Source organism: Eleutherodactylus coqui, chromosome 5 (genome assembly GCF_035609145.1).
Source record: "Eleutherodactylus coqui strain aEleCoq1 chromosome 5, aEleCoq1.hap1, whole genome shotgun sequence".
Classification (NCBI taxonomy): Eukaryota; Metazoa; Chordata; class Amphibia; order Anura; family Eleutherodactylidae; genus Eleutherodactylus; species Eleutherodactylus coqui.
Window position 1 is genome coordinate 163,106,962 of NC_089841.1, and position 65,216 is coordinate 163,172,177.

The window sequence follows — 65,216 nt, forward strand, 5'->3', positions numbered from 1 at the left end:
GCAAAATAGAACATAATGCGTTCTTTTTTGCACTTGCATTTTAGGCAATTTCTACTTGCAAATGTGAGTGAACTGCATATGACAATGTATTGGATTGCCTGCAACTTCTTGCGTATCAGACATACGTACAGCGCACGTGTAATACATGGTAATCATACGCTCGTGTGAGCCCGACCCAAAACAGAGCGGCTCCTTGCAAGGTGTGCCTACTCACGAGAAATTGGCAGATCTTTAGTTTGCAGTTCTGAATCACATGGCCTACTTACCTGATCTGCTAATTCCTGATTTCCATTTTATGACTATAGGAAGTTTGTCTTAATGTTTAGAGACTATGTTCTCCTTAGCTCTACTAAAAAAAAAGTAAATAATTAGACAACTAAGAAATTTATCTCAGACACATAAAAAACAAAGCTTGCTGTGATAAAAAGTATTATTAGTCTAAAAGTGGGTGAAAAAGGAAAAGACAAAGACTTATCAGCATTCGCTCATATTACTACTGCCTTAGCCTTGATGAACTGTCCTGCAGTCTGATTTACCAGGAAATCAAACTGTTGGTGAGATTAATGATGGGAGACTTGGAACATTGTGTGTTTGTGTCTGTGGGACGCAATGAAGCAGAACGATCACATGTACATACAAGGACTGCACAGAGGTCATCTATGCACACACCTATTGAGCACAGAGACAAATTCTTCATGACTGCTGGGAAAGGAATTGGAATTCCCTCCAGACCTTGTCTTGTGAAATGGAAATGATGAGAAGCATAATGGTTTAATTGTACATTTCATTTGCTTTGGGAGAATATTAGAGAAGAGCTATTTAAAAATCATTCTATCATATGTATAACTATGTACCAACATGCCATCTTCCTATACTCCACTATGTTACATACATTTGCCACAAGGAAGATTTTTTCTATCAGATTCCATACGAATCCAAAAAACCCTTGGCAGCCTCCACAGGAAATGGCATTGATGGAGGTATGCGGCAATAGAAAATACTTCTATGTCTGTACAAATGGCACCTGATGGAGCCTGTGCATCAGTGCATGGAGGCTGAACGGCCCTATACAAGAGATGTCATGGAGGCACTGCACTGCTATAGAAGCTCCATGCCAGTGTATATGAGCCCTAATGGCTCTTATCCACGGACAGATATTCGCTGCGGAATCCGCACCGCAGATATGCAGCAAATAGCACCCATAGCATGCTATGGGAAATGGATTTATCCTGCATACTTGCGGAAACCAATTGCAATTTTCGCAAGCAGAGGGGGGGGGGAGGATAAAAAAAAAAGTTGCAGCATGCCCTATTTTTGTGTGGATGCCACACTGACTGCTTCCATTGAAGTCAATGGAAGCCATCCGAGCTGCGGCCCTTCCACAATCACATTGCGGAAAGGTTCCAGATTCAGCGTTATCTCCTAGCAATGCCGCAGGAAAAGCAGTTTACGAAGAAAAATCTGTGTGCAGGCGGCCTAGAAGAAGAATTTACGAGTAAGAAACTCTGTTGTAAGAGCTGGAGCGCTGTCCCTTATATATGATTAAAAGAAGAATTTGGATATACTGTGTTATGCCTAATGCAGGACCTGACAAGGCAGTACATGACACAAAGTACCTTCATGTACCAAACCATCCTTCCATGCTATGTATGAGGTATGATTCGGGAGTGGTATCATCACTCTTTAAAGAAAGCAAAGAGAAGATGAGGAAACTTATAAGGCCATAAGTCTTCTCACTCACCTTCTCGGTGCTACCTTAAGGAGTGACAATATGCTCCCCGACCCACGTCACAGGCCTTTCACTAACCAAGTCAGAATCCTACTGCACACTGATGAGGGGCAAACATCCCGAAACAGCTGTCTGTGTATGAATTCTGGCTTGGTTTTCAATTCCCAATCCTTATTTCAAAGACCTGTAGAAAGGGTCTGACATTGATTTGCAGGAATGCTGCCATCAAACAGGTAGCGCTGCAGAGGCATTGTTCCATCTTCCTTATTTGTTTGTATAAGGTACCGATATAACACAGTAAAAAAACATACTTAATAATACTGGCATACCCCAAGTAACATCATTATTTCAGTGGAACACCTGTGAGAGCAATAAATGCAACAGCAGTGTAAGACAAGAGCTGCTAGCATCACCCCTCATGCCATTGCATTATTAAAGGGATCTTTACTGCCACAGACCCACAACTGATAAATCCTTGAAAACATCCTATGACAAATACACTTGTATCTGCATTGGGAATAGAGCTGTGCTTCTGCATCATGGCTATAGCTGTATAGGAAGTATTCTAGAGAAGCAATCAGCAACCATGCCTAAGTGCAGAATTAAGGGCAGAAGATGTGGAACCAGAAAGGTCTAAGTGTATCCTTGGATTGCAATAAACAGATTTTATCATTCATGGTTTTGATGATGGGATAAAAATAATGCTAGAGGGCCAAGATGTGCATGCAGTTTTTTCTAATCTTTTGGCATATTGTCAGATTGCAGTAGATGAAGAGGCCACAATAAAAAATTGCCATAATATATATTACACAGAACCTTACTGCTCTGTTCAGAATAATTTATATCACATTTCCATTCGGAAGCTCTGAGCAAGGCTTAATAGCCACAAAGAGTGTGATATCGTCATACAAAGCAATAGATCAATTTGTACCGCTGTCCATTTGGTGTGGCAGCGCTGCATATCACGTTGCATAACAACATTTTGTTGGGAAAAAGGGGTATGGCTTTTAAATTGCACACATATGCGACTTATTTCCAACTGTTTTCTGCCACTTTTTCATGAAAAACCTGACATAGCCTCAGTAGTTGTGCTCAAATCCAGCCTTAGATGTGTGACCTGTGCCCATCACTTATCATGACTGAAGCCGGTCATCATCGGCCCTGATGTTTGCTCCACTGATCCCACACTTGGCGCTCAAACCTATCAAAAGCCAACAGTGCAGCATGCAGCTACATTACTTAGTGTTTATTGATTGGTCAATACTACTTAAGAAAACTTTGTGTGGTTATCTGGGTCTCTTAGCCCAATGTTATTTGTACGGTCCTGGTCACATGGAGATCACATGGGTCGGAGGGAAGACATCAGCATTGGTGCTTAAGGTGGGTTTGGCTCCAGCAGCGCCAAAGGCTGTATCATCAGCAAGCTGTGCAGTATGAGAGTTGGAGCAGACGGTATCTGCATCAGACCACTGACCACAGAGCCGCTTCTCACATCACTACATAGGTGGGACAGTGCCGTGAAGGAAGTCTATCGCATGCAGAGGGAATCAGAGTACTCACCAGAGTGTCCCATGTGGAGGATTGATTTTAGCCTAGGCGAAGGCACACTGTGTTGTTATGGTTTTTGATTTTGCGACTCGGGAGGCCACCTGGAGCTGTCGGGTAGTCTCCATTTTTGGTACTGCTGAAGTTGTAGCATCAGGTTGTGAATTTAATGCCTTATGTGATTGATTTACATAAGTCCTTAACACGGGTTTGGTGGAATTCATAGTTATGTGGCCTGTGGACAATTGTATATATTTGAAGCAAGACAACAATTGAGTAACAAACATTGCTACATTTCTTTACCCTCAGATCCCACTAATGTTTACAAGAGGAAGTTGGCTCAATTGCTACAATCAGTGTATCAACACAGTATTGTCCTCAAGAAGGAACTGGATTTTTTGACAGTTGTGAAACGTAAGACTCCTAAATTCTATCTGCTGCCAAAGATACAGAAATCTATCACCAACCTCCCAAGTAGGCCCATTGTAGCTGGCTTTGGGGGTTGTGTACATGATTTAGGCATCGCAACAGTCACTTTTTCCTTGAATGAACAAATCACTTCTGATCGTGGCCATGTTTCCTTTTTGGTGGATGTGTTATATTTCAATTTGACCATAATTTTTTTTTTAACATGGTATTTTACAGACAGGTTCTCAGTACAGCCATGGGTGCATGATGTGCCTCTCTTATGCCAATCTCTTCACTAGCTTTGAGATAGTGGGAACGAGCACACATGTGACCAATGTAAGCTTTCAAGCGATATGCTATCAAATGGTTCCGTTATATCGACAACATACTCTTTTTTTTTTGGTCAGGCACTCTGGAAGAATGTAAACAATTTATTTTAGAATTGAATTCCAACCCATGGAATAATGTTTCAACATCTACTTTTTCTTTTCCCACAGTGGATTTTCCGGAACTGACCATTCGTTTACAAGATGGTTGTCTATCTATGTGTTTGAACTGGAAGAGTACAGCTATCAAACAATTTGTTGCATTCCACCAGTTATTATCAGTCACATCTTCGTAAGGGAATTCCAAATGGCCAATTTCTTCGCTTGAAACGGAACTGTAGCTTGGAGTCTGATTTTTAGGCTCAGGCCCCTTTAATGAGTAAGAGATTTGCTGATTGAGGTTAGTCATGGAGCACTATCATGCTGCATGCCAAGTTTTGCAACAAAACAACTCCTCCTTCTAGATGCTTGATTGTTTTGACAATGAGTGTATACTTGTTTATTATAACAAATACATTTAAAGTATATGTTGGCAATAGAGGTTTACGTTAACAGATAAGCGGTATGCAGTTATTATAGAACAGTTGGATAATCTAACTAAGGATATGTGTGACTTTGACGTGTGCAGGATATTATAACAATCTTTTATAAATCACAAGAATTAGCTATACACCTCAGTTATAAAAGAACCAAATGTTTCAACTCAGCAGTGGTGGTCAGTCACCCAAAGACAGTCTGAAGGTAACGCAAATGTTGTCCAATATCTTGTCCGCAACTGGCAGATGCCTCTGTATTTATCTGGCATTGGCTTGAGTTTATACAGTTAGGGCCAGAAATATTTGGACAGTAACACAATTTTCGCGAGTTGGGCTCTGCATGCCACCGCATTGGATTTGAAATGAAGCCTCTACAACAGAATTCAAGTGCAGATTGTAACGTTTAATTTAAAGGGTTGAACAAAAATATCTGATAGAAAATGTAGGAATTGTACACATTTCTTTACAAACACTCCACATTTTAGGAGCTCAAAAGTAATTGGACAAATAAACATAACCCAAACAAAATATTTTTTTTTCAATATTTTGTTGTGAATCCTTTGGAGGCAATCACTGCCTTAAGTCTGGAACCCATGGACATCACCAAACGCTGGGTTTCCTCCTTCTTAATGCTTTGCCAGGCCTTTACAGCCGCAGCCTTCAGGTCTTGCTTGTTTGTGGGTCTTTCCGTCTGAAGTCTAGATTTGAGCAAGTGAAATGCATGCTCAATTGGGTTAAGATCTGGTGATTGACTTGGCCATTGCAGAATGTTCCACTTTTTTGCACTCATGAACTCCTGGGTAGCTTTGGCTGTATGCTTGGGGTCATTGTCCATCTGTACTGTGAAGCGCCGTCCGATCAACTTTGCAGCATTTGGCTGAATCTGGGCTGAAAGTATATCCCGGTACACTTCAGAATTCATCCGGCTACTCTTGTCTGCTGTTATGTCATCAATAAACACAAGTGACCCAGTGCCATTGAAAGCCATGCATGCCCATGTCATCACGTTGCCTCCACCATGTTTTACAGAGGATGTGGTGTGCCTTGGATCATGTGCCGTTCCCTTTCTTCTCCAAACTTTTTTCTTCCCATCATTCTGGTACAGGTTGATCTTTGTCTCATCTGTCCATAGAATACTTTTCCAGAACTGGGCTGGCTTCTTGAGGTGTTTTTCGGCAAATTTAACTCTGGCCTGTCTATTTTTGGAATTGATGAATGGTTTGCATCTAGATGTGAACCCTTTGTATTTACTTTCATGGAGTCTTCTCTTTACTGTTGACTTAGAGACAGATACACCTACTTCCCTGAGAGTGTTCTGGACTTCAGTTGATGTTGTGAACGGGTTCTTCTTCACCAAAGAAAGTATGCAGCGATCATCCACCACCGTTGTCTTCCGTGGACGCCCAGGCCTTTTTGAGTTCCCAAGCTCACCAGTGAATTCCTTTTTTCTCAGAATGTACCCGACTGTTGATTTTGCTACTCCAAGCATGTCTGCTATCTCTCTGATGGATTTTTTCTTTTTTTTCAGCCTCAGGATGTTCTGCTTCACCTCAATTGAGAGTTCCTTTGACCGCATGTTGTCTGGTCACAGCAACAGCTTCCAAATCCAAAACCACACACCTGGAATCAACCCCAGACCTTTTAACTACTTAATTGATTACAGGTTAATGAGGGAGACGCCTTCTGAGTTAATTGCAGCCCTTAGAGTCCATTGTCCAATTACTTTTGGTCCCTTGAAAAAGAGGAGGCTATGCATTACAGAGCTATGATTCCTAAACCCTTTCTCCGATTTGGATGTGGAAACTCTCATATTGCAGCTGGGAGTGTGCACTTTCAGCCCATATTATATATATAATTGTATTTCTGAACATGTTTTTGTAAACAGCTAAAATAACAAAACTTGTGTCACTGTCCAAATATTTCTGGCCCTAACTGTATATGTTAGCTGTCAGGCTTGCCCTTTAGTCACTGTCCGTGTGCACTCATCATTTTTTTTCTGAAGCGCCCACCTCACTTACATATCTCTAGCATGTTTGGTACTGTAGCGTTGGATGTCTGTTGGGGTACCCTGATGCACAAAGAGCTGCAGGACAATGTCATCTCTGTATCAGTCTCTCTAGCTGCAGTCTCTTCAGCTTTGTTCTCTTACCAATGTTGGTTCTGACATATTATGAGGCCACACTTCTCAGATACAGGCTGACTCCTTCCTCATGCCGCTGGCCCACTCTAGAAGGACCAAATCTGCAGGATTCATCTCGCTGACTCCTACAGTTACCTTGCAAGCATGGAGCCCATGCACCTCTTTATCATCTCCACTCCTCCAGACATCCCATCTGATCTCTGCAGCCAATCGAAAGTAGTATGCAACACTCCATAGGGAGATACACAAAGTGCAGTAATGTATGATGGCCAGTAGAGGTCACCTTTATACCATCCAAGGAAGACTCATTTGAGCCCCTTACATGTGTACAATATATTCATGGGTCTGTATATTTAACACCTGTTTAAAGCCTTGTTCAGTGCCTCTGCAGGTGGGTCTATCACGTCTTATTCACTATAGAACTGTTTGTTTTGTTAAATCTCAATACTTATGAGAACTTTTCTGTTGTTGCATGAAATAAAGAAAGTTTTGTAAAGAGCAAGATGGCGTTCTCACCTTTTAACTGCAGAAAACCATTGTCTTACCACTTCTAGCCCTGTAATCAAGCATGTCACTGGACGCAAGGGGAGCATAGGCCTGAAATAGAGGAGGATAGTGAGCCTATGGTAATGCTACCTGCCCAAGAGATGCCACCTTTTGTAACAAACCCATCTCAAGCCACCCAATCCATAGGGCTTAAAATCCCAGAGGGGCCCTACATGTAATCCCTGGCCTAAAGTGTGTGCATGTATGCTAGGGGCTAATTTCACACGGGCGAGTGTGATATCGGACCATGAAACGCCCGATATCGCGCTCGCCAATGTGCAATATCCCCGCAGTTGCAAGATGTTTTTGTGTTTAAAATGCCTAGCATCACTTCAGAAAAGCAATGATCCTAAAAGCCAAGGCAGAGGATCAAGGAATATTTCCCATTGTTTTTAATGGGAAACATTGCACTCGCGTGCACTTCACATGCCATGCGATGCTTTGCCGGCCCATTGAAAACAATAGGGAATGCGAGGGAATGCTCCAAAGATAGGACATGACGCAATTGTTTTCCCGCACCACGATGCAGAAAAAAATAGCTCATGTGTATTACCCCATTCAAAAGAATGGGATTCATATTCGTGTGAGGTTTGTGTGTCCCGCAACGCATAAATCTTGTGCGATTTTCTTAACAGTGTGAAAGCGGCCATAGGGAGCTGCAAGGATTTTATTATATTCTACCCATTGAAGCCTGTTTCCACTAAAAAGCCAAAAATTCAGGAAAGTCCACTAGTAACCTAAAAAACCCCATACATACACACATCATATGTATAGGGGTTTAGAAAGTATAAATCTGGTTACTCATATTTGAGGTCATCATACTGCAGTATATTGCTTTAGCTGTCCTTGTGACATGAAGGGAAAAGACTGGTCACAGTGGTTGTTCTTCTATTACTAACAGAATAGTGACTGTGGGGTATAGTAAATTAGCTAATTCATACTATAATTAACCCTTTTTAGGGCTATTGACTCAAATATATAAAAAAAAGCTGAGACACACGTGTACATTTCCCATCTGTATACAATAGGGAACCCCATTTCTCAGCAGCTGCTTCCTAAACTTCCTTCCCATTGCCTAGAGCAAGAATAGAAGAGACTGGATGTGTCTCCACAGCCCCCACCCCACTCAAGAGGATATACTGACTTACACACACGTACACAGACTCCAACAATGACTGATATTTATGAACATGCTGACCATTTGTACTAGCCCCTGAGATTGTAACGCTGAAGCTTGCGTGAGACTAGTCTTAGTGATGTACATGGATACACGCAACATACTTTTGAGCTGCAGGGCAAACACTGGGCTGAATGTAGCGCTGTCACCCTGGGCTCCCCCAGCATTTAAAGCCAGACTGCTCGCTGCAAAAATAATGAGAAATACCAGATATTAGTTAATATTTTGGCCAAAATATGCAAGCTTGAAACACACGTCAAGAGTCCTTGTTTTCTTGTGAGTCCCTACACTAAGGGCGGCTTCACATGAGCCTATGCGCAAAAACGCTCTCTGCAGCGTATTTGCACATCAATGAGGTTTGAAGAGGTAGATTTGTGTGCATGTTTGCACCTAGCACTGCACTTTTTGCACATGGCGGGCCAGTTCACACTTGCGCATTACACACACTTTCCGTGGATTTAACGGTTTAAACACATGGCCGTGATTTTGTCCTGTTTTGCGGCCGTGAAAATTACAGCCGTGAAATGGGACAAAACAAAACCATTGATTTCAATAGTTTCTTTTTCACTAGCGGGATTCTCACGCGAGAATATCTTGGTTCATGTGTTAATACGCTCCGTAGCGGTGAGCGTATTAGCGCATGCACCCATCTGTTTAAGGCCTAATGGTCCTAATGAGGTCCAGTCCCCTGAGCTTTGTGCAGTGTCACACCCTTCCACTTTGCGTACATCCCAAGGACTTCTATGGGACTTTTGTTGCGCAAAATGCCGAAAGATAGAGCAGATCCTAATTTTTTCCCGCGCGTGCAAAATTGGCATGCAAAACACACTTGTGAGAACAAACCCATTGAAATCAATGTTCTAATCTGTGCTTTGCACATGCAGTTTTTGTATGGGCAAATACCCACGGTTGTATGAAGAAGCCCTAACATTGCAAACAAATCACAGAAAATGTACATATCAATTCAAAAATCTCTACCACCGGCCATACTTAGGCTAATTTCACACGGGCAAGCGCGATATCAGTCCATGAAAATTGATACAAAAATGCCTCCATCAGTTCAGGAAAATAGCGATCCTCCACCACGGCTAAAATCACAGGAGAAAAGAGCGCGCTGCGTTTTCTTTTTCGTGACTAAAGTGTATAGGAAAAACACGTGCATGTGAACCAACCCATTGATATCAATGGGTTCTATTCTCTGCGTATTGTGCATGCAAATATGCCCGTGTGAAGGTGCCCTTAGCAAATATAGACCACATTGGGTAATATTTCCTATGATAGAACCAATCTCCCCTAGCAAACTGTAGGTCAAAGTGTTTAAAATGATGGTCCTGTAAACTTATTGCCTCATTGTTTAGACATACATCACCCAACGCCCATTTCCTTGCTCCTATCCGGCTCTGCCTTTTGAAATCCAGCTCTCGCTTGCATAGGGCTGGTAATACAATACCAAAGAGCGGACATAACACATATACACAATGTGAATGCACACACCTCCGTGCTCCGAGCCGAATATCTGGAGGAGGCAGATGCTCTGCTTTACTCTTAACATGATCTGTTTCTTCTATATAATCACATTTCAAGGGACATGTGCTTCCTGTAGAGACACTGCCAGATATGTCACCTGGAGGCCACTGGAAGGTCTTCTAGTGCTACTCCAATAAATACCTGTCACTCCACACCTGCTCAAGGACAATGCTTCCTGTTCATCATACCCTGATTATAGAAACTAGGCTTATGCAATACATTTATAGGAAAATATATACATATAGTATATGAGGTCTGCTTCATCCAACTAATAGAAATAACTAAATAGACTTCGCTACTAGAGATGAGCGAACCTACTCGTTTAAGGCGTTTTTGCACTCGAGCACCGCTTTTTCCGAGTAACTGACTACTCGGGCAAAAAGATTCAGGGGGGCGCCGGGGGTGAGCGGGGGGTTGCAGAGGCTGGGTGCGGTGTATAGACTCCACAGCCTGTAATTCCTTTGGCCAGCATAAATCTTCTAAAATACTTCTAATGGTGCATAGAGCCAGCTGACATAGTATAGCAGCGCTAGCCGCTAGCGAGGCATTTTTGTGTTAAAGACGACTCGCTTCACTTCAGGGAAGTAGCAATCCAGGGAGAATTGCGCAGTATTTCCCATTGTTTTCAATGGGAAACCTCAGATTGCACTTGCATTCCGTGTGATCCTTTGCCGACCCCATTGAAAACAATGGGCGAGGCGTACCGAGGGAACGCCAAAAGATACAACATGCTGAGATTTTTATGCTCAAAAAATCTCGCAACACAAAAAACTCGCATAAGATTCTCACCCATGTGAATAAGCTCTAAGGTGGTGTTTTGGCTGAATACTGACAGCCAGGCTCCTGCTCTAACTGTCAGGAAAGGAGAAACCCCAGATCCTGGCAGTTTAACCCCTTAGGTTCCACAAACAATAGAAACTGCAGCATGTAAGCAGATGGCAGGGGAGGAGGCTCTTTTTGCCATCCACTGACACTCTGCAGTGTGATGGCAAGGTACTAATAGGTTCCCATAGCAGCCGGAAGCCTGACAAAGTCCTCCATGTCTGCCATGTTACTCAGCCACTGAGTTACATAGCAGACATGTAGGACTTTGTCAGGTTTCTGGCTGCCATGGGAACCAGAGGTGTAACTTGAAGCTCCTGGGCCCCGATGTAAAACCTGTAACAGAGCCCCCAACTATAATGCTTTATTTATATTATTGGGCTCCCTATATGGAGAACAGAGGCCTTATGGGCCCCCTAGGGGTCCAGAGCCCGGGTGCAACTGCATCCCCTATAGTTCCCTATAGGCTACTTTTTTAAATAGGCTTAGTAGAATGCACTACATAAGTAATGCAGTGTACTAGCCTAACAATCAAATGATGCATCATCAAGTCCCCTTCAGGGACTAAAAAAATAGTGTAAAAAAAAGTTACAATCTTGTATAATTTAAAGAATAAAATCCAGTTTAAAAAAGTATGCATTTTTCCTCACAAAACCCTTTTTAAATGGATAAAATACCCCCCAAAATTTTGAAAAAGCAACACATAGTAGTTATTACCTTGTTCGTAACCACCCAAACAATGAAAATATCTGGTTATTTATCTCGCATGGTGAATGTTGTAAGAATAATTTTAAAAAATAATGCCAGAATTGCTATTTTGCTTTTGTTCTCCTCCCAAAAAATGCAATAGATACATCACAGAAGGGGAAATATAAAAACAATCACAGAAAACAGCCATATACTTACTGACTAAGGAGGGCAGATAGCTGAATCCTCTCACCATGCAGGTAGCAGACTATCAAATGAGGGACCTAATTACACCTGTGAGGGACACCGTTGAGATAGCCACTCACACAGCCTCTTAATATAGAGGGGGGTAGCTGCTTGGTGTATAATCCCACAAAGAGTGGATACAGAGTGACAGACCTTTAGATACATGTAGTGCACCATGCAGACCAGCAACCTAATAATGACGCCATATTAGTTTGGCGGGTTGCCCTGCACTTCAAACAGTGAACCACATTGGTACTGCCACCCTGGGCTCCCCCTGGATTACAATGCATCAGATCACACAGGTGTATTCCCACGATGTAAAAGCACCCAGCTGGCCAATATAGCACTGGGCACTTTTAGTCCTGGAACTATCTTTAACTATGGGAGCCAATGGCAGCGGCCGGAGAAGGGAGTTGGGAGGGAGTTTAGCAGCCTGACTGCTAAACTCCCTCCCCCTTATCTCCTCCTCTCTCCTCCCATCTGGCTGTTTGCAATGGGAGGGGGAGGGGCGCTCCACCCCCTCCCATTGCTAGCTGCAGACAAGGGGCGGGAGCTTAGCTCCGCCATCATTCCGCCCCCTCTCATTACAAACAGCCAGAGGGGAGGAGAGAGGAGGGGAGCCGGCGAGGGGGAGACAGCTTAGCAAAGCTAAACTGTCTCCCCACTTCCAACAGCATTGCGGCCTCGGCGTATATGCGCCGGACCTGTGCCGTCTAAATGGGCGCACAAACATTAGATTTGTGTGCCCGTTCATGCGTTTTTACTGCGCCGGTGGGCGCACGTAAAAAGGCATATGCCGGTGTGAATCCAGCCTTAGAATGCGGCGATGAAGACCCAATTTTCTTTAAAAATGGGTTTTTATTATGCAAAAGACATAAAAAACATTTATATAAACTTGGCAATGCAGTAATCATGCTGATTCAGATAAGAAAGCTATCATGTTATTTTTAACGAATGGTGAACACTGTAAAAACAAAACTCAAAAACAATGGTGGATTTTCCATCTCCCACCACCAAAAAAATTCAAGTTAAACAACACATTATATGTACCCCAACTTGTCCCCCCCCCCCCCCCCAAAAAAAAGCTCTCACATGGCTATGTCAACCAATTATGGCTCTTGCAGTGCAACACTGAAAATTGGTTGCCCCTTAAAGTGAAAAATACGCTTGTCACTAAAGGCCCATTTACACGCAAAGACAATCTTTCAAACTATTGAAAGGTTGACAGTTTTAGCGATCGTTTTGCATAAACTGCTAATAGACACTAATGTCCATTGACAGTTTATTACCTTAATTTGCCTGTAAATAAGCCTCCAGCAGCTGTTTGCAAATCCCAGCATGTGGCCTGGACTTTGCACTCAGCTGCATTGTTATCGCATGGGCTGCCACAGGCTGTTAGCTGGCTACAGTGTAATCAGCTGCTCCCATTGAGAGCACAGCGTGTGGTCCCTGCTATCTCTCTGAACAATGGATTTTAAGCTCACCTAAAAATCATCATTCAGCCGAAGAGTGAAAGATGGAAGCGTTTACACACAACGATTATCGCTCAAAAGCCATAGTCTGAACCAGTTTTGAGCAATATTCGTTGCGTGTAAAAGGGCCTTAAGTGGTTAAGCAGCAAGTGAACAGTTAGTTCTTATAGTTCATGTGTTGGAAGCAGGAAAATTGGCAAGCGTTAGTATCTGAATGACTTTGATAAGGGCCAAACTGTGATGGCTAGATAACTGGGTCAGAGTTATTCCCAGTGTGCAGAGATTAGTATCTATTGAATCGGTGCCTAGAGCTCTTTGATGCATTTTGTAAGCAAAGGCTAGCTCGTCTGGTCCAATCCAATTGAAGATCTGGCTATGACAGAAAGGTGTCAGAACATATAGAGTATCACAGGTTGCTGCTTAAGGAACTGTGTAGCCATAGACTTGTTACAGGTCCCATACTGATCCTGGTCCGCTTTCCAAAGAGCCTACAGTAGGTAAGGAAGCATCAGAATTGGACCATGGAGCAATGGATGAGAGTGGCTTGGTCTTTTACATCATGTGGATAGTTTGTGTGCAACACTTACCTGTAGAAAAGATGGCACCAGGATGTACTATAAGAAGACAGGCCTGCGGAGGCTGTGTGATGATCTAATGTTCTGCTGGGAAATCATGTCCTGGTATTCATGTAGGTATTTATTTAACACATATCACCTACATAAATATTGTTGCGGGTCATATACACCTCCTCATGGCAAGAGTATTACCTAATGGCTGTGGCCTCTTCAAGCCGTATAATGTGCCCTTCCTAATGCAAAAATAGTTCGGAAATGGTTTGAGGAACATGACAGATTTCACGGTGTTGTCTTGGCCTCCAAATTCCTCAGATCTCAATCCAGTCATCCATTGGTGGGATATACTGGAATAACAAGTCTTATTCATGGTGGTCCCACCTCACTGCTTGGGGGACTTGAAGGATTTGCTCCTGTCCTCTTGGTGCTAGATACCATAGGATAACTTCAGAGGTCTTTATTTTGAGAGCAACCATCATATTAATCCTGGTTGAAATTTATATACACAATAATGTATTGGAAAATGTGTAGTATACATAGTAATAGTGGCAGATACACAGGTGCAAAAATGCCAAAAGAGGGAATATTCTGCACATGTGCACAGAGGGAGGTTGTGCCATTGATCATAGGGTCGAGCATTCACAGTATATTGACAAATGTTATATATACTGCTATACAGTAAATATTTGTACCATTTGAGTGGTCACATAACCTTTGATGTGCCATCCGCATGGGACTGGACTGTAGAAAGAAACATGATTGGCACCATTGTTATTAGTACTGTGCTGCCTGACACTAAATGGGAGCATGTGTAGATGATGCTACATATCGGAAACTCTGGCAGACTATTTTTGTGGGCACTTTATGTGGAGGACATTGTGGCTTTCATTGTATGCTATAAATACAATTTTGAACTCAGGCGATTTATGATACTTAATTAATGATGGTCATGAAGAGACCACCTCCTCTGTAATAAGAGAAGTGCGCCTTCTTGACCTATAGTCTCATATTTTTTATCTAGTCACTATAATGACTTCTGATATTCTTCTAATGTACAGCAGGGAGTTGAACAGTATCTATTAATGATAATTCCTAGATAAATAACAGTCTGTCATCTCAAGCCAAGTTCTAACCTGCCAGGTGGTGAACCCAGGTAAAGATTTTGCATGTGGGCCCAAGGGATTCAACCGCATCAAGAAACACCAGAGGACTATATACCACTATATACGATTTGAGTTGTTGGGTTAAAACACTTAATCTATATGATACATAATAGTCAAAGAGCATTTTGGATGTATATGTTAAGATTATCACACAGACTACCTAATTTCTTAGGTCTAAAGCCCCATTTACATGCGAAGATGATCGCTCAAAATTCGTTCAAAAGATAGGGAGAATGACAGTTTGAGCGATCATTGTGCATAAGCTGCTAATGGGCACAAATGCCCATTAGTAGCTTATTCGCTTCATTTGCATGTAAATGAACCTCCCTTTGCCTTATGTAGAGAACAGCCCCTTTGTTCTGTCATGGGACTGCAGCTAAAAATAATGTTATTAGCGCTGCCGTGGAGAATCACAGCATGCGATCCCTGCTATCAGCTGCCTGGACAAATGATGGATTTTAAACTCAACATAAAATCATCGTTCGGCCGAACAGCTAACTATGGTAGCATTTACACGCAACTATTATCACTCAAAAGACATTGTTTGAGCGAATTTTTTCAGCCATAATCGTCCTGTGTAAATAGGGCTTTAGTCATGTTATAAGTGGTTTTACATGCAGTATAACAAAACACTGGTATTTAGGGCCATGGTTGTAGGGCATGTAAAGGTAGCTTAATGGTTCCTCTCCCACATAAGAAGACACTAGCATTATAAATGGCACACAGGGGTCTTGTTACTGAGTTTGGATTGAGATGCAGGAGTTTCAAGTTACACCTCTGTTGGTATTGAACCAATGCGGCATATCATACAATAGGATTGAGCAGATCATTGTCTACTAGAGACAATCTCATGTTTGATTTCACAGTAAAGTCAATGAAAACCTGTTGTTCCTCATCCTTTGATAAAGGAGGACAAGAGTCATTTTGCATAGCCGGCTATTCAGGGTAGCAGTTTTGTTTACAGAGAAAGCAATCCTGAGTTTCTATAGTCAACAACATCAATAGTGGTTACTATGGAGAATGATTTAAATGCAAGTTGTTCTGTATGAATACACAATGCATTTAGCAGTGCGCATGGTATGGTTTAGCAAGACTTGTCAATGCTCCATATAATTATAGGCTCAATGTGAGAAGTAAATGTAAGGAGGTTGCATGCACACAATTCAGTCAGTGAAACCTCAGCAGGAGTCATGCGTGTCACCAGCTGTCTCTTCTCTGGAAATACTCCCAGAGGGACTTGTGTTCTACGACTCTCACCCTCTGCCCTGTGACCGTAAAATTGTTATAATGTTCTCACAACAGTCTTGGGATGTATAATCTTTCTCACAGATGGGTTATATTAAATATTTAAGAAATGTGATAATCCAAAAAATTGTCACGTTCAAACTCCCTTGCACACGCTTTTCGTACTGGAAACCTTTTGACTCATTTCTTGATAATAAGTTCAATGCCATGCAAATACAGGGTGGTCCAAAAATATCTGCACACTTTAATAGTGGTTATCTATAGGCCGTCTTTGAAATCCGAATTGATTTATGATGACAATACGTAGTATTATGTTGTCGCTAAAGATGGCAGTAGTTGTAGATTTTCAGACATCCTTTGATGTCTATATCAATTTAGTAATAAAGCATTTAGGCCTCCGACGCACTTGCCATGTGCCAAAGTTGCGCCTAACACCTGCGCTGTCTGATAAATGGAATGGGAGCTGTGCTTGCAGTCACTAGCACTGGCCACTACACAGGGTTGGAGCAGCGGCTTCTGCTCCGACCCCTGTGTATTGGTGGCGCTGTCGGCAGGCACCCAATTGGCTGGTGTCCCAAGCAGTAGACCCTTGCCAACTACCTATTAATGATCTACCCTGAGGATAGGTCATCAATAGTATTTTTCCTGGAAAACCTATTCAATCCCTGAATGCTGGCTTTTTGTTCCAACATAAAAAGGCTCATCATGTTGGAGCAAAAACACTGCATTCATGTGTGAATAATAGTATTTTGTGTGCTACTAGTATTTTCCTTTATTTACCAAAATATTTAACAAACAATAAAACATCCATATCTGTAGCCACTAGAGATGAGCGAGCATACTCGCTAAGGCAAACTACTTGAGCGAGTAGTGCCTTATGCGAGTACCTGCCCGCTTGTCTCTAAAGATTTGGGTGCCGGCAGGAAAGAGCGGTGAGTTGCGAAGAATGAGAGAGAGATCTCCCCCCCCCAGTTCCTCCCCGCTCTCCCCCGCCGGCACCCGAAACTTTAGAGACGAGCTGGCAGGTACTCGCATAAGGCACTACTCGCTCGAGTAGTTTGCCTTAGCGAGTACACTCGCTCATCTCTAGTAGCCACTGACTGCACAATGTCATACTTACTGGGATGCATTTGGGCAAACCCCATGGATAGCTAAAAGCCCTTTCACATGGCACAATTATCATGCAAATAATAGTTACATCAAGGGGTTTGCAGCACAATAATTGTTAAAAAAAATCTTGTTGTTTGTATAGCACCAACTTATTCTGCAGCGTTTTCAGGTAATTTAATTATAACCCCCCACCACCAAGCTGGGTACTCATTTTACTGACCTTGGAAGGATGGAGGGCTGAGTCAACCTTGAGCTGACTACCTGAACCAAGTGGGGATTGAACTTGCAACCTTCAGGTCATAAGCGAGAGCTTAGGGCTGCATCTATGCTGCCTTAACACTAATTGCATACAGCCAATGAACGATTAGCGATAAATCATTAGGTTATCACTAGAGATGAGCGAGTGTACTCGGAAAAGCACTACTTGCTCGAGTAATTTGCTTTATCCGAGTATCGCTGTGCTCAGGTCTGAAGATTCGGGTGCCGGCACGGAGCTGCAGGGGAGAGTGGGGAGGAACGGAGGTAAGATCTTTCTCTCCCTCTCTCCCGCCCGCTCTCCCCTGCTCCCCGCTGCGACTCACCTGTCAGCCGCAGCGGCACCCGAATCTTCAGGGACGAGCACAGCGATACTCGGATAAAGCACATTACTCGAGCGAGTAGTGCTTTTCCGAGTACGCTCGCTCATCTCTAGTTATTACCGAATCAATCTTTCACGTACACCTGAAAATCATTGTTCGTCTGCCACTGCATCATTTGGAATAAACAGTCGTCGTCCGATTTCCCGAATAGAAAGCAGTGGCAGAAGAGTTGACTAGAGCTGTGGTTATGTTTGAAAGAACGATCAAAACTACCCAATTACTGTTCAGTGTCAATGCAGGCCAAGCGAACAATATATGGTCGCTATGTTACTGCTGGTTCCAATTGAATTTGCCATATAAAAGGGCCTTAATTATCAGCAGGCTAGAGCCTACACTAAATGATAAGTGGATTAGGTGCTGATCGCTGTGTATGTGGATACATTAGTGGCTGCTGTGTGAACACATTGCATTTAACAGCCCCACTCTGTCAATTCGTTAAAGATGAGATGTCCGCAGGAAGCCTCACCAATAATGTAATTAAGAAGGGCTGGATATTGCATATGAGTAGTCTGGCATTTGTCAGTATTGTGTCTAACACAGCTGGAACTGCTATGCATCATCTGGAGGTCTCACAAATTGTTCTGTCTTGTGTTCGATTGCTGGAAGCTTCCCATATTGGTAACATGGTTTGTGTTAAAAGGTATTGTATTTTACACAGAGCAGAGACAATTACATGTGCATTAAAGGGGTGGTCTCGCGAAAGCAAGTGGGTCTATACACTTCTGTATGGCCATATTAATGCACTTTGTAATATACATCGTGCATTAAATATGAGCCATACAGAAGTTATTCACTTACCTGCTCCGTTGCTAGCGTCCCCGTTGCCATGGTTCCGTCTAACTTCGGTGTCTTCTTGCTTTTTTAGACGCGCTTGCGCAGATGCATCTTCTCCCTTCGGCTGGTCTTGGAAGCATCGGCGTTTTGGCTCCGCCCCCTTTTCGCGTCATCGCGTAGCTCCGCCCCCATCATGTGCCGATTCCAGCCAATCAGGAGGCTGGAACCGGCACACATCATGGGGCGGAGCTACGCGATGATGCGTACAAGGGGCGGAGCCAAAACGCCGATGCTTCCAAGACCAGCCGAAGGGAGAAGATGCATCTGCGCAAGCGCGTCTAAAAAAGCAAGAAGACACCGAAGTTAGATGGAACCATGGCAACGGGGACGCTAGCAACGGAGCAGGTAAGTGAATAACTTCTGTATGGCTCATATTTAATGCACGATGTATATTACAAAGTGCATTAATATGGCCATACAGAAGTGTATAACCCCACTTGCTTTCGCGAGACCACCCCTTTAAGTGACTGATGTTGTAAAACAGTTTTAGTGGAGATCCCTAGTCTAGTGGACTGTAGAGATAAGACTGCAACCCAGAAGACAAAGCAGGTTAATTCTTTGATGAGGCTTTTAGAAATATAGTCCATGTGTAGGTAGGTCTATCTTCAACTATCTGCTAGTTAGTGGTCAGACTACTGTAGCTCACCACAGGAGAGGGACAATCTTAAGGACCATGGTATTAGTGTATCTTGATGCCACCAGGAAGTCGTGGTGGGGTCAAAACTGACAGGGGGGTGACACCCCTGTACCTGATTGGTTGGACAGCTGCCAAGGCAGTAGGTCCTGGAAGGCAATGAAAAGTGTTTGAAGAAGCCATACAGCGTTGGCCGCTGCAAGACCAGCCCAGTAAGCAGTGAGCCAAAAGAGCCGTGAAGCAGGTTGTGCAGCAGCCCACTTGCCCGCCCCCCATTTAACTTACTGATTCTCACCGCAGCTGGGATGCCACCACAGTGGGGGAGGCACTGTCTGAGCTGGCCTGAGGGACAGAGCAGTAGCAGCACACCACGGATGGCAGTGCGATAGAGCAAAATGTTAAAGGAGATGTCCCGAGGCAGCAAGTGGGTCTATACACTTCTGTATGGCCATATTAATGCACTTTGTAATGTACATTGTGCATTAATTATGAGCCATACAGAAGTTATAAAAAGTTTTTTACTTACCTGCTCCGTTGCTGGCGTCCTCGTTCCCATGGAGCCGACTAATTTTCGCCCTCCGATGGCCAAATTAGCCGCGCTTGCGCAGTCCGGGTCTTCTGCTTTCTTCTATGGAGCCGCTCGTGCCAGAGAGCGGCTCCGTGTAGCTCCGCCCCGTCACGTGCCGATTCCAGCCAATCAGGAGGCTGGAATCGGCAGTGGACCGCACAGAAGAGCTGCGGTCCACGAAGGTAGAAGATCCCGGCGGCCATCTTCAGCGGTAAGTATTGAAGTCACCGGACCGCCGGGATTCAGGTAAGCGCTGTGCGGGTGGTTTTTTTAACCCCTGCATCGGGGTTGTCTCGCGCCGAACGGGGGGGGGGTTTAAAAAAAAAAAAACCCGTTTCGGCGCGGGACATCTCCTTTAATATGCGTGGCGGGACAGAAGCAGGATCGTGACCTCTGGTGCCGGGACATTCTCAAGAGTAGTAGGCTTCTCCTGCAGGACAGTAGCGGACCTCAGCATGTCACTTACTTATGCCGGCCGCAGAAGGGAGGGCCCCGCAGTGGCGGAAAGGCAGTGCGACAGCCGGGCAGACGCATAGTCCTACAGCAACAGAGATGGAATGCAAGTAGGCCGCGGAACCGCATCAGCAGCGTCTGTGCCGGGGCCGACATATGGCCAGTTGCTTGTGCGCGGTAGGAGCACATAGGCGGTGGGATGCTCACAGCAGCTAGCCGACCGCCGGAACAAAAGATACAGCTGCCGTGAGTCCTTCAGCCCTCATCCTTCCTGCAACCATGAGGCATCACAGACAAGCAGTGGTGACAGTCACAGGAACACCTTCTAGGTTACTTTCTTGCCGACCCTGGTGGCTTACGCTGAGGGTTACTTTTCTTGTTACAGCTGATAATGTAAACCTAAATGGAACAGTTACCCTTACCCTAAGCCAACACAGCCCGCAATAAGCAATGCACAGTGTCCTGCATTCCTCCTGTCAAACCCCTAGCTTCCGGTGGCGTCAAGATACTCCAATACCAAGAACCATTTACACGCAAAGACAATCTTTCAAACGATTGAAAGATTGACAGTTTGAGCAATCGTTTTGCATAAACTGCTAATGGACACCAATGTCCATCAGCAGTTTATTACCTTCATTTGTGTGTAAATGAGCCTCCAGCAGCTGTTCGCAAATTCCAGCATATGTTCTGGACTTTGCATTGTCTTTGCATGTGCTGCCGCTGGCTGTCAGCTGAATACAATGTAATCAGCTGCTCCCGTACAGAACACAGTGTGCGGTCCCTGCTATCTCTCTTTGGCTGAATGATGGATTTTAAACTCACCTAAAAGCATCGTTCAGCCGAAGAGTGAAAGATGAAAGCATTTACACACAACGATTATCGCTCAAAAGCAATTGTTTGAAGGAATTTGGAGCGATAATCATTACGTATAAATGGGGCTTTACACTTACCAAAGCTTATTGCAGCGGGCACAGGTGTGTAACATTACTTTCGAACGCAATGTCCAACTACAACCCATAAGATCAGCAATGAAAAATCCCATATGAAGCTAACAGTAAAGGGGTTCATATGCTATCATATCTTTGTGCTTATTTCAGTAAGGCTCGGTTCACACAACATTTTGTCCACTACCTCCAACGTATTCATTAGGAAATGCTCTGGAAGTATATGTGCAACACAGTTATATACATCTATTGGCCAGACATAATTAAAAATATGGTATACTTATTAATTCTGGGCATCCATCTGAACATAGTGCCTGACTGTGATGCAATCGGAGGCTTACAACTCGTTAGTTGTTTGGTCCATGTTTGCTGTCATAGCAACAAAATTTACTTACTGCCGAAACAACGGCTTCTGTATGGCTGGAATCCCTTTTGTGGACCCAAAATACCTAAATTGTACAATAAGCTGAATCTTAAGAAACTCTTCTTAATGCCCTACCATCTGGATGTTATAGTGAGGCTTTTTCTATACACAAGTGCCCAGGGGAGATGCGAGAATCCATCTATTTAAGGACATACCGTACTTGTGTTTTGCAGTTGTTTTGCATGTGCATTTTACATTGTTGAAAGAGATGATGACATAACCAATGAACTCACTGAACCCAAAGATACTGCAAGCTTACACAATGATGTCATTGTACCAAATTTTAAGACTAAGTGAAGTCATCTAGACATACCATTTTCTTTAACCTATTTAAAGCTTCAGATTGTGAAGACGGTTATGTAGCGCAGACAAGAAGGACTATTCTTAATAGACGTCTATAACAGTCACTTCCTAAGAAGTTTATTGCAAAGAGAAAAATATGTGTTCAAAGTAAATAGTGTATTATGTATCGCAAGTCACTTTCCAGGCAGGTTCTGATCACAGTTCACAGCTCATTGAATAAATTGGGACATTATATATTATAGTGTCCACTGTAAACTTTTTAAGACTAATTGCGGAAAACTCATATTTTTATCCAAAATGTTTAATTAATATTTCCATGTTGTAAAAATCCTAATTTAATTTCCGTTCATGGAAAGGTAGGCACACAGATGCAAGATTCTACAGCATGGTTCATTTCTTAAGGGGCCAATCTGGTGAATTTTGCTTAAGGTGAATGACTGTACATACAGGGGTAGCTGTCAGTCAGTGATAGGACCACCCATTGGACTGTTCAGCTCAGAATGAGCAAAAGCTTAAATCAGTAATCTACAAGTTATCCTGAGGGAGACGTGAAATCAATAAAGTTAGGATACAATCCATTGCTTGGCGTCTCCGTAGGAGGCACCTCTGTGGGACGTGTTACAGGCTCAGTAGTGGGTGGGGAGTAGTACGAGCGGGTGTTAGTGACTACGGGAAGAACAGAGACTGTGGTCTCTGTTGATGGTCGTGGGGCACCACAGGAGGAACAAGTTTCTCTCCATTGTGGATTCTGTACTCCACAAACAGTACAGGTCCAATACAGTAAATGACCTGAAAGGTTATGTGAACGGGAGCGGTCCTTAACAATCCTGAACCTTTTCCCCATAAAATTATATATCAGTCTGCTCAGCTTATACTGCTCTATAATATTCCTGGAGTTTGGACAGCAGGTTTGAGCTAAGACTCCTTTTAACCTCTTCAGTGGCAGGTTTATTATTACCATGTCAGTGCATCAAGCATAAAGATTTTCCTGAGGTAATTCAAAATGGCAAAAGTGGCACAATAACTGTGTGTCCTGGCCAGCATTTCAGCACTAGAGCTGTCCACGGAAATCTTCCGGGGTTTAACTGCATGGTCAGTGCAGCAAGCCTTGGAGATTTTCCAGGTGTGCCACTAAAGGGGTTAATGAGGTGATTGAGGGTGAGCTGTGGTACCAGAAACAGCCTATTGTCTGATGCATTTTGTGGGAGATAAAAACGCATTTTGTTCTTATTTCATACAACACTCATAATACTGAATAATAAAATTGCAAATTTTCTTCCTGTTAGGCTGCATTGAGACGAACGTATATCGGCTCGGTTTTCACGCCGAGCCAATATACGTCGTCTCTCTCTGCAGAGGGGGGGGGATGGAAGAGCCAGGAGCAGGAACTGAGCTCCCGCCCCCTCTCTGCCTCCTCTCCGCCCCTCTGCACTATTTGCAATGGGGAGAGGCAGGACGGGGGTGGGGCTAATTCTCAGAACTTATCCCCGCCCCCATCCCGCCTCCTTTCATTGCAAACAGTGCAGAGGGGCGGAGAGGAGGCAGAGAGGGGGCGGGAGCTCAGTTCCTGCTCCTGGCTCTTCCAACCCCCCTGCACACGAGGACAATGTATATCGGCTCGGCGTGAAAACTGAGCCGATATACGTTTGTCTGAATGCAGCCTTATTAGGTGATTCCCAACTTTTGACTCAAAATATATTATACAGAGGAACTCTAATATAAGCTGCACAATATTCAGTTATCAATAAGCATAATGTTTAGCGGAATTTTTGGAAAGCTATTCAACTGTGTATCTGTAGAAAGATAGACAAATTTTAAATGTACAAATCTGTACCTGTTTGTAAGAACTTTATCTTAAGGGACAGAAACCACAAGGACTTTGCAAATTAGTTTAATAAATAAATGAGTGTCAAAAAATAACTAAGCAATGAAAAATCAACATCATTTTCACTTTGAGAGGCTCACCAATGTCTGTTCACAACATGTCAATGGCTATGGTGTTGGAAGTAAACTTCAAGAATGTATCAGCTTTTCTTTCTGTCGGATTTCTGATTCTTGAACTGTTGTCCGTTCACCCCTCTCTCCAGTAGGATATCCATTGTGATGCCAGGATTCTTTCAATTTACAGCTACTCCCATTAATTTCCGTGCAGCCATTGAAACTAGTCCGATTTGTTCCTAACATTGCGTCAGCTCCATGTGTTAAAGACTTGCCGCTAGCTGTACGTGTCTGAGAAGACTGTGCTCGACCAAAAACATGTTGGCGCAAGATCTTCCGAAATGTTTGTCGGAACTCACGTATCCGGTAGGCATAGATTAATGGATTCACAACTGAGTTAGCATGAGAAAATAAAATGGCAAAGTACATAAGTAAAGCTGGGGGGCGCAAACAGAACTCACAGAAGAGAGTAAAGCAATTAATGATGTGTAGGGGCAACCAGCAAATTGCAAATAGACCCACGATAATAGCCAAAGACTTTGCTGCATGAACTTCTCGTTGCAGTGTTGATCGTGATGAACGTTCACCACAGTTCACTTTTGACTCAGTATGTTTTAGCTGGCGCCGGGCTGCCATGAAAATTCTCAAATAAATGCCCAACATGAGCAGTAATGGCACCAATACACATGCAAAAAAATTATAATATACCATATAATCCATAGTCACAACATTTTCAAATAGGCACTCTACCATAGGGGAACTGCAGTGAGATGAGTTTTCCGCTGCATAATCCTTCCTGTTCCAGCCTAGCATAGGAGTAAGACCAATAATAAAGGACAGCAACCAGCAGACGGCAATGATCACATTGGCTCTTCGACTGGTTACCAGACTGTTATATCTGAGAAGAGAAATGAGAATATAACTAAAGCAAATAAGTAAAAATGAGCATTAGACTACATAGTATTATTGGAGAACTAAATTACATTTTATGTCACAGTGAGGGTTCTGCTGTAATCTCTAAAACATAACTTTTATTCATCAAAATAAAAAATAAAAAGGATTCTGGATCTCAAAATCCTAAATTCTAGGCACACGAACAAAATATATATAAAACCTGACCCCTATCTAAAAGAGGGGAAAGCAATTTATGATCTGCCTAGGCAAAAGGTATTTTGTATCGAAGATACCGGTTTGCTATCCCTGTGGTCAGCCGTATATAACTTATGGATAGAGAAAGAATATAGGTTAGTTCACTAGGATTGATGTTCCCAACTTAGTTATATTGCTGCGGCTATTCAATAAGTAGGAAACATATAAAGCCTCCGTCTTTATAGTGGATGCATTGTTCCTCCTACTGATATATGCTGCCTGCTGTCTCGGAGAGCCGTGGGTATGAAAGCAGACACGCTTTCTACGGCTGATCCGGGATTTAAAAAAGACAATGATTAGCTGACCTCTAAGTATAGCTAAAGCTCCACACAATTTTTGTGAGCTATAGCCAACGAGAGCCAAAGTGCAGTACACCAAACTGCCAAAATAAATTCTTTCGTGGGTTCAACGCGTTTCCGCTACAATGGCGTAGCCTCATCAGGAACCACCCAAACTGTCAACAAATAAGTCAGCTTCTTGCTAGTAGGTCAAAAATAGGGAGAATAACCTCAAAAAATTGAGGGAGATAGACGATCCTATCACTAGGCAGAGCAACTAAATAAACCCAGTTTCCCCCAAACTTAAATTGCAGGAACACAAATAATAAAGTAGCACCACCAGCCTCTGTGGTAGGCTGGCAGCTTGCTTTCCCCTCTTTTAGATAGGGGTCAGGTTTTATATATATTTTGTTCGTGTGTCTAGAATTTAGGATTTTGAGATCCAGAATCCTTTTTATTTTTTATTTTGATGAATAAAAGTTATGTTTTAGAGATTACAGCAGAACCCTCACTGTGACATACTAATCTACATCTAGGTGTTCTTCCTGCAACTGTGAACCCCCCCTAAATTAAATTTTAGGTACAACTAAAAAAAGCAGATGTGGAGAACAGATAGAAAAAGGCAAGTTGGTAGATAACATTGAAGTCAGGTCATAGAGAGGAGACAACCTGGGAATTCTGCCTGCCTTTAACAGAAATGGCAAAATCTTCCCATACTGGGATAACAGCTGGAAGACCTCTGTTTCCATGCCAAGGTGACAGTCTAAGAGTAGGCAAAACCATGGAAACTTGACATCTGGTATGTAGTCACTAGGGACCTACAAAAGCATTAGACTTCTCCGAGACCATAATTGCTCCATATTCATCTTTTTGCAAATATACTTTAATAGGACCCTCCAGTATCAAGAAAAATGGCTCCAGTTGGAGGGAGTGGCATAATATAATAGAAGCAGCACAGTAAAACCAGCGGAAAACATCAGAGGGAAATTTAACTGGTATGTAATGCTTCTTTATTATTTTATGCTCTTCTCCCCACTGCCAAGCCATTTTATATTGATCCTGGACAACCCCTTGAAGTTTTTATACCATGTGCACCAGCTATTGTGACTATTAGAAATGATTGACAACTAGTTTTTGTAAAGTTTAAAGTATTAATCTACAGCACATAAGATTATATACCTAGGCAAGAGCAACATTGACCAAGACTACGGTACTGGTGTATCTTGACACCACAAGGAAGTACTGGTGGAGTCAAGATTGACAGGGGGGTGACGCCCCCTGTATGTGATTGGCTGAAGAGCTGGATGGGCTGGAGGTCCTGGCAGCCCACTAAGCCCCAGCTGCAAGGTCCTCCCCGCCAGCCGGCCATAAGGCGTTCATACCGTGGCCCCCACTGCAGTCAGGCAGCCCCAGCACCATGAAGCTCATTCCTGGCCTTCACTCCATTCACCACAGAGGAGGGAGGGGCGTCAGCAGTGACACTACAACGGTGTCAGGCGCCTTCCCTGCTGGCGCTGCAGAACGGAGGTAGGAGCGCCGTGAGACACTGACTAGAAGCCAGCTGCCTCTGTAGCATACCGCAGTAGGACGGGGAGAGCTGGGAGCCCATACAGCGCAGGGGAAACACTGACACACTGCCGCCCCCACTGGCTGCTGAGTAACGCCAGAGGACAGCAGGGAGGCCACAAAACAGTGTGACAGCCACCGCCGGCAGAGTACCACAGGAGGACCACAGCAGGGAGCCCATACAGTGAGGGGGGAACAGTCACTCACTGCTGCAGGGAGGCCACAGCGGCGCAGTACAGTGAGTGTCAGCCGGTACATGTACAGCCACCTTCCAGGACCTTCAATTCTTGCACCAATCTGGAGCTAGGGGTGTGACAGGGGCCTTCCTCCATGGAACACTGTCAAACCCTATAGCTTCTGGTGGCGTTGAGATACACCAGTACCCAAGACTACTATGTAAAGGTGGATAGACACATTAGATATAAACAAGTTGATGGTTGAACAAACAATTATCTGGTGAATGATTGTTTTACCAATGCAGTCCTACACAGTTTACTCTAATTTGGCTGTTCTAACTGGCCATACATATTTGTTTTGTATGTTTAAAACAAAAATTGTTATAATGGAAAGGGCTTGTAAATGTGTATGAAAAGTCATGCAGCCCAAACAAACAAGCAGTCTTATGACCTGCAGTCCAAGCTGTAAAGACAAATGAAGTGTATTATTCAGAATTACATGGTTGTAAAGACCAATGAAGTGAGTCAATCGAAAGGTTATGCTTTACTGGACAATTGTGCCTGTGACATTATCATAAACCTGGTATAAAAAGGCTAATTTTAGGACTTGTATAGATGATATATATAAAAATCCTAAAGAATTTACAAGAAACTATGCAGCTATATTGTATTAGTATGAGTACATACATGGGGCTAGAGGATAAAAACAATACATTTTTAATGTACATGACACTGAAAAAAGTGGGAAATGTCAGAAAGGCAGAAGATAGATATACTAGATCTACATAATAAACTACTACAAACATTAAAGGGTATATCTTGTTTTGAAAAAATAAAGAAAGTTTAAAATCTAAAAGAAAAAGAAAACTAATCTCTTAATTTCTCCCATAATTCAATGCAGATGCTACAGTTTATTTCTGTTGATCTTTATTTACAATCTGTCAGCAATCAAGGGCGGTACCAGCATGCTGCAGCCAATCACTGGCCTCAGCACTAATGTGCCACTGCCAGACCTACTGCACTCATAGCTCTGAGCTGCAATGCCAGTAGAAGAGCACATGGCTTCTGAGTCCACTGATTGGTTGCAGTGATCATGTCCTGCCAGCTTGTAAAGATATACCAGCAGGGACAGCTCTATTTATTTATTTTTTCAGTAACCAGATGACCCTTTTAAATTGACCCTGACCTTTTTTATGTAGAACCCCATCAAAATGTGTGGCCTGGAATTAAGTATTATAAATTGTGAATAGCGCTCTATAGCATAAAAAAAAATTATCATCAATAAAAAAAAACAAAAAAACCTAATGTTATAAAAAATGTAGTTAAAGGAAAATTTAGGCTCTACAGTACTTCCACCAGCATGATGCACTATATCGTGCAGGAAAATGTTGCCTGGCATGCAAGAAGCTGGACCGACCCCGTTATAGTGAATGGGGTCTGTTTGACACCATACGGGTCCGGAATGTGCCAAACTCAGCAGCCAGTATTTTCATTTTTCGGGTCCAAGGATGGAGCTGAACATTATAAGTCACACCAGAGGCCTCAGTGCAGGTGTGAATGAAGCCTTAGTGGGTCATATCACCAACAAATGTTTAGCATGAAGTGGATCAAATCTCTAAAGAAAGATCTGTCACGACAATATCTGACTCATTTCAAAAATATTGTGCAGTTTGGTTCATAGCAGTTAAAGATTAGAGCGGACTAACAGCTATGCGTTGACTGTATTCATGGAGTCCTTGTTTCGCCACTGCTGCCTACCATTGACTGATGGCAGCTGTGCATCTATGAGTTCTCCACAGTCTGCGCTAGGCTCTATTAGCCAAACAACACAATGTTTATTGTGCTATTTTCTCGAATAACTCATCAGATCTGTCACGATAATATGATGCTCTGAAAGCGACCCTCCAGTCAGGAGCTAAAAGTTGACATACAAGTCAGAACCTATGGTGACGATTTCCTGCTATTTATTTTGTCTCACATCTTGCTCCTTGGCTGCTTTTTATCCCATTTCTATTAGGACAGAGCTGCAATTTGTGACTACTTTAGCTACAGTGCCTAATCTAAAGTAGTCAAGGGGACATCTTCTGTCTTATCATTGGTTGAGGCGTTAGAAGAGGCAGTCTTAAGGCCCATTTACACTCAAAGATAATCTTTCAACTGACTGAAAGATTAAAAGATTTTGCAAATGGCGATTACCACTTTATCATCTTCATTTGATTGTAAAAAGGCCTCCAGGAGCTGTTTGCAGAGCCCAGCTTGTGATTAATCACACGCCCAGCTGTGCACACAGCTGCATTGTTCTGCTAACGGTTGACAGCAAATTACAATGCTCTCTGCCAGCTCCCATGGAGATAACAGCATGCGGTCTATTTTATCTCTCAGTGTCTGAAGAATGGATTTTAAGTTCACCTTAAAATCATCATTCAAACAAAAAATGCACGATGCCCACGTTTACATGTAACGATTATCGCTCATTTTCAGTTGTTTGAACGAGTTTTGAGCGATAATCGTTAGGTGTAATAGGGGTTTTTAGGCCGTCTGCACACAGCCGGATTTGCATTGCGGAATCTGGGACTGGCGTCCTCCCCCGGTTTCCGCAACAAATACTGTCCATAGGATGCTATGGAAAAGCGCTTTTTCCTGCACCAAAACAGAAATCAAGTGCGATTTTCCGTTCGCGGGCGAAAAATCGTAGCATGTTCTCTTTTCTTGCAGGCTCTGCACGGACAGCTTCCATTGAAGTCAATGGAAGCCATCTGACCGGCGGCGCTTCGGCAATTGACATTGCAGAAAGATCGCAGGTCCCACATCATCTCTAGCGATGGTGCGGGAAAATCTGTATTGCGCATGTCTGGCGGCTCGCCAGCCGGACCATCCACAGTACAGAAAGCTGCCTGCACACAACAAGAAATGACAGATACGCGGGGTCACCGGCCGGGTACAGGGTCGGATTCCAGTGCAGGATCTCACATTCGGAATCTGACACGGCCGTGTGCAGCTTGCCTTAACCAATGAGGAGACAGGGGGTGCATCTCAGACTACTTAAGATTAAGCTGAGTTAGTTATCTTGCTTGGACCAGGAGGGTCCGTAGCGCCGATCTAGAATGACCACGACCGAGAGCATTGTTCCATTCAGTGTTGATGTCACTGCAACTAAACTAGAGGAGCATGTAATCATCTACCGTATGTAGGTACTGAATTATTAAATCTGAGCTCCTGACTGAAAGGTCATTTTAAATAGGACAGTATTTTGTGGTGACAGATCTGCTTTTGTGTTAGGCAGTCACGTCTGTGATCTTGCCCTTGTAACAAATTTCAGTAAAATAAAATAACAGTTCAAAAGGTGTCCTCCTCTGTTGAGCTGTTAACCCTTTCCAATCCAATTTATATCCAGATTTTCCTAGGGGTCTTACTCTTTTTCTGCCGTTACACAACGGCGCTATATGCTGGCTAAAGCCAGTACTGCATGAGGTGACACGTTGGTTAGGCTCCGACAGCAGAGAGGCTGGCAATATACAGTAAGAGAACCCCAACAGACGTCTCCGATTCATAATGTCTTTAAACGTCAGACAGTAGATTGGAAAAAGTTAAAGGACCACTGATGTGATTTTAAATTAATTCGTTATGTAGCTATTCCCCAGTATATATAAAGCTATTATTACATATAAGCTAGTGTTATCTTGGCTAGTTATTTTTGCCTGTCTGAAACTTCCAGCCTCTTTTTCCACAGATGGTCACGTGATCTCAGTTTTGACCGCCTCAGATCTACTTAGGGGTTAGGGGTTTATTTTCTAGTTTGATTCTAAGTTTGTGTGATGCTGTTATATGGAACTGAAACTGTCTGCAGGGGCGGTGGGGAACAGGCACTCCTATCACAGTTACTGAGATGATCACACAGCTCAGGGCACACAGTAATAATAGAGGAGATCACAGTTCATCCTCCTGACTGTATACTTATGGTCTGTAGCTTATTTAAATGAATATAGAAGGTAATGATAATTAAACAGTTCTCCCAGTAGGCAGAATGGTACAGCCTCAACTAATGCTGTGCTGATGAGTAATGGGATTATTGTGAAACTGAAAAAAAAAATCTCAGCCTCAGGCTTCCTTCCCATGAGTGTATATCGGCCCGCCATTTTCACGGCTGGCCGATATATGCTGTGATCTGATGCATTAGATTTCAATGCATCAGATCACATGGCCGTATTCTTGTGATGTAAAAGCGCCTGACCGGCTAATATAGCACCGGGCGTTTTTTTGTTATGCCCAAAAGATAATCCTGGAACTATCTTTTGGACCGGAATACGTCAGCTACTGCATGAGCTTCTATGGGAGCCCATGACAGCGACCGGAGGTGGGAGGGAGGTTAGCAGCGTGGCTGCTCTCCCTCTGCTCTCCTCCTCGCTTGCAGGCTCACCTCTACTCTCCTCCCAGCTCGCTCTTTGCAATGGGAGACGGCGGGCCGGGCGGTGCTTAGCTCCTCCCCAGTCCTGCCCCCTCCCATTGCATAGAGCGAGCGGGCCGGAGAGCAGAGGTGAGCCTGCGAGGTGGAGGGAGGAGAAAGGGACAACGGCATGGTAGCCTCGGCGTATATGCGCCAGGGCCCATACCGTGTGAACGAGCACACAAATGTTAGATTTGTGCACCCATTCAGGAGCTTTAACGCCCCAGATGATAGCGTATTTCGGCCGACCATAAAAATGGCGGCCGATATACGCTCATGGGAAAGAAGCCTCAAGATGGTGCCTAATAAGCATCAGAGAGGGACTGCACTTCATGGAAGTCACTGGAATACACAGGCGAGATCTTCACAGTGTGACAGACAGTCAGGTTAGGGGGCAGTTTCCTGCACTGAACAGGGGATTGGACCAGATAACCTTTTCAACTCTACCATTCTATGATTCTATGGCACTAATGGAAAAATGGGTTTTTGCTGGAGAGCCCTTTAAAGGAAAGCTATCACCTATATCTTCCTTACTAATTAAAACAAGATCATGAACCATATTCCATTGTCCTAATCTGTTTTTATTTTCTGATTGTACATTATTTAATTCTATTGCCTGTACATGACTATGGGGGTGGCCATCTCGCTTGAGCTGTCGTTAACAGCATTTAGAGAGATGCTTTCCAGCAGCCACATGGGCTACAGATAAAATGGATAGAAGGGCACTCATTGACTTCTAATGGAGAGTTTTCTAGTATGCTCCGTGACATGTGTAGAAGTCTTTGTGCAGGGAGGGGAGGAGGGGGACTGTGACTATCACATATTGTGCATGGTGGATCTTGTGTTATCTATATGTAGGTCCTTTTACACGGGGCAACACTGATAATCGTACCCTGAATGGAGGCGGAGCACACTGAAGATCTCTTCTGGCCAGCCACCTCCATTCAGAGTAAACAGACGTTCATTTAAATGGGCTGATAGTCATTTAATTTTATGCCTGCATAAACTCAGCAATGAGTGATAAGCAAACAATTAATTTAATGTAAGGTGTTCAGTCATTGGCAGTGTTTACACTGATCAATTATCATTCAGTTTCACGATGTTCCAGCAATTAACACCTTAATGACACAGAGTGTAAAGATCCTTCTACATGCAAAGATAATCTTTCAAATGGCCAAAAGATTTAGCAATGTATTTGCATGAAGTGTTAATGGCTTTAATGGCCATTAACACTTTAACATCTTCAGTTGCATGTAAAAGGACCTCCAGGAGTTGTTTGCAGAGCCCAGCATGTGTTTAAACACACACCCAGCTGTGCAAACAGCTGCCTATACATTCTATTGTTCTCCTCATGGCTAGTGTAAACATGCTGTGGTGAGAACATTGTGCAGTCTATTGAAAGACGATCCAAATACATCCAAATGGAAGGTATCTGTTCAGTCTTTCAGCGGCTGCATGATGGATTTTAAGTGAACCAAAATCCATCGTTCAAACGAAAAGTGCATGATGCCCACGTTTACATTTTTGGCCCTATGGACAAATTTTGAGCAATAATCGTTGCTTGTAAAAAGACCTTAATTTTATGTTCTGAGCACATGGTAGTTAATGCAACAGGCCTTAAACTTAAGTCCTATGGATGGCACAGGTTTAGAAGTGAGTCCACAGCATCCCATGGCAGGAGCCAGCTGTGACTCACAGCCGCCCCCCCACCACCACCACCACTGCAACAGCATGGATTGGTGAGAAGACTGATCTCCACTGTCAACCCCTTACATGCCGCGATCAATGTTGATTTCGCCATTTAAAGGGTTCACAGAGGAGCACTCTCCCTCTGTGACTTCATCGGCCTAACGTTATGTAATCACGAAGGGCCAATGTTTTACCATGGCAACCGGATGCCAGACAATGCGACTATGTGTTTATTTTCTAGTTTGATTCTCAGTTCGTGTGATGCTGTTATGGCGTCTGGGCCTGCCATGGCCTGTGATCGCAATTGTGAGCAATAATGCATTATCCTAACGATCATAGCTTTTTTGGTTACAAAGAAAACGCTTTTTTTGCACACTTTCCCCTTTTTGTATAAAGAAAAAAAAACACATGTAACATCAAAGTATCCATAATCACCTTTACAATAAATTGAATATACTAGTATCCTGCATGGCAAAAAACTGTAAAACAAAAAACGGAGGAAAAAAGTTTATTTTCGCTCCCAAAAAAATGCAATGAAAGTGATCAAAGAAGGCTTGTTATGAAAAAAACAAGCCCTCGTAGAGCTTAATCGATGTAAACATTAAAAGTTATGGGATTCTGAATGCTGCGATGCCGGAAAAAATATTTAAAAAAATAAAAAGGGGGGTTTATTGTGCAAAAGTGTGAAAACCTTATATATATACATATATATATATATATGGAAGGTGAGCAACCTATATATATATATATAGGTATCGGCGTTATCGTAGCAGCCAGCAGATAAAAATGTATCATGCCAATTAAGCTGTATGATTAATGCTGTAAAAAAGGCAGAATTTTCAAAAAACAAGCCCTAATGTGAGCCTGTCAACAGAAAAATAAAGTTATGGCTCTTGAAAAGTGGAGATGAAAATCCCCAATAAATCATTGTGTCCTTAAGGCCAAATTAGGCCATATCCTTAAGGGATTAACTGAACGATAACATCATTCCATGTAATAGGACATTTACTTTGTATTGTCATCCTGACTGTGATGATTAATGACATAACTGCTGAAAAGTTCTCTCTACAGAATACTAATACTGTCAGCATACTAATAGGCTTAAGCTCCATTTAGACGGGACGAATGTCGGGCAAACGATGCCCGACACTTGTCCCTGCACATACTCGCTCTCGTGCTGCTGCTAGTACTGTTGGCTCACAGTGGGGCGGCTGCAGGAGATTTCTCTCCTCACATTCCCCCGCCCCTCTCCATTGACTTAACATAGCGGTCGTTCAGTACTGAACGGCTGCTATTTACACCGAACAATCATCGTTCAGCGGATCATCTATCGTTTATGCAGCATGACTATGTTAAGTCAATGGAGAGGTGCGGGGAGTGCGAGGAGTGAAATCTCGTACAGCCACTCCGCCCCCCTGCTGGCCTCTCAGTGAGCGAGACAGCGATAGTAGCTGCCGTACAACAGCACAGGAGCGAGTATGTGTGGGGAAGAGTGTCGAGCATTGTTTGCCTGACATTCGTCCCATCTATATGGGCCTTCAGTTGTTAGTGATAAAAACGCAGGATTTTAATATATATTTTTTTAAATACAGATCATGACACTGAAAAGAAAAAAATTACTAAAAATTCTTTAAAGAAATGTGAAAACTTGATACATGTACAATATGCCATTTTCTCATAATACATTCCCTTTAGGATCTCTATTCAACTGTTTCTTGGTAGCAGTTATTTCTGCGTGGCACGTTTGACAAGCAATGTGATTATCATTACAGCTCCACAACTTTCCTTTCAACAAATCTTTCTAGTTATGCAGCACTACGTGGGAGTTGGATGTGCGACAGCAGAACAAGGCAGATTTATGTTCAGACACTCAATAGGTCTGAGTTTCAACTTCTGTGGGAGCTATAATGGCGTCCATATCAGTTGCCACCCAGAAAAAGGTATAACTAAGAAATAGCTGAACACGATATTTTGGGCATCTTTGTTGAGCTACTTAAGTAGATAGAATATGGATGCACTGAGCAGACAATATCATGTGAATGGAGAGTATATAGTTTATTTAAAGCTTGCTTACCTGAGCGGGATGCGAATTGCAATGTAGCGGTCTGCAGCTATTGCCAGAAGACTGAAAATGGAACTTTGTGTCAGCACCAAAACGAAGCAAGCAATGAAGAGACAAGCATGGAAGGTAGCACAAAATCCAGTGCTAATTGCAATAGCGAATGGGATAGCAAGTACCCCTACAGCAATATCTGCTACAGCCAGTGATACAACAAAATAATTTGTAGCGTTCTGTAGGTTGCTGTTAATGCATACAGCCCAGCACACCAGGATGTTACCAAGAATGGCCAAAATGGCAATGACCACCTCTAGGACTATGTAAATCAGGTCCTCTGTTTCGAACCCCCCTTTTAACATGGTGATGTTGGCATGGAGTAAAGATGTGCTGGTGCCTCATCAGTCATTTCTGCAGCAGCTCACTTTCTTTGCAGTATATCAGTGGTACTCCAGGCATTGGTCAGCTATTATATTGTTTCAGTAGTTTACCATTAGGAGCCTCCAGAGCCATCATTGATCAAAATCCACAGTCTGTACTGGCTAAGTAAGTAGATGCAGCAGAGCCAAATTCCTACCAGAGAAAGGATTAATGTTAGTAACTTGAAAATACTCTATCAGTATTTTACAGCACAATATACAGTGTAGAATGAACACAGGAACATCATCTTTAAGCATATTAACTTAAGAACATTTGGCAATGTAATATAAGGCTAAATGCATCACACACCACAATGCAAGCAGGAACTCAATGCATTACTGATATTGACACAATGTTATCAGAGCTGCAGCTGCCAAGTCTAGCCATTTGTAACAGGTAGTGTCTGAAAATCAGCAGTACATCAGCACTTGAACTGTAGAAGTGCTGGAGTTGGGTTTACATGTTCCTGCTCACTCTATACCTTATCAGTATAAACCACTCATACACCCACAGCCCTGTGACAGGTGCACAACACAGATACACCATGAGTAAGCAGGGGCCACGGGTCACAAAAATATATCACTTCACCCAGAGCCCATAGCAGTCATGGTGACACACCCAACCCTCTACACTTGTATACAACAACATAAACAACCTATATCAATGTATCTAGTGAAGAATTAGGTAAACTCTTGAGTGTGTTGAACAATATTTTCCTTCTTTGTTGAGAATCTTAAAACAAATTGCAATTTCCTTCTAGATTATCTATCTTCTTTCATGGTGGCTCAGTGGTGAGCCATGTTGCCTTGTAGTGCTGGGTTCAAATACCACCAAGGACAGCATCTACATGGAGTTTGTATATTCTCCCCATGTTTGTGTGTGGGGGGTTATTCTGGGTACTCTGGTTTCCTCCAAAAAACATACTAATAGATGAATTTAGATTATGAGCCCCAATGGTGACAGAACCCAATATCAAGTGCTGTAATATGCATGCACTATATAATTAAAAGTGATTATAATTATACATCCAGTGCCTGTCTATAATAATTAGGTACAATAGGCCTTTGCATACAGAGCATGTAAGTAACACTAGCCTCACCCAGTGTAACAACAAAAGTTAATGAGAATAATTTGACCCAAGATGACCTCTCTGCTTATCAGGTGTAAAGTTTGAACATCTATACATGTCACACAAAAAGCATCTCATATAGAGTACAGGCTATTACTCTGCTGATGTATGCAGCTTATAGTATATTTGTATTTATCATGTTAAACTGTTAATTATAGGCTGCAATACATTTGCAGCATATTTGGTGTTAGATCTTCATTTTCAATGCTTAGTGCTATGGAATATGATAACACTATGTAAATCAATAGTAATAGTGAGAGTAAGAAGGCAAAAATAAAGCAATCAATTAAAAAACATAGTGAGTTTTAATTACTGAGTTACTAAAAGTTTGTTACTAATCTAAATAGTAGCCCTGTTGTTCTAATTACTAAACCTAGAACACTCTGCTTTAACCAACATACTCAAACAATCATCATATTTCCACTTTCATCAAACTCCTTCCTGTATTGACCAACACAACCTGATACCGAATTATGATTATAATCTAATTAAGCACACTGTTTTATTAAACCAACACAATGGAAAGTTATGACAATAAAGATGATCGGCTGTCGGAGGGCATAATTATTATCATTACTACTGATACTGTAGTCATTCATGTCTCCCTCCGTATCTACACTGTTCACCTCTGCTTTGTGAACCTTCTACAGGGAAGCTTTTATGTTTATTGCTATTCTTTTGTCCTTCATGAAAGTACAATAAAAGTATATTTTCCTAACAGCAGCTCTCCGCACATATAATAAGCAGCTACTCCACTTACCTTGCTGAGAAAAGCCTGATTCCAGTCTCCACGATACGAAGTAATAGGATCTCTCTATAGTGGTCAGTCCCATGAACTCATCATCTTCTTTGCGCTCTCTACTACTGGCTTTCCCCCAAAGTGCTGTGTGTCTCTCCACCTCCCCTACTCTGCCTCCCTCCATCCCCTCCCCCTCCCTCCCTTGTCACAATGTCTCTCCTGCCAGTCATTCTCACACACCTCTTCTCTCTCACACATATGCAAATTCTGTTTCCTATGTCAATGTGCACATTTTCAGCACACACTTTTCTATAAAGAAATGAATGTTCTCTTTTCTTGCTTTGACAGATATCTTGCATTTATGTGTCTCCTACATTGATCACACGTGGTTCTTTATCTTCACATTTACTGTGCATGGAACTGTTTCTAACCACTTCGCTATTTCATCAGTCCAGTATGTTTTTCTTTATAATTCCGGAGTACAGCAGCTACGATTTGATACATAGTTTAGCTTGCATGTTAACAGCAGCAACAACCAATGAATGGCTCATAAAAGAGATACATTAGAAACTCACACCATACTCACAAACCATGTAGGTCACACAAGCACATGTGCTATATTTATTGGCCATGCATTAGTATTGTAGGGGAAATATTTAATACCTGAAGCACTCAATTCTCCTAAGGTTTAGTAAATCCGCTCTTCCCTTTTCTCATAGACGAATAGTATTGCTGCCTATGCATTCAGTCTTGTTCATGACCACAATAATTGCTTTATGCATGCTACTTGTGTCCCTTGTCATTTTTATTGTTTATGAAACCCCGTTTCCACATTTGTGGAGTTTACAACATTAGAGCTCTCCAATTTTGGCACTCCAGCTGCTCCAAAACTAATTCCGTGTATGCGCCAACAGCCACTGCGAGTTATGCTGGTTTCCGATGAGTTTATTTAAATACAGCTAATTTGTATTACAGATTATATTATAACCTGTATGTCACCAGACTTTGCCTTCATGTTGTTTTTTATTTTACACTGGGCAAATACTCATCTGTAATAGAAAGTAATAGCAATACAGAGGCAGAAATACAAAATATAGGTCATGCTGAGTTTTTAAAAATCTACGGTCAAAAATATGACCATGTGAATATATACATAGATTTATATAAGCTCTATATTATGGGCATCAAAACACAGACCAAATATGGAGACATAATACGTTCATCTAAAACCAGCCTTAACATTTTTAAACAGCCCGAGTCATGTGAAACAACATATGCCAACATGTCCCTCATAGGCAATGATCTTGACATTCCAGTTGAGATGAGGGTGGCAATCACTAAAAATGGCTGACAATAGTACATTTTGATACACATGTATGTTAAGGTCAGAGGCAGATTTGGGACTTAAAGTGGCCCTGGATAAAATCCAACAGTGGCCCAATTTGGGACTTGGTAAAATATTAATGTAGGTTGGGCACTAAGTAGATGCTAAATGAGTACCTCACCAAGCAGGCATTGGGAGAATGTGCCCATAGCAGGCTCTACTCTACCCAGTGATATATGTCCAGCGTCATATATGAACTGTTCTGTACTCTATTTATAAATTCTATTTTGGAAATCCCTAAACAACCTGAGGCCGAGAGAGGCAACACTGAAGTAAGACCCTAGGCACATTTAGTACTCACATCCCCTATTAGTGAATCAGGTTAAAGTTGCTACCTATACATTTTAGATAGCTGTTGGCTCAACACTCCCACATACACATATATGCTTAGCTGAGAATGGATGGGTTTCTGTTGTTGAGAATGACATTTCAATGGGAATCAAGCTTACTAAATTGATACTGCAGTATTTCAGAACTAGGCTTACTACACAGATACAAAATTAGAACCTAGCATTCTGCATGGATACAACATAAATACAGTATGAGAACCAAGCTAACTACATAGATAGGAACAGAACCAAAACTTACTATGTGAATTGATTTAACCCTCAATGAAACATTGGGCAAAAAGTGCTGGAAGTGGAGGTTCCCAATATCATACCATCTTCAAGCAACAGAAACAGTAAGGCAGTTGTAGTAACCATGGTGGCAAAACTTCCATGAGTAAATTAATATGGGTAAATTGTGAGCACTAGTACATTATTTCCCTGTTTATAGCTCCAGCTATTTGAATATGTCAAACATACAGGTAGCCAAGGATATATACCTGTAGGCACAATATAGTAACACTGTAATTTACTCCCCAGATCCCTTCCGTGAACGTGTGCTGCTGTTGCCCCACTCACACATTGTGCTTCCACTGCTATAATCTCTACTCCTCCATATCACTGTCATGTCCAGTACGATTGGTTTACTGAACTGGAGGGGACTAAATTGTCATAGAACTGGATATAACTCAGAATGCCAGAACAACCCGAACCCGACCGGACCCTCAAGTGGAGCACCCGTCCCGAGAAGAACAACCCCACTATGACAGAGAGACCAGAAGTGATCCAAATCTATCTGACTACAACTGCACTGATACTAAAAACCTAAATCTAACAGACCTGTATTACAAAAGCTGACACTCTGAGAACTATCACACAATTCTCTGGCACAGCATGTGGCTAGTGCACAAGCAGTGTATCCAGCAAGGGGTGTCCAGGAAAGATGAACTAGATAGCACAAGAATCTGATTGACCGGCTGAGCTGACAATCCCCCAGCCAGTCCAATAGCAAAACTAAACTAATAAAGTAAGTGACTAGCTAGCTGGGCTATCAATCATCTCAGCCAGCCCAGCAGCTAAACAGCAGAAGGGAAGATTAACTCTCAACTGCCCAGGCTGGGTAATGTTCCAATAGGTGAAGCATGAATTTGGAAGTTACGGCGCGATCAATGCCATGACAATCAAACATTCTTTTCCTATTTTGTTGTCTTTTCATTTTCTAATGACTGATCAAGTCAGCTTTGCTTCTTTCTTTCTGCCTTTAGGGAATATTCACATAAAAGCATTCCATTCCATTGTATTGAGAGCACGCTTGAAATGGACAAAACTATTCCGTATTCATTCAGGTGTCGGTACTTACTTATGTAAGACCAGCCCTAGACATGAAGACTTTCTTTAGGGCTTATTCACACAAATGCATTTGTGCTGCATATTACATGTGCAAAATTTGTGTGCACAATATGCAGTGAATAAGGATCTGAGGGACCTGAACGCCGGCTACTAGGTGAGTATTGCTCCCCCCCCCCTGTAGTGTATCTAGGGCTTATTTTCAGAGGTGAGCTTATATTTCATGCCCCCCCCCCCCTTCAACCCTCCCACACACACACAAGCACACACACTCACCCCCGAAAGGGGCTTCTTATCAGGGTAGTTCTCATTTTTGAGGAAACACAGTAGCATATATTAAACTAACTAAACTTAATTGACCATTGAAATCAATGGTCAAAATGCTTGCATGCCTTTATGCACACACAATTACACAAGGCACGATAGTCAATTGACTTTCATTGACTCCATTCAATGCGTATCACACAGCCCTGCATTGCACGGAGTGAAAACACAGTGGTGGACATGAGCCCTAATTCTGCCTTTTTTTTACAGTGTTAATCATGCAAAATAAATAGAGATGAGAGAGTATACTCGCTAAGGCTAACTACTTGAGCGAGTAGTGCCTTAGTCGAGTATCTGCCCACTCGTCTCTAACGATTCAGCTGCCGGCGGGGGGGGGGGAGCGGCGGGGGAAAGCGGGGGGAATGGTGGGGAGATCTCTCTCTCCCTCACTCTTCCCCCCTGCTCACCGCCGCAACTCACCTGTCACCCGCGCCGGCACCCGAATCTTTAGAGACGAGAGTGCAGATACTCGACTAAGGCACTACTCGCTCGAGTAGTTAGCCTTAGCGAGTATGCTCGCTCATCTCTAAAAATAAATGACATGATACATTATTTCTGCGGGTTGATATGATTACGACGATACCAAAATTATTTTTTTTAGATGTTTCCACTTTTGCACAATAAAAAAACCCTTTTCCTGGGATTTTTTTTTTATATTGTTGCATTCAAAGTCTCATAACTATCCTGTTTTTCCACAAAAAGCTATATGAGGGCTTGTTTTCTTTTCTGTTCGTAGTTTTTATTGATATCATTTTGGGATACAGAGTGATTTTTTGATCACTTTTATTGCGTTTTTTTATAGGCAAAATAAACAAAATCTGCATTTTGCCTCCCTATTTTTTGCTTTTATGGTTTTTGCCATGCAGGAAAAGTAGTGTGTTCAATTTACTGTACAGGTCGTTATGGATATGATGATACCAAAGATGTGAAGGGCTTTTATATACAAAGAGGGGAAAGTGCACAAAAAAGGGTGTTTGGTGTTTTTTTTTACACTATTTCATAATAGTGTACAAGACGGGAAAAATAATGAATTTTTTAAGTAAACCATTCATTTCTTTAGGATTTTTTAACATATCACTTCAAATACAATATCCAGATGAACTGGTAAATTAACACTCGCGTTTAGAGAGACACCGGATGTTATCAATAAAGTTTTCCCGCACGGATTAAAGCCAGTGCAGAGGGAAGCGGAGTGATGTCAGTACCTCACATTTGACTGCACGTTATGCGTTCCAAATTCATAGGCCTTTGACGATGACGCGTGCCCCTTACACAGCGTCATCACAGGACGACGGAACACCGAGCCATGTTGGATACTGGGTGAGTAGACAGCCCTCTATAAATTTCCCCTTAGAATTGGTATTTACTATACTTGAAAAGGGCCATTAACCCCTTAACGACCAGCCCATAGTGTTTTTACGTCCTCCCGAAGTGGGCCTTATTCTCTGAGGACGTAAAAACATGCTTCCTGCAGAGAATAATGCCCCTCGGGCTGTGGACGTGACAACTCCATGCTGTTGGTGTCCGCAGGTAGCTGACAGCATGGAGCTGTCATCCCGGGCTGTTCGGAGCCCCCCCCCCCGGCATTGCGATCGGCACTATGCAATGGATAGCGCCGATCGCAAAAAAGTAAATAAAAGTGCAATAAAAGTTAAAGATTCAGCTGCTCTGATGGATCGGATCCATCGGAGCAGCTGAAATTACTCACCGATGTCCGTCGCACGACTCCCAGCTGTCCCGATGCTCCGGGCGCCGTAGCCGTCCTTCTGCGCATTCGCGCCTGGCGGCATTACGTCAGCCGCATGCGCAGAAGGCCCGGCGGCGCAGGAGACTTAAAATCTCCTGGCTCCCGGCTCCTGTAGGTAGCCGGGAGGCAGGAGATGTCAGCGGGGACTGCGGTGAGCGGTCCCCGGTACCGCGATCGCCGTTATCCAATGGATAGCGGCGATCGCAAAAAAGTTTTAAAAAAGTGTAAAAAAAGAAAAGTTTCACCTCCCCTCATGGATCGGATCCATGAGGGGAGGTGAAAATACTCACCTCAGGTCCGCCGATGTCCTCCGGCCGGTGTCTGGACCCCCCGCTGGCTTCTGCGATGTGCAGATGCGGCGCGCATGCGCAGAAGCCGGTGAGCCCGGCAAATTCAAAGTCTCCCTGCACCCGGCTGTCACAGATAGCCGAGTGCAGGGAGATATGACTGGGGACCGCTGTATGCGGTTTCCAGTCATATGATCACCGTTATCCATCAGATAACGGTGATCATATAAAGTTAAAAAGTAAAAAAAAAAAAAAAAAGTTAAAAGTAAAAAAAAGTTTAAAAAGTTAAAGTTTCATCTCCCCTTATGGATCGTATCCGTAAGGGGGGATGAAATTACGTACCCAAGGTCCCGGATTTGTTCCCTGGTGGGATGTTGATCCGCGGATGTTAGCCCAGCTTCGGCGCATGCGCCCGTCAGCATGATGGCGGACGCATGCGCAAAAGTGAAAGATTGCCCAAGAAATATAAAATCTCCCTGCTGCTGGCTACAAAAGGTAGCCAAGAGCCTGGAGATGTCACGGGGAGCTGCAGTATGCGGTTACTGGTCACGTGATCGCCGTTATCCAATGCATAATGGCGATCACGTAAAAGTTCTTTAAAAAGTGGCAGTTTCATTTCCCCTCACCGATGCGATCGGTGGGGGGACATGAAACATCTTCTCGGAGGCTTCCGCATTTGAATCCAGATGCGATTATCCTCCATGGACCCTTCCGGCTGCTGCGCATGCGCCCGCCGGCAAAATGCCGGACACATTCGCAGGAGCCGGGAAGCCCAGGAAATGTTAAATCTCCTTGCTCCCAGCGACCAACGGTTGCTGAGTGCTTGGAGCAGTGACCGGTGGCCTCGCTGAGCGGTCCCCGGTCACATGATAAAGTAGCGAACGAACATTAGGCCGGTCACGCGTGACCGGAGAGGAATTACAGGTTCTGCATGCGCTTGATCAGCGGTAATCCATGGATCAATCGCATGCATTGGATTACACAATTCCCCCCAATTAGCGGGTCGGAATTACGTAATCCACTCGCACAAACAGAACACAGCATGCTATATTTTACCACGGATATCTGCGACCTAGAGCCCTTTGTGCTCTATGACCGCGGATATACTCGCACCCCATATGCAAACACATTGTGTACGGGCTGCGGGTACCCGAGTCATCTCTAAGTGACGGCGCGGGAAATGCAAACAAAAAACCGCCTGTGTGAGTAGGCAGTTATGTGCAGTACATTACGCAACCGTACGCAGGGTCACAGCTGGGCTCACAGCTGGAATCCGCTGCGGGCCTCCGCAAGCAGATTCCGCCTACGGCTACGTGAGCCCGGCGTTATTCAGACCGCTACCTGTAATCCGTAATTTACAAGAAGCCCCGGGAACGCTCGCCTTCATGCAGTTCCAGGAGCAGCTTGTTGAGCGCCTTCTCTGTGAGACCGCTGCACCGCAGCAACATTACAAAGCCTCACAGCGCCACTTTCTACACCCCATCCCCGCTGCTGAGGTTACGAAATACCCCCCAAAATACATGAGAGGAGGGGGGGGATACCCGGTTTTCTTGCCCCATGTGCCCAGCCCAACCAGCCTCCGTAATTACTCCTGTCTTCGGACATAAAACGCATTTATATTACTACCTTTATCTAATATTTAGGGAATGCCAAAAAATGGGGATGGCGGGGGGGGGGGGGGGATTATTTTTAGGAAGTCAATTTTTTTTCCGTATAAGTGGGCAATGGGGCCTTGAATTTATTCAGTTCTGCCCTGAAATCCAGCGGGCATTCCCTCCATTATGGGCCTAGCCATGTGTCCTGTAAGTAGATTAGGGCCACAATGGGTATGTTTCTGAACAGGGGACAAACAGGGGTATCCATTTTGGGGTGAAAGTCTTCATTCCTATGTACACTGTACAAAAAAAACTGTTTTTAAATTGACAAAATTGCCAAACAAATGAAAATCGTAATTTTTTCCTTTTGCTTTGCTTAGATTCATTCAAATACTTTGGGGTCAAAATATGCAGTACACCCCTAGATGAATTTGTTAAGGGGTCTAGTTTTTAAAATGGGTCATTTGTGGGGGTTCTCTATTGTTTTGGACGCTCAATGGCTCTACATGTGGGCAATGGGGACTGGAATTTATTCCGTTGTACCCTGAAATCCAACGGGTGCTCCTTCCATTATAGGCCTAGCTATGTTTCCTTTAAGTAGATTAGGGCCACAATGGGTATGTTTCTGAACACGGGACAAATGGGGGTATCCATTTTGGGGCGAAAGTCTTCATTTCTATGTACACTTTCCAAAAAAACCAGTTTTTAAATTGACACAATTGCCAAAAAAATGAAAATCGTAATTTTTTCCTTCTGCTTGGCTTAGATTCATTCAAAAACTGTGAAGTCAAAAAAGTCATTATACCCCTAGATAAATTCGTTAGGGGGTCTACTTTTCAAAATGGGGTCACTTGTGGGGGTTCTCCATCGTTTTGGTCACTCAATGGCTCTACAAGTGTGCAATAGGGCCTAAATCTCCTTCAAGCAAAATTTCTGTTCCGAAAGCCACTGGTTGCTCCTTTCATTTTGGGCCCCATTGTGCATATAGACGTAATACTAGGGCCACAATGGGTATGTTTCTGTGCACAGGACAAACAGGGGTATCCATTTTGGGGTGCAAGTCTTCATTCATATATGTGTGGTACAAAAAAAACTGCTTTTGAAATGACAGAATTACCAAAAAATGAAAATCGTATTTTTTTTCCTTCGGCTTGGCTTAGATTCATTCAAAAACTGTGAAGTCAAAAAAGTCATCCTACCCCTAGATAAATTCGTTAAGGGGTCTACTTTTCAAAATGGGGTCACTTGTGGGCGTTATCCATCGTTTTGGTCACTCAAGGGCTCTACAAGTGGGCAATGGGGACTAAATCTCCTTCAAGCAAAATTTCTGTTCCGAAAGCCACCGGTTGCTCCTTTCATTTTGGGCCCCATTGTGCATCCAGACATATGATTAGGGCCACAATGGGTATGTTTCTGAGCACGGGAGAAACAGGGGTATCCATTTTGGGGTGCAAGTCTTCATTCATATATGTGCTGTACAAAAAAACTGCTTTTAAAATGACAGAATTACCAAAAAAATGAAAATTGTAATTTTTTTCCTTCGGCTTGGCTTAGATTCATTCAAAAACTGTGAAGTCAAAAAAGTCATTATACCCCTAGATAAATTCGTTAAGGGGTCTACTTTTCAAAATGGGGTCACTTGTGGGGGTTCTCCATAGTTTTGGTCACTCAATGGCTCTACAAGTGGGCAATGGGGCCTAAATCTCCTTCAAGCAAAATTTCTGTTCCGAAAGCCACCGATTGCTCCTTTCATTTTGGGCCCCATTGTGCATCCAAACGTAAGATTAGGGCCACAATGGGTATGTTTCTGAGTACGGGACAAACAGGGGTATCCATTCTGGGGTGCAAATCTAATTTTCATGTGTACTATAGAAAAAAGTCCTGTCTTTAAAATGACATATTTGCAAAAATATGAAATTTTTGTTTTTCTCTTCTAAATTGCATTGACTCCTGAAAAAAAACTGTGGGGTTAAAATACTCATGACACCCCTCAGTGAATACGTTAAAGGGTGTAGTTTTTAAAATGGGGTCACTTGTGGGGGTATCTATCATTTTGACTCCTATGAGCCTTTCCAATCTTGGATTGGTGTAGGAAAACAAAGTGTTCCTCAAAATGCTGAAAAGTAATGTTACATTTGTACGTCTCCTAAATGGTTAAAAAAAACCGAAAGTTTTTCCAATGTGCGCCCAAAATAAAGTAAACGGATGGAAATATAAATCTTAGCAAAAATTTCTATATTATGTTTGCACATATTTGAGATATTGCAGTTGGAAATGTGAAAAAATGACGATTTTTTCAAAATTTTCCCAATTTTGGCGCTTTTAATAAATAAACACAAATTCTATCGGTCTTTTTTTTCCACCTAAATGAAGTACAACATGTGGCGATAAAACAATGTCAGAATCGCTTAGATATGCAAAACCTTTCTGGTCTTTTTCCATGCTAAAGTGACACGTGTCAGATTTGCAAAATTTGGCCTGGTCATTAAGGCGTAAACAGGCTTGGTCACTAAGGGGTTAAAAGTCCGAAACGCGTTGCACGTATCTGTCGACTTCTTGCATGAGGAATTTTATTTGTGCATTCTGACCTGTGGAGTATAATAAAGAAGATTAACCATCTCCGAGTAAGACTGTGTATCTTGACAAGGAGTTTACCTTCAGTGATTGAAAGGTCAACCTGGGACTCCAGGGGTAGAGGTACACCTCATAACCGGACCATAGGGGAACCTCCCGCTTCTGAGTGAGTAACCAGATTTTACTTTCAGTTCTCTTATTTGAGCGCATAGCATACATACTAATATTTCTTCACCCCCATTATACACATTCTGGGGCCATCCATTTTTCTGTATGTGCTGCTCTCCTACTCTAGTGAATTATAAGAGGATTGAAGAAGACAGACTTATAGGATTCCTTTCAAGGCGCTGTCCATTTCTATTTTGCATAATATCATAGTATGTAAGGATGAAAAAAGGTATATGTTCATCCAATTCAGCCTATTAATCCACAATGTTGATCCAGAGGAAGGCAAAATATAAACCCCAATGAGGTAGAAGCCAACATTCCCCATACCTTTTTCCTTGTTTAATGGTCTTGTAGGGGACTTGAACGACAGCTCTGATCGCTTTGATATTGTATTGCAGTACCTTTGCACGATCACAGGCCATGGCAGGCCCGGACACCAGTGTATGGCATCCATTTGCCATGGAAACCCATAGGCCCTCTGCTATGTAATCACAGGCTTCCTGTGTGAACCACTAACATGCCACAATCTACATTGATCACTGCATGTAATGGGTTAGCAGCAGGTATCAATGTTCTCACCGATCCCCGCTGTTGCAGCAGTAGGCCTGCTGTCAGTCACACCTGGCTCCTGCTGTGGGATGGCATGGGCTCATTTCTGAGCCATCCACAGGATGAAAGTTTATGTCCTGTTGCATTAACTACCACCCTGCCAGGACGTAAACCTACGGACTGTGGCATTAGGTGTTAAAGGGGTTTGTCATTTAAATGAAACTTTAACATGTGTACCTTGCTCCCAAATAATTTGGACTACCAAAGGTTAGTACTATATCCTCTTATATGCAGTTATTTTGACCAAACTCTCCATCCCTGATAAGATAGCTCATATTCCTGCTATGCTCCTGCTATACTACTGGAAAAACTAACCTACAGCATGGTTTGAGTGCATCTACTCACCCATAAATTCTCTATCTTTTTTTGTTGTTCTCTTAGCCGCCTATGTGAACATCGTATGTAAACCTCAGAGAAAAATGCCATTACTTTGGCACACCTCTGGGCCCTGGATCTTTCATTCACCATGATGCTGCATTGGAGGCAAGAAGTCTTAGGGCTAGTGCACACGAGCATAGCGGGATACGTCCGTGGATTCACGCCGTGGGTGTACCATGATTAAAAATGCGATAGTGCCTGCGAGTGATCGTGGATTTCCGCGGCCTCCATTAATATGCTATATTAATGGAGACCTCCCGCAGCGTAAATCCGCAGCAAATAGAACATGCCACGATAGAATTTTACATGAGAGCATTGGCAGGCAGAAAGCTATTAAAGTCAGTAGAACCTAATAGCTGCAGAATTCATGCACAGATTTCCACCGCGAGAAACGCGGTAGAAATCCGTTTGTGGGCATTCACCCAATGTACTTTACTTCCAGCTATGACCAAGCTGCCACTTAGATTTCCCTTAATACACTAGCAATAACTTCTTGTGAGTTTTTGGAACACACCAACTTCTCACCCACAAACCAATTTGTGTAATTTCTTGTGTTACAAAGTGATACTTTGTCACCAGTTGATACAACGTTGAATCATAAAGTGACAACCAATCTGACTGCACTTTTTATGGTCAGTCTTGTCAAAATGACTAAATTAAAAATTTCCAATCTCTGTAAGCAAAACAAACACAATAACCAAAGTTCAGCAGCTCTTCTATTTATTTCCTAAGTACCGTATATCACCATTTCCTACCTTTTTAATGCTGCTCTTATATTGCCTATTTAGATGTGTTCAGTTCTATTATATGTAAGCAGAATACAGGAGATTATACAGTACAATGTAAGAATGTCAGCAGGGGTAACATTGATTTAGCTCTATTGCTATTTGGTATACTCTAACAGTGTAGTAACATGAAGCTCCTGGTCAACAGCGCAAAATCTGCCTCCAGGCGAAGAATGAAAGTAGACATGGCCGCACAGGTCTCTCCATTCACATCTAAGAATGGAAACAGCTAACAAGCAACCCTGTTCTGGAGAGTTGCTGCTCTCAAAGGTGGGACCCACATCTATCAGATATTTATGGCATATGAAATTTATGTATATAATATAAATGTCTAGGGCGGGAATACCCCTTTAAGATAGACTAATCAATGTGATAAAATATCCTTAATTTATTTCTATTTAATCAGAATTATTCTATTTTTCTTGTATTTTCTAATAGTTGAAATAAATTTAAAAAAACATTGTAAAGTTCCTAATAGTGTTCTACATTATTATAATTTTTTGTTATGGCTGATTCACATCTGCATTAAGGCTTTCATTTATTTGTTCCGTTTTTGATTTACATGTCAAGTTTTTAATGCTTTTTTTTAGAAACAAATTTATTCCGTTTTTGGAGCATAAAAACGAAATTAAACTGGAATTAAATGTTTCAGTTTTTTTCCTATTGATTTCAATGGTTGGCTAAAAAAGAAAGCTTTCAGTTTGCTTCTGTTACGTTTCGTAACCGCTTTTTTAATGGAACAGATAATGCTGCAGACTGCGCTATTTGTTCGGTTACAAAACTGAAAGCTTATGGGACTGAAGCAAAATGAAAGCATTCCATTTTTTTGACAACCCATTGAAATCAGTGGGGAAAAAACTGAAATGTTTAATTCTGTTTTAATTCAATTTTTCTGCTCTAAAAATGGAACAAAGTGACAAAAGCCCTAAGGGCTAATGCCCATGGACGGATTTATGCCGCATTCCCCGCGGTGTAAATACTACAGTGTAATAACGCAGCTCCTAGGTTCTATTTTACAGTGTTTTTCCACGGCGGGAGGTCTCCTTAATTTAATATTAATGGAGACCGCAGAAAAACGCGGTAAAACACGCGTTTTTCTGTAATTGCCACCAGGGACTTTTTTGTTTATCCCTGCGGGATTGCCGCGGGCGTACCCCACTCCGTCTGTGGGCATGAGCCTTTACACATATATAAACCAGCCGTTAGATCTCCTAATACCATTGTATATTTTTATGTTTTTGTGTTTTGAAAGAGAAATATAATAAAAAGTGACTAACAGGACAACAGATCTAAAGGCAGATAATAAACAAAGATGATAAAGGGAACTTAAAAAAGTGGATGTTGCAGCATTAATTACAAAATCCAGACTAGATGAATAAACCCAACAGGTCTTATATATATAAAACAGAAGTGCAAGATAACTTTTAAGATATGAGGGTTCTGCTGTTTCAGGGTAAGCTACTAAATAGGAAATTACTATCATTAAATTCTGCATGAGGCACGGCAGCTCAGTGGTAAGCTCTGTTACCATGGAACATGGAGATCAATTTGGAAATAAAGACCAATGGTGGATTATAATAAGCGTGGTTTGGGCGGCCACCCGAGGTCTAAACCACCCAACTACTTAAAGGAATGCACCATCTCTGCGTGTCACAGAAGTGGCCAATTGTGCTGTGGCTACACACAGTTGGCAAACATTGTCACATCCGGATGGGGGTATCACAGCAGCTTCTCTTCAAATTAGAAACCATAGCAGACCCCATTTGACTCTTCTTTATCTTTTCTAGCTATAAAGTGGTCCTCTGCTAAGGTGGAGCTCTGCAATTGCTGTAAATAATGTACCAGTGGCTTCTTCTTGTTGCTTTTGTCCACACCAATTACTTGCACTTAATTGCTGCAGTCCTAGACTACTCACCAGAATTGTCCCTTACATGCCAATGTGTGACAGTCCGTCCCTGCCCCCTCTGGAGGCAACGGTGCCATTTTATACCCCTTTGGTAGGTCTTCTGTTCTGGATTGGGCCCTGGAATAAAGTGACATTATTATTGTAAAATAAGGGGCATAACAAATAATAGCATTATGTCACTGATATTTATTACATTTCTGAAAGGGGTTGTGCCACAGTGGACATTTATTACCTACCCACAGGAGTGTTCTCTCACTGGCTACATAGCATGGGAGATGTGAAACTTATTGGTAAGAGCAGCTGGCAGCTTCTTCTGCACATAGTACAGTCTGTACTGAAAGTGTACAGATAAGAACTTGTGTGGACAACTAGGTGAGACAGATGCCTTCAAAGGGAGAGAGATTATGTTGTGTGCAGGTGCCAAGCACCCTTTTCAGCTGGCAGTAGCACTTCCTGTAATTGGGAGGGGTGACGCAGAAGCACAGGTCGCACACCCCTAATGCTGGCCCTGACCAGAATCCAGTTGTAATGGCAATCTCTGTACCCCCTATAGCACCATTCCTGGCCACCGGCTGTACAGCCTTACTAATTGGATAAGTCATAGACTATAAATCAGCCACTGCCTGACTGCTGGGACACTCACCAATCTAGGTAAAGAGGCGGTTGCAGTCCCATCAACTAAGAGAAATGACTGTGCAAGCACCATCTGCTCTCTCACAGCACGGTGATCCTAATGAGTTAAAGGAGTTTTCCATAACTTTAAAAAAAACAGTCTTAAAATAGTGTAAAATAAAGAAAAAAAAATGTCTAACTTATCCTGTTCCAGCGGTTCACTGTCCAGTGCTGGAGCTCCAGTTCCAGCCATTCAGAACCTGAAAGAAGCCGACGGATAGTCATGTGCTGTTCATTATTGCATGTGACTGCTCAGCCAATCACAGGCTTCAGCAGTGATTGTTCCATGGCTGCTGAAGCCTGTGATTGGGTAAGCAGTTGTGTGCATAATATATGGCACACGACCAACTGCCAGCTTCTTTTGGGTTCCAAATAGTGGAAACTAGAGCTCCAGAGCTGGACAGGAAGCCTCTGGAGTAGGTGATTAGACATTTTTTTCTTTATTCTACACCATTTTAAGTCTGTTTAAGCACAGTGATGCATGCAAATGTGAGTCTCTGTAGCTATGCACACTGCTATAATTTAACATACTGTATTTACATTCTGCAAATATTAGGGTCACACAGGCCCTACAATATTTCAACCCAGAGGCATAGCTAGGGAAGGGCAGGTGGGGCATTTGCCCCAGGTGCAGTGAGGAGGGGGAGCGCCAGACCAGCCTACAGTCAAAGGAGACAATCAGCTGCTTGCTGCAGGAAAGCAGAGAAAGAGCTAGCTTTAGGGCTAAAGGATCTTTTATATAATGATCATGTGACCAATGACATGTAGAGGAGGACTGCTAGAGAAGCTGAAGGACATTTGATGATGTCATGAGCATGTGATCATTCACATGTGTAGGAGGAGTCAGACTCCAGACCATGCTGACACGGACGTTTCTTGCAGTATTTTCTGTAATGCAGGACATGAAGATCCTCATCAGCAGGTGAGAGATCTAACACTGTGATCAGGACACTATCACTGTGGAGGGGGCACAAATTACTGTGTGGGAAAAAGATTAGGAACATGAGTCTTGAGGCTTGTGACCTTAAACAGGTTTTCCAGGGAAATACTATTGATGACCTATCATCAGGATAGGTCGTCAATAGTTGACCGACTGGGATCCGCTACTGGGGATGCCAACCGATCAGCTCAGCGGGCGCATGCTGTCAGCACTGCAATAACACAGAGGTCGAAGTGGAAGCTTTTTCGCCGACTTCCGTGTAGTGGCCGGCTCTTGTAACTGCAGGCACGGCTTTCGATGAAATCAATGGGAGCTGTGCCTGCAGTTACAAGCGACGGCCACTATAAGGAGGTCGGCATGGAGGCTTCCGTACCAACCTCTGTGTATTTGGAGCAGAGGTATACGCGCCGACCTCCCATGTAGTGGCCGGCACTTGTAACTGCAGGCACTGCTCCCATTGATTTCAATGAGAGCCGTGCCTGCAGTTACAAGTGCCGGCCACTACACAGAGGTAGGCGTGGAGTCTTCCGCTCCTACCTTTGTGTATTTGCAGCACTGAAAGCATGTGCCCGCTCAGCTGATTGGTCGGGGTCCCGAGCGACGGACCCCAGCCAATTAACTATTGATGACCTATCCTGAGGATAGGTCATTAATAGTATTTCACTGGAAAATCCCTTTAATCTTGTAAGACCCTAATAACTCCCCTGGCTGTTGGTGCTGCTGTAGGGGGTTGCTTCTCACCCTCCCTTACAATGATGCGGCACACAGCTGCTGCATTAGAGTGTCATAATGATGAGGTGTAATGGCGCAGTTAGGCACATAGTATAGGGTATGTATGGTATCGAGTAATGTAGCGCTGGAGAGAAACCACTAGAGGATTATGTGACGACCTCTGCACTTTAGTGTCGTCTACAAACTGTTTTACGTGTTATGCAAGTGGGGGCTTTGCTCCTACGAGGCATTTGAGATTTAGGCCTCTGGCGAGTATAATGATGTATTTAGCAGTTATGCTGCAAGTAACGAAAAGTGACAAAAAGACTCTGAAAAGTGATGAAAATGCCAAAGCCTTACTGCTTGCAGAAGAAACAAATGAGGAACTTATGTATAAGTTGGCAAGAGATGCCAAGTGATGAGAAGTACTGTCACTTTAAGAGTATTATCACTTTAAGTGAGAGCTTATACTACCAGTTTAGTATGCAACATTAAAAGTACACAAGCCCTCCTATGTAAAAATAACATGCCACTTGGTCTCACCACCACCCAAAACTAGTTATATTGCAATGATGAGTCCCTTAAAGGGAACCTGTAATTTTCCTACAGCACCATAAGGTAAGTTATGGTGCTGTTAGGGGAGGTGATAAGGTGTTGGGTGATGTATTTTTTTACTCAGCTGCCTGTCACTGAGGTCTGCGTGACGCACAGAAATCTGACTCTTTGGTTTCCTGGGCTCGCACTCTCCCATAGACTTGTATGGAGAACACATGCAAAGGACTCTAGAAAGAGTAAGATTTTCGTCTGCCATGCAGACTTCAGCAGTGGGCACCGCAGGATACAGGGAGCAGGTAAGTAGTTTAGTGTTGTAGGCAGGTGACAGGTTCCCTTTAAGACCATATTCACACTGATTTAATGTGGAATCCGTGCCAATTTGCATCTGAAATCTCTCATTCTTTTTAATAGGAATCCGGGCTATAGCGTTCATGGCGTGGATTTTTTTCTGCACGTGAACTTTAAATCCACGTGTAAAAGAAAATGAAGTGCGAAGTCACTTCTTAACTTGAATTCTGCGTCATAAAAATCACACGCAAATTTTTCCAGTGACTGCTAAATCTGCAAGTAGATTTGTGGCTCTAACGAATGGGAAATGCGTGTCAAAAAACTGCGGAAACCAGATGGATTTCTGATGTGGATTTGCACTGAAATTTATGCCTTACAAACATGAGATAAGAGATCGAGCGATGCAACACCCAAATGTAGAGATGGAATGTAACAAGTAGCCATTAAAAGAAATTACACAGAGGGGCCTCTGATTGAATATTTGCACCAGGATCCGTGAGTTTTTAGCTACCCCCCTATTGTAGATCACACAATGTAGATACAAAATAAAAAAAAAATAATGTTACACTGTTATATTAATTAATTAATTGGTGGAGGGAAGGGGGTGGGGTTACTGAATCTTTGTCCTGCGTGCTGGAAAACCTAGCTACACCTTTGTTTCAACTAATATGTATATTACCAGTATTTCCAGACTGACAGCCACAGCGGCCCCTCCTGACGTGGGTAGTAGGAGTAGGTAGCATACAGAAGCCAGGGCCATCCTCCATTCAAGTGAATAGGAATACATATACAGTATATTCACTGGAGTGGATCTGTGCTGCATTTTTCTGCAGTTCCCTATAAATGGTTTAATGTAGTATAGTATATTGTATTTGAAAATTAATTATATAATTATGATGATCATAATTACAGTCATTAAAATGTTCTATGCATCTGTGATGGCTGTTTTACCTCTTTCTGAACTATCTCATGTGCATACACACAAGCAGGCTTGGCATAAGGTACCTTTCTTTGCAGCATCACTTGTATCCCTACCCAGCCTGCAGGGTTTGGAATCTACAAGACCAGAGCTATTCCTGCAACCTGCTGGGACACGCCATTGTTCAACCTCTCATTAAAGGAAAAAGTCAAAGTTTATGACACTTGTAACCCTTTCTCAGCTGTAGGTGCTCACAGTCGACAAAACCCATACAAAATGGAACAAGTACTGGCTTGCCATGAAAACTGAGAATGCGCGAGGTCAGAAATGTCACCTCTAATTCATGGTGGGATGCAATGTGGTCATGTAGGAAGTTCACAACAAGCCGTTTTCACTGATAAACTCAACAATCTGTGTCACTGATGAAGACGTTCTAAAAGTAGTCCAATCAGTGTTCTGGGTGACTGCATCACTTTTTTTCTGAGGTGAACTAGCAAAACAACAAGCTTATTATATATTTTTAGGAACCTTTAGGAAAACATTATGATTGTTACTTCCGCACTGAGGGTCAATGCACCACGCTCTGCATGGATGCAAGACAGTGTTCACACGGGACAAATACACCCCATAAAGTCCCACACACAACACTAAAACCACTACCAAACACAACCAAGGGAAAAAAGATGGAGACTCTAGCCCTAACCGCCGAAGGGGGACAAAACCTCTGCCTAAAGTGGGACGAACGTCCTGACAAGGACAACCCCACGTTCCGAACCTGGACCATATGAACTGACCCTAGCTAGAGAAAGGAAATGTCAATAATCAAGTGGTAACAACTAAAAATTCAGGTGATAATAGCCTTGTGTAAAGTACCCTTTAGCTTGATAGTTGGATGGAAGTTTTGGTGGAAGGTCAGCAGTTCATCTTCTGAGCCTGTCCAGATTATTAGCAAATCATTAATGTAACAGAAGTATGCTAGAGGTTTAATTGTACAAGTTGATAAAGATCCCGCCTCTAGTTTGGACATAAAAAATACAGAATAATCATTTTAAGAATGACAGAGAAAAATGTGCGAATTCCTTCACAACATGAATGACTACAGAGTTATTATTGCATCTGACATGAGAATGACTGTCTGCCAGAATTAGGAACCTTCCAGTCACTGACACAGGCAGTCAGTTTAATAACTGGATTTATGACCAATATCATGGTCACACGTAACACCCCCAGCAGACTCGTTCCAGATCTCTGAACTCCAAAGACATCACTGCTATTTCCCTTTTATCCATAACAAAAACCTCAGTTTTATTACTCTGGATTATCTTCATGATGTATCACCCATATAGAAATGTCGCAGTGTAACATCTAAATCTGATTGTTCTCAGTAAGACAAACCAAGTAATCTTGTAGATATGATACCTTTTTAATGGCTAACAAAAAGAGGTGATGTTTCAGAAAGCTTTCAAACCTGCTTAGAAAGAACCCTAAGTAAGTTTGAAAGCTTGCTGTAGTATCATCTCTTTTTATTATAACACCGTACCAAACCTTTTTCTTTTTAGTGTAACATCTGTTATGACCAGTATTGTTCATAACTTCTCTCTGGCTTCCTGTATGGCCATGGACAAACTCTTCAGTTATTCTGGCTGCACCCTGCTTCCTACTCAGCTCTGCTATACCAGATATAACCTGTTCAGCTCTGGTATACCACCACAAGCTTCTCAGCTACCCTATTCACCAGCATATGAACAGTTAACTTCCTTCTGGTCTGATCTCTGCTTTATGGCCCTGGTTGTCCCAGTGATGACAGTTCCTGTGCTTTTACACAAGAACAATCATAACAGTGAATAGAGTTGGAGCAGGCCCGCCCGCCTCCATTGACAGTGAACAGGCAGTCATTCATAGATGACCAACAGCCTGTTTATATGGGTCAGTCCGTCGTTCAGTTTTTATGCATGCAAAAACTGTACGACAAACAAATTTAACATTTGTTGTTTAGTCGCTGCATGCGTTTAGATTGAACGATAATCATTTAGATTCTCGCTGATCACAGGAATCTAAATGATTTCTTGCCCCGTGTAAAAGGGTCCTTAAAGGGGTTGTCCCGCGGCAGCAAGTGGGTCTATACACTTCTGTATGGCCATATTAATGCACTTTGTAATGTACATTGTGCATTAATTATGAGCCATACAGAAGTTATAAAAAGTTTTTTACTTACCTGCTCCGTTGCTAGCGTCCTCGTTCCCATGGAGCCGACTAATTTTCGCCCTCCGATGGCCAAATTAGCCGCGCTTGCGCAGTCCGGGTCTTCTGCTCTCTTCAATGGAGCCGCTCGTGCAGAATGCCGGCTCCGTGTAGCTCCGCCCCGTCACGTGCCGATTCCAGCCAATCAGGAGGCTGGAATCGGCAATGGACCGCACAGAAGAGCTGCGGTCCACGGAGGAAGAGGATCCCGGCGGCCATCTTCACCGGTAAGTATAGAAGTCACCGGAGCGCGGGGATTCAGGTAAGTGCTCCGGTAAGCTTTCTTTAGGTCCCTGCATCGGGGTTGTCTCGCGCCGACCGGGGGGGGGGGGTTGAAAAAAAAAACCCGTTTCGGCGCGGGACAACCCCTTTAATCACCTGTAGTTCATTCCCTTTTCAGTTTTATATAGATATATACTCAGATTGGTGCCTTTGTCTTTGCTTCTTTGTCAGTGTATTCTGTTTGTCTGTTCTAAATTTTGCCGTGGTTTAAGCCACTTCTCTTGTTTGTTTTTGCCCTGTATCCGGAATATTTATTAAAAGTTACCTTCATTAAGGCCTCCTTCACACAGGCAGATTTGCATTGTGAAATCTGGAGCGGGATTCCGCCTCCAGATTCCGCAGCAAATCCAGCCCATAGCATCCTATGGAAAAACACAATCTCCTGCCCACAAGCGGAAATCGATTGCGATTTTCCGCTCACAGCTGAGAAATCATACCATGCTGCAATTTTGTGCAGAATACGCACGGCCAGCTTCCATTGAAGTCAATGGAAACCATCTGTCCCACGGCACTTCCGCAGTGAGTACTGCGGAAGTATTGCAGAATCCGTGTCATCTCAGAGCGCTGGTGGTTTCTGCGCATGTGCGAGGGAGGGTCGGCTGGCACATCCGCAGTGCTGAACAGAAGCCGCTGGACAGTTACACAGGGGTCACCGGCCAGGCACGGGGTCGAACTTCGCTGTGGTAATCCTGCATGTGGTGTCCGACCCGCCCATGGGAAGGAGGTTACCGCTGTCCCCTACCTATTACTGCTGGCATCCTCCAAAGGGACCACATTCTTATCAGAGAAACCATTGAAAAATCTTTTAAATATTGTGCTCTCTCCTCGGTTATTCCTCTGCTAATATACCTGAAGAAGGAGCCTCTGTACTCCAAAAACTAGAATTTTTCTGGTTAGCCACTAAAGATATCTAATACTTTTCTCTTTTTTTACACAAACGTATTTAACATCACATAGATGATTCTGGCTTATATGGCAGTACATTATTTTTGCAGCTTATAGCACAACAATGTGGTGCAGTTGATGCTTTTTATGTATGGGGTCGAATTCTGTTCTTTATAAAAAGTAATGTTAAAAAATAAAAGCATCCCTGTTGGTCCGGTGGGTATCAACTGAGAAATGGCTTATTTTTAATGCATTAAATGCATTTTTTATTTCAGCATTGGTTTCTTTCTTCAGCATTGGCCCTGCTGTATTGGGTTGTCACTTTTCCTCTGTCTGTACATTTTGGCATTGGGTTGCCTAGGCAAACAAATCCTGAAGATGTCATCATTTAAAGGGATCCTGAGCTGCAGCACATTACTTTTTGAATGATGTTCACCTGTGCCTGGCTTTTATCCACGTATATTGCTATAAACATTTTGACTTCTGACTCTGATCCTGACCTCAGACTTGCTCCTAACTTCTGTGCGGGTTCAGGGTGAAAACCATGGGATTCCATAGACTCCACATGAAATGGATTGCAGTTTAGAGAATCTACATTCCAGTGCGTGACTGCATTAGTAGTTATATTATTGTGCAATTATTATAATGTACCCTCGCATCTGTGCCCTTGGCAACTGGGTGCAGTTGAGATCACAAACTCGGCAACCTTCCTTTTGTTGACTCTTTTATGTGTTTCTGGAAATAAGTTAATTACAGGTTATTCCACTGGTGGGACTTCCAACAATCACCTGTAATCTGCAAGGGAATTCAGGTCAGGGGCAAATGTTCAATTCCTCTGCAGTGCTACCAAAGGGGACAGTATATGGTATCTGCTTAAATTAATGGGTAGTTTATGTAATAGATGTACATACTAGTTCTTTTTATAAAGAGAGATGCTATTTGCTGCCATGCTTTGCTAAAACCCCATTTACACACAAAGATGATCGCTCAAAATTTGTTCAAAAGACAGGGAAAATAAGGGTGGCTTCACACAGGCGTGTTTTCGTGCCTTCATAGGTGCATACATATGTGTGCACCTCTGTATGAGCAAAAACACACGTGTATGTAGCTGCGTGCATTGTTCTCAATGGAGCCACGGCTGCTGCCGGCGGCTCCATTGAAGACAATGGTCTGCCGGAACCCCTGAATTGTTTTTTGTGGAAGGGCTTTACATATAAGCTCTTCCCTGAAAAACAATAATTTTAGTGTAAAAAAAATAAAAATAAAAAAAACTTACCTGTCCACCAGTGCCGTGTCCCCCACAGTGATAAAATACACATCTGCCACATGCAGCAGATGTTTCCTTCATCCCTGCTAGTAAAAAGAATTCCCTGCTGCTGCACATGCCACATCTGTGACTGATGCAGCAAATTAATTCTTCAATTCCCTACCGCAGCTGTCACACATGACAGCTGCGGTAGAGGATCCTGCTGCTGGCACCCTGTCAATGGATTTCAGGGAAGGGCTTTAAATATAAGCCCTTCCCTGAAAATCCAGTAAAAGTAGTGTAAAAAAATAGATACCCACCTTCCTTCAGCTGCCGGGGCTCAGCTGCGTCTTCTCTGCGCTGTCCCCGGCTCTGTAGTGCTGTTCTTTAAGCAGGCGGGGATTTAAAATCCCCGCCTGCTGAAAAAGCTGATTGTGATTGGTTGAGGTGCTCAGCCAATCACAGGCAGCACTCACTGAATGAATGGCCATGACGCTCGAGAACCAATCAGAGGCAGAGCTTCCTGGAAGCGGGGATTTTCAAAGTCCTGACCAGAAAGCTCTGCCAGAGAACTTCAAGCAAGTCTGCCAGAGCTTCAGGGAAGACATGCGGTGAACTGACAGTGCCTGAGAGGGGATGTCTACTTTTTATTAATTTTTTTTATGCAGCTAGGGATTATTTTTAGTGTAAGGCTTATATTTCAAGCCTCCCGACCCACACCTGAAAATTCCAGCAAAAGAGCTTTACAAAGTCAAGCGACACAAAATCGCGATATCGCCATGAGAGAACACAGTTTTCTTTGCTATCTACTTACAATGTGTCTCAAACAGGGAACAGTTTTGCAAATCACATTATACAGGATTCACATCTTGTGATTTTTGTCACTTAATCCACCTCTGTTTTGGATTGTGCAACTAATATAATTGACTGGGACTCCCCAAAGGGTAAACCCACATTTTAACTAAATTTATGCCAATGGGCCACTTTGAAGACAACTAAATGTGAAGGTTTTCATTGTGATTAATGACGTCTTCATAGTTGATATTTTGATACATGTGTTGCTTATAAAGTCTATTCTTTACTGTTCAAAACCAATAAAAAAGTTTTCAAGAGAAGAAAATGTTCCACAGGGACAATATGGTGCCAGCAATGGTTTTATTTCACTAGTAGCACAGACACAAATAAACACTACTCATCACAGATCTACGCAGACAGATTTTGGAATAGCTGACACAAAAGGATTGGGACACTTCCCATTTGTAGCGTGAGAATTTTTAACAAACAAGAGACAACTAAACTCTGGTGCAGAACATTGTGCAAGTGGGAATAACACATTGTCTCCCATTAGATGCCTCATATTAATAAATGACTATAGCAAAGATGTGCCATCAAGATTGCAGTCTTCTCTCTATATTTGCAGACTTTAAGATACTTACAAAACCTCATGAAAACAGCCATGCACTAAGCAATCACTGGAGCTTGCAGCAAAGCAGATAATGTGCACACGATAGTATTATACAAATAGGCATACATTATGAGGAAGAGACTCCCAGCATAACTAGAATCCCAAAATTAGACATTTTTTATTTGTAAAAAATGGTAACTGGTGATTAAAGCCGGGTCACTTTAGTGGTCCCATTAGAGAATTGCATAAACAGTAATTCCTTAATATAATGTAACGTTATTATCAGAATCTCCTAATGTAATCGTTAAAGTGCACCAAACTTAAGGCCCATTTACACGCAAAGATAATCTTTCAAACGATTTAAACATTGAAAGTTCTAGTGAATATTTTGCATAAAGTGTTAATGGACAGTAATATCTATTGACACTTTTTCACCTTAATTTGCTCCACGAGCTGTTTGCCAAGCCCAGCGTGTCACTAATCACATGCCCTGCTGTGCAAACAGCTGCATTAGGGCCCATCTACACGGAGCGATGATGGCTCAAACATTGCACAAAAATGATCGTTTGAGCGATAATCGTTGCGTCTAAACGCTCGGCCATCGCGCACTTTTCGTGCACTGCTAGTTGATCGTTAAATTCAAGGCAGCCTAAAAATCATCATGTGGTCTTATCAGGACCACATGATGAGTTCTCCATGGGTAGTGCTGATAGCATTGTTTCAGCTATTTACCCCTCGGAGAACAAAGGAACTGAATGCAGATAAGAGCCCTCGGGCTATTAAGTGCATTGAGCTAAAGGCTTCATTTGCATGCTAATACGCTATTAAGTAGCTGAATAGCTACTTAATAGTTTATGCAAAATGATCACTCAAACTGTCGTTTGAGCATTTTTTGAGCGATCATCGCTTCATGTAAATGGGCCTTTATTCTCGTTGGGGCTGACAGCAGAGTACAATGTAATCTCCTAGCTCCCGCAGAGAACACAGCATGCGGTCTATTAAGAAAGTACACCTTAAAATCATCGTTCAGACGAAAAGTGCATGATGCCTGAGTTTACATGTAACGATTAGCAATTTAGCACTCATTTTCGGTCATTTGAACGAATTTTGAGTGATAATTGTTACATGGAAATGGGCCTTTACATCATGCAGAATCTGGGTGTTGCCATTATAGCAGAGATGTTAAAATATAGCCAGATTGTGGCTTTCTGAATGCACCTCCTACTGCAATTGATATTTGAATAACAGCAGAATAAACACACTTTGAAGTTTGAATTGAAATGGGGCTCAAAGTCAAAGAGGCGTCCAGCACCCCCACCCAAAGCATGTTGACTGACAGCTCTCCCCATACTCTGTTCTGAGTCAAATCTCAAAGTGTGTTTATTTGAAAGACTACAGTGCTTCAGAATAACACATACACAGGGGGCGCTCTGCATACTTGTCCTGGTTTCAGGCTACCATGGTTCAAGCAGCATAAACCTGGTGGCAGGTTCCCTTTAACACTGTTAGGATTTACATTTTGTAGTAGTGATACCGAGATTTGTCACCCAACAACCCAATCCACTTCTGTAATTTACTAACATTGATCTTCTCAGTGGACAATACTAACACACTAATAATAATAATAACACCTTCATTTACATAGCGCATACATTACTTAATATTATAGGTTCGGAACTCCTAATCTAAATTTGCCTATCTGTACTTGAAGAAAACCCACACACAACAGTAACACACTATATTTGCACCTTTTTGAATTTTCTGACCCTCTTACCACTTTTCAAAAAAGTGGGTGGAGCTTTTAACTGAAAACCATAGCCTCTTACGGACTTACAGATTTACTACAATTTACCTTAGATACGGACATACATTATAGCACAAATATATGGCAGCTCATAACCGGACTAGATTTGAATTAATGGCGCATGGACAGGCAACGATGCGTCAGATTTATTAGGAAGCTCCCGAAACGCAGGCATATGAAACACTAGTTTTAGTAAACTATGAAGCTGATGTATTGGGAATTGCTTGATGAGGACGTCCGTCTGCGAGATAGAGGGATCTCTGTAATCATTAGTCATTTCGCTAACAGGATAGTGACAGCAATAGTTCAGGGTTAATGAATTATTCATTTTTTTTATTAGTGAGAGCAAACAACTGGTGATCACTCCATGTCTCCGGCAGGACAGCCGAATCAGCTCCACATTGTGAGAGCCTTGCGAAATAACTCCTTATATCTCACGTCCTGGGAACTACAACGCTGCATTAAGAGGTGTACACCGTTACTTTTCTTTTGGCACGGAAATATTTTTTAATGGTATTTGATCTTTTGTGGTTTCTAATTGGAAAGTACATACTGTAGGTCAAGTACATAAGATAAAAGTATTGCCTGCCAACACTTCCAACCCACATCCTGCATCAAATATGTATCTTGTTCTATTCTGGAGCCTTACTTATTAGATTGTATAGTCTTGTCATTACTTTGATGATAGGCATTTTCCAAAGAAAAGTTTGTGTTTATGCAAACCCTATAGCTACACTTCTGCTTCAGATGGGGTCTTCTAGCAAGGAAGAAAACTCCAGTATTATAAATTGCATGTGGTAAAAGGATGGCTCCATACTAAACATATTCACCTCTCTAATACCCCGTCATACTCAATATGTGACTGCCACAGCCATTGATTGGCAGCCATGGCCATGCGTCAAGGCTTTAGCCAATGTCAGTTGCAGATTCTTAGCCTCTGGGCGTATACAATAATATTTCTACTAACAGAAACCAAACTTTATTTTCACATTTGGTTGTTGGAATCACTCACAGCGTCTTCTGATGTCTCAAACATTTCTTTTGCCAAACTTTAGACACATTAACCTCTATGTGTTTATAAAAGCAAGTTCAAAGGGTGCACAGGTTGAAGCGTAGAAAAAAACTCTTTAAAAAATTGACACAGCCCTTTTCATTAGTGAATTTTTAACATTTGTTTTTGAGATCACATTTCATTAGAGTATTAAAAAGTAAAAGCCATTACTCTCAATGTGTAATTAGCAACATGGGGGGCAAAGGCTGGTTGAATGAATGTACAGATTCCAGCACATTTGTATCCAAGTGAGTACTGTCTGTTGTGATTATATTGTGCAAATGGCTGTTCCTGCAATGGTGGATAAGAAAACTACATAATACAGTAGTTGCTATGTACATTCAATCCCCATTATATCATTTCTATGCTATGGTCTACTCTCCATTACTGTGGTATATTTGTAGACTACATTAGCAACAATTAAAATATCCTGACAGGCCATACAATTGTAAAATGGGAATCTACATTTAAATAGCCAGTATAGATTGTGAAGGCCTTTTTTCTCCAAGTCAGGTTCATACAAGACCCTAGTTACTATTATCATAGTCAAAGGTAGGGGCAGAAGCAACTCTGAGGAATTCTGGCCCAATAATGATATACTAGTCCAGAGGATGTTCTTTTGTTGGCCTTGTGTGTCGCAGAGTGTTAAAGCAGCAGAAATGCAGTCTAAGCTCTCACTCATGAATTGAAGGTTGTGGGTTCAATCCCCGCGTGGTTCAGGTGGTTGACTCTGCCTTCCATTCTTCTGAGGTCAGTAAAATGAGTACCTAGCTTGCTGGCGGGTAATGACGAAAATTACCTGAAAGCGCTACAAAATAAATTGGCGCTATACAAATAACAAGTCCCTTCCCTTCTTTTCTTTACAAGTTATATCCAGTTGACACTTTTTTTCTATTTTTCCTCAATACATTATATGGTACATTAATTTGTACCATTAAAAATACAACTTATCCTGCAAAAGACAAGTCCTTGTAAAGCTATGACAACAGAAAAATAAAGTTATGGTTCTTGGAATGTGGTGATTGAAGAAATAAGGAAATAGTTGCCACCAACATGGCTACGACGGAAAGGGGTTAAGGTTTCTAATTGATGCCTTTCAATAGGAACATTCATGTATACTTGCAGGGAATATGTAATAATATATATATATATGT

General features: G+C 42.6%; 1 protein-coding gene across 2 annotated transcripts; it reads right to left on the reverse strand.

Moving 5' to 3' along the window:
• Window positions 1-23,924: 23,924 nt before the first annotated feature.
• ADORA2A (adenosine A2a receptor) lies at window positions 23,925-51,191 on the reverse strand. Of its 2 annotated transcripts, none has more exons than XM_066603576.1 (3): window positions 51,073-51,191; window positions 35,364-35,918; window positions 23,925-24,885 (listed from the first exon to the last, which is right to left on the reverse strand). In XM_066603576.1, exons 2-3 carry the CDS (start codon window positions 35,705-35,707, stop codon window positions 24,063-24,065), a joined length of 1,167 nt encoding a protein of 388 aa, XP_066459673.1. In that variant the 5' UTR covers window positions 35,708-35,918; window positions 51,073-51,191; the 3' UTR covers window positions 23,925-24,062. The 2 variants fall into 2 exon arrangements, with proteins under 2 accessions (XP_066459673.1, XP_066459672.1); XM_066603575.1 differs by lacking the exon at window positions 51,073-51,191 and adding an exon at window positions 37,655-37,787.
• Window positions 51,192-65,216: the final 14,025 nt, after the last annotated feature.

Bases quoted from the DNA above. Each gene is read 5' to 3' on its own strand.
- ADORA2A (XM_066603576.1), bottom strand. From the start codon at position 35,707: ATGTTAAAAGGGGGGTTCGAAACAGAGGACCTGATTTACATAGTCCTA. The intron at 24,886-35,363 runs GTAAGCAAGCTT...TTCTCTTCTCAG, and splicing joins GCAATTCGCATCCCGCTCAG to ATATAACAGTCTGGTAACCA.